Below are 72,089 nucleotides of genomic sequence, written 5' to 3'. Positions count from 1 at the left end.
AAAAAAAAACAGGAAAAGGTCTCTTGAAAATGTTTCATGTGTATCCTGACACGTTTGAAATTCATTTTGCTACAGCATGCATCTTCCCCAAAGGGTGGATTCATAGCTTAAAAGATGTTCAGGAAAATGTCCTCGAAAGAGGGACAGCATCAGAGGTTGGAGCATGGACAGGCTGCAGCTTGTCCAGGACAGGAGGTTGGGTACTGCAGAGCCTGCTCCTCTGACACACTGATCTGCCCTTGGGGTCCTGCAGCACAGGGTAGATGTGGGCTGCAGGTGTGGGGACAAGGAGGCAAACGGAAGACAAGTGCTCACCACCAGTAGCTCTCATCATGCAATGATGGATGTTCCCAGCTTCCCAGGCCTCCTGTGAACACCCCCTTGTGTGCCCTCACTTATGCTGCCATTACACATTCAAAACTGGCCTAATCCCTTGCATCTGAGCTGCAGCATCCCAAGAGTGCTAGGTGAAGCCCTCAGCAGAGGCCTGAGCCCATCCATAGTGCTACCAAACCCTGGAAGAGCAGCCAGCTCTTGGTGACTAAGCCATGGTGGAGGAAGTTTATAGACATAACGGGTGCCCATCAAAACAAGCAGTATGGTGACACATGAAAACACCAAACTAACTTCCAGCTACAAGAATGCCGATATTATATGCTGCCAGGATGTAAACCAACACCCAAAATAATCTTCCCCACTGCATCCCATTTGTTGCAATGCTAAAATTACTGACCCCTCTCTTTTTACTAGTTAGTACTCAATCTTCCCACGAGTTCACCTCCACATTCTTCCATCCTTTCTTCATGTTTGCATTGCAATATTGCATTACTTATATCGCGTTACACATCTGCTTTAGTCCCCATCCTGCTTCTTTTGGCACATCTGTGCACTGCCGTTACTCACCTGCCTCCTCCTAACGCCGTGATTGAGCTCCTGCGACCAACTTTTTCTCACTTCATCTTTCTTTCCTTTTCCTTTCACTGCTATTCAGCTATCATCTGGAAATCTGATTGGGTGATGGGGGCTCGTCATCAGTCACTTACGGAACCTTAAAGGGACAGAATTTCTAATGGAAATTGAATCCAAAAGGTTAGATTCCGTTGGGAAATTTCAAATTGACAAATTTTCTGAATGGATCTCTCCTAACCTTGCTGTATATAATATATGCATTTATTGAGCTTAATTTTTGGTTAGTATCAAAATGTATTGATCTGCAAGATAAATATTGACTTGACCTCGCTTTCTCTCAGTCTATATTTACTTCTTGAGTCAATAAGTCTAGAAACTGATCTGACAGGAGTCAATAATGGTTTAAAATTCTCAAAATAGCAGCTTTGCTCTAAGGTTGCAATTCCTTATTTTAAAGTTACTGCCTTAAATACATAACCACTCAGGAGAAGTTAACACTTTACTGCACAAAGCCACTGGGGAAACACTCAGATGCCAGGAGACCTTGAAGCGACTTCAGGCCAACTGTGCCATTTCAGCACTGGCCAAGCTGTATTTTTAATAGTGACCTACTGCAGTCCATCTTTTGCCCTGTGGAGCCTAAAAATGTGAGCTTATTTCTGGAGGTTACGCCTGCATATCACTGATTGGATTTGTCAGAGCTAAACTGTCTTCAGCCTTGGGAAAACGCAAAGCTTGCTAATGGGTAAAGGTTGTCATCACGAACATGCCCTCTCTGCCTTAATTTCTCTGCTTTGTGAGCTGGTAATTAGCCTAGAAAGATTTTTAGAGTCAAATGGGATTGTATTCTTTCAATTTCTTGTAGTGTGGTAGACATGTCTCCAGTTCATGTCTTCATCCAGATTTTTCTCATGCAGTAACAGTGCTCTTCGTGATTCTGAAGTTCAGCTTCCAGTTCCTGGGGCTCCTGTTTGAGTTCTTTAGCAGATAGTTTGATCACTCCTCTTAGTTTGAGTCCAGTGCTACTTTAATACCTGAGAAAATACTGTAAAGTGATGTAAGGAAAACTGTAAGCATCAGGTATTATCCCATTCAGTAGATGTTTTCCACTTCATTAAAGATAAGCCAAGGAATGAAAATGGAGAGAAATCCCTCCCTAAAAATGGAATTAAAGATCACCATAAAATACAAGGAAGCAACAGGGGTGGGTCATGTATACTTGTATACATGTATACAGATACTTGAAAAGTTGAAAGGGCTGGGAAGCAGAGGGTGGAGGGTGAAGTCAAAAAATTTGTCATAGGAAATTTTCTTTAAGACTTATTTTCCCCAGATCTTAATACAGGTAGTTTTTAGAGAAGACAGTGTGCTGAGCAATAGGTTCTAATTAAAGCAATCTTATCCTAATATTCACATATCGACTTATTTTACTAGTAGGTAAAGCAGGAAGAGAAGCATATGATATACATATAATATACATAGGTCTGATTGAATGGGAAAGAAAGCAGATACTTTTCATTCTCTCTGCTAATGTTACACAGAAAGGACTAACAATGGCAGGAAAACAGGTTTCCAAATTGAAGAGGAGAAAAGGAAGAGCAGCATTCCCACTTACACAGAGGCAAAACCCCTTGCTAAGAGGCCAAAATTCCTCACGGCAGAGAAAAACAGCCACACCAGAATATTAACAAGCCTGGAATCACTGCACAAACAGTATGAGATATTGTTTCCATTCCTGGTCAGAAGGAACAAGAGGAAGATTCAACCATCCAGCAGGCATTCTGTCCTGCCGTTACCTTTAGTGAAACACAGAGAGTCACAGCCATGGAGATTCCCCAGTCTTTAGACAAGACCTCCTGTCCTGGATTGTGCAAATAGTTAATGCACTCAAACTGGAGCAATGGAGCAATTACAGCTGGGAATACAGAGAGGGGTTGAAAGAGATGCCCTGGCTGCCACAGTTGGGCAGCCCCAATCTAAAAGGGGATGATGGTTCCTAGCTGGGATGAGAAGACCTTTCCTAGAACTGAAATCTCATTCCTGGTGGAAACGGAGGGATGGATTTCTATGAAAATAATGTTCTGATTTTGAGAATGTGTTCTCTGATGTGAAATCACTCTGCTGAAAATTTTTCAGCCAGCCTCAGTGATTTTAATTAAATAGCAATGGCCGTGTGTTGAAATTCACAGTCGCCATCCCTGTTTGCTTGTGGGTGTTGAAAAATAACCTTAAAAGAAAAAAAAAGTTTACTCTTTACTCAGCAACTTGAACAGATTTCAACTAATTTTGCAGTTGGGAGGAATGCGCTCAAAGACAGAAATTTTCTTGACTGAGATCATCAGAGCCCCGAGCCGAAGCAATTGTGCAACTGAGAAAAGTATTCAGGCTAATTTCACAAGAATTATTTACTCTTTATGCTATTAATTCACACCTACAAGGAAAAAAAAAAAAAAAAAAGCCACAAAAAACAAAAGGTTCAGAGAAACTCTCTGTCTCCCCTGATAACTTCAAGATGCTCATCTGAACTGGGGCCTGAATTTGTCCAGTGAGAAGTGGAGAGTGCTCATCCAAAACCATTTAACCCAGCAGTCCTCGATTTGTCCCTCTGCACCCGCGTGGAGAGATGCTCACGGAGGGGAGAAACTGATTTTCCTTTTCCGAATTCTTTCTAATAAACAAAAAGCAGCTTGCAGCCTTCCTCTTTTGTGTGAGTGAAAACAACCCCCTTTTTATTAGTGATATTTTTTTAAATATTAGAAAAAGGGACAATATGCTAAAAATATGCAGCGAACAAATATCATCTGTACAGACTGGAAGAGAACCTTCATAAATTAACCTTATTAGTGCATTACTGTAAGTGAATGCCAAAAAAGCTCCTAATTTGCATTAAGATAGATTTTTCAGGTTGGCTGCATGATTTAATTAAAGAAAAGATTAAGAATCATTAAACAAGCTGCTCTACCTTGCAATAACAGAATTCATATCTGATTCAGGTTAACGAAAACACAGATGGTGATTCAGTAACTGTTGAGTTGCTGTAACAGAATGAAAATGATCCCATTAGTTCTCTGGAAATGTGAGGGAATTTGAAAATTAGCATGCAGATACATTGTATGGTGCTAGACAGCTTGGTCTGCTTGGATCATCACTGATTACTCTTTGTTTGGGTTGGCAACACTGAACTTAATAAATGAAAAAATGTTCCAGTATACCACAGTTGGAAACTGTTCAAGGTTGAAATAGGTGTGCAGACTTTCAAGAAGAGAGAGTTAAGTAAACAAATGTCAATCAATTTGGGGCTGGCAAGGTTTTTTTCTTCCAGAATGTCTGTTCTTGAGAAGGAAGTGTCATCAAAATTGAAATCCTTTCCTTGATACATATGTTCGTGTGGTATTTATTATTACAAAGGTATTTTAAATGCATATCGTTCATTTACAAAGAAACATTTTGACACCAAAAGAGGAGAAGAGCTCAGAGAAGAATGGATCAGGTTATGTGTATTATTGACAAAGAAGTCAAACTGTTGCTGCAAAAAAAAAGGTTATAACAGAAGGAGATGTAAAATATAGGTAGAAACCCTTCTAAATATTTCAGCGAATTCAATAAGGCACATAAAATGATCATTGTCAGCCCATCTGGGGAAGCAGCGCCTGGGCAAGTGCAGGAGTCATTTCACTCAGCACATGAAATTTTCGATGCACTCTCACAGAGCTAACTGTATTATGTAGTTTGTAATACCTGAATCACAGCAACCTTAGGCCTCCAAGCATGAGATTTTGATGACGAATCTTGCTGAGAACAGTGCACATAGGAAGATCAGCTCTGCGTTTCCCAATGCATACAGCCACTCATTTTGCTGCATTATCTGCCCGACAGCAAAATAGGAATGTGTCTTGTCTTTCCCAGAGGTTTTTTTTTTTTTTCCCTTTTCTTTTTGACTTCTTAATTTTATTGCGAGTGACTTCGAGGCCAAAAGGTTGTGGGTAGGGTGTTACAACAGAAAAGGGGGTTGTAACACTCAGACTTTTAGGTTAAAATGTTCTCTGCTTATCACGTGTTAAGATCTTTCAGAAATGATGTAATGCACCAGGGACTGTGGTGCTACATTTGCAAACCACCTTTTTTTTAATCATTAATTGACATCATATAATAATGTCCAGTTCAGTACTCCCAAAGTGATGGTAATTAATCTTGTGGGGAAAAAAAAAAAAAAAAAAAAAAAAAATTTTTTTTTTTTTTATGGAAAGGTCATAAACAGGTTGTTTTAGGTTTGACTGGATTTTAACCATCTGATCAAACTTTTTTTTAGCTTTTTTTTTTTTTAACATTACCTTTTTGTTTTTTAACACATTTTTCATGATTGTATATAACAGAGATATCCTCAGCAACTTGGCAGTGTTTGAAAGCACGTGTTATTGCAAACATGCGTGTCTTAGTTACAGAGGAAACCTCTGTTCTTCCATGCCCAGCACTTTTTTTTGAATGGCTTTAGAAACTTTTTGCTACGTGATATACTGCAGAACATCTTTTTTTTTTTTTTTTTTTTTAAATTCTCTCATTTCAGAGTCATAGTATGGTCTCAAACAAGGTAAATCACAAGGAGAATTATCATTGAATATTTTCTCAGTACTCCACCTTGTCCTATAGCAGTTAAGTGTTCTGCTTCCGTACTGATTGTACTGTTTGGATTTTTCATCTGCTTGCAGCTCCAACTCCTTTCTTGGCTCTCTGAGCAAGAATGAGAAGGAGAAAGACTGAATTGTGCACAGTTTTCCCTGTGAAACTGTACGATAGAGGAAGATGTTAAGGGATAGTAATGCTGTGCACGCCAAGGCAGTGTTGGTCGAAAAGGATTGGATTACTGACTAAAGAGAATAGATCAGGATATTAACTGCCAGATATCAAATGATCTCAGGATATTTTGGTAGTTGCTGCTGCAAAACCAAGCAGACCTTTTAAATATTCTGTGTTATTTCCATGAAAACCAGACAGTGCAAAAGAGGATATTTGGTTTGGTATTTGATTTATGTTAGTGCATTTTTGTTTGGATGAGAACTGTGAGAAGCCGGTGGTTTTGGTTCATGGGAGATCTGGCGCATCATTTTTTTGGTTTTGATTCAAGCGGGTTCACATCCCCCGAGTTTCACTTTGACTTTTGAATTTGAACAAATCCAAAAATTTCAAAACAAAACCCTGATGGAACCGCTAGCTTTCACATGGTTTCCACCCAAAATTGTAAACTTTGCCCCCTCTGCAAATGGAAGAGCATATTCGAAGAAATACGCATTCCAAATTGCATTAACAGAAGTTATTTTTAAGTCAAGAGAGGAAGATGACCCAAATTCTTCAGATTTCTCCAGAACATGGGGCCCAAAAGTCCAAATGACCTTCTCAGAAATCCAAATTGCAATGAAGGTAATCACACACGTGAAGAATATCATCCCAAGGGTTTGAGTTTTCTTTCTCGAGAAAACACAAATACATCGCCCCTACCTCTACCATTATTTTGCATTGGGCATTTCAACTGCGGGTTAAACACAGTAGAATTTCTGGACAAAGCTCTGGCCAGAAGATGCCATTCCCCTAAAAGAAGGTTTTCTCACATTCTGTGGGGTCATCTAAAATGGAAGCTTCAGCAGAGACACTTGGATGCTTGACAGGACCTTCTTGTAAATGATGTGTCCTTGGCCAGTACGAGAAAACCTCCCAAGTGAATATATCACAGAAAATCAGGCATACAGTTCTGGCCCTTGTTAAGAAAAATAGATAATGAAAAGCAGAGAAACCTCTGAACATTCAGAAATAACTTTCATAAATATTCTCAAAGGAGATGATTATATATTCCAAATCAAATACCTCAGAGACATAGAGACATACGTATTCCAGTAGGCTCCCTTCTTAAAAGTATTATTCGACATTTTCAATTTATGCTTCCACTAAATCTTATTTATCATCATGCTTTTCTCAGCTGATTAAACCCAGATAACAGTAACTTTTTTTTTTTTTTTTTTTTTTTTTTCCCCAATACTGGGTTTACACACATCTTCAAAAATATTTAATACTTTTCTACTGAAAGTTTATTATGGACATCAATTAACTTACAGTTCTTTGGTGTAAAGTAATAGCATTGCATTTACTTTTCTCTCTCGCTCTGAGTCTCCCATTTGCTCTTTCTTTCCTGCTTTTGGAAGATTTGATTTGGTGTCTTTGGTTGTGGAGTCTCCTCCTCTGGAGATGTTCAAGACCTGCCTGGATGCCTACCTGTGCGACCTGCTGTAGGGAATCTGCTTTGGCAGGGGGGTTGGACACGATAATCTCTGGAGGTCCCTTCCAACCCCTACAATTCTGTGACTCTGTGATTCTTTACGGTGTTCGGTACTTCCAAGCAAGAAATTACAGAACCTAGCAGCTTTAACCAGGTTAATGCTGCGCATCTAGCTCTGGACACAGAGCTGACATTTCACAGGAGGCTGGAATGTTCTCCATTATCTCTGTAGAAGCACTTTGTAAGCTTGGATGGGATCCAGTTAAGGAGCCAAAAACAATACTGTGGAAATTACCTGTCCAGTCAAGTCTATAAAAAGTGAGTCACAGATAACATAAGCTAAAGCCAGTAATTCCTTCAAATAATCCATGAACGTACTGTAAGTTGAAAATGAAATAATTTAGAGTAATGAGGACGTATTAACCTTTCAACGTGAATAAATAACAAAAATCATAGCTATGTTTGTCTGAAAAATGATCAGCTTTTGATACTGGAGCCAGTCTGATTTGCCATGTGTCTGGGACCTTGCACATGGCAAACAGCATGCAACTTTACACCGCATCCTGAAACACCCTCAGGGGCAAATTATGGGACCCTGAGAAGCTCCCAGCAGCATCACGCAGCGCTACTGGATCAGACCTCGGTATGTGTTCCCATGACACTCAAAGAAGGCAAAAGAGGCCCATTTTCCCAAGTTTGTAAACAGAATGCAACTTACTTCAAGCAAAAACGGTGAGAAAATTTCAGAGAATTTTTTTTGAAGCATCACGCCTCGTCGCTCATGGGATCTGGGAAAGTAACTGTGTTGCAATAAAGCGGACCTTAGGCTCTTTATGAAACAGGATGGAATGTTTATATTTGACTATTATGGTGATGGCTGTTATTGAAAACAAAGAGTGAAAAAAAGCAAAGATAGATAAACATATTAATTATGTGTCAAACCACAGGATACCTCTTAGGACACTGTGATGGGAAGACTGAAATACTGCAGCTAACTTTGCTTATTTGAAGAGTATTTCATTTTGGGCTTTATATTAATCTTTAGGGAGAAATGAATTTCAGAATTAGTATTTGATGTGGTGACCTTCTGAATTTCCTCCTTACGTTTAAGTGAGGGTGATATCCATCCAGCAGAGAAGCGAGGTGGTGACAACACATGTGATCCTCACTTACATGAACCTCCATGCTTAGGTGAGCACTGGGAATGAGTGTCCCTATGTCTAACCTGCACTAGAAGTTACTGAGCTACTGAGGGACAAGTATTTCCCTGCCTTCATACCCTACTGAGAGAATTTTAAATTCACTCAGCTCATTCCCTGTAATTTCTCTCAGTGGCCCAATAAAAAGCATCATTTTCTGTTTTTCAAAATCAAAATTCAGAGGCAGAAATGCAGCCACATTAGAAGGACAGAAATACCTTTTAGAGTCCGTGTTCCAGCATATAGAAGAAGGCCTCCAATTAAAGCTACTCTCTGGTCAAGCTGGCGCTTCTGTTTTAATTGCACCCTCCTGTCACCTTGGGTATTATTTTTATTTTTTTCAGCACATGTGAATGTCTCACAGCTCCCCAAATGAAATTGGGGCTGTCAAGTGATGTGATGCTGTGTCACCATGTAGCTGATGGCCAAGAGCCAGCTCTGCCAGCACTCTGCTTTGTACTGTCCGGGGGAGAGAGCTGATTCTTCAGCAGCGTCTAATCAGTTTAAAACAAATCTGGAAGATGTTACTAGTAGACGAGATGAGATCCAGACCACAGCAGCCTCTGCATACAAAGAAGTGAAGGATTTCTTCTGAGAACAAAATTAAAGAGGTGGAAAGAACACTTGGCAGTTTCAACATAGTAATGACTGAGAATAAGAAGGAGTGTACTACTGGTTGAGGAAATGGGACTACTGGTACCTTGAGAAAGTGCACACAGATATCAAGATCTCAGATCTGGTCAGCACTGGAAAATTTCCCATAAATTCATCAGCTCCTGGTTAATTCTTGAAAAGAAACCAAGGCCAAAGAAGTTGGAAGGTAAAGATGACACATTTATCAAATAAATCACAGGAGGTATTAAAAAATGCATGGTTTGGATTTGCGTAACATCTTCCATCTGAGTTCCTCGAAAGACTTCAGAAGCTGTGTGCTTTCTGCCCCATCACAGATAACACAAAGGTCCCCATTCATCTTACCAGTGCCTCATCTAGAAACCTCACAGAAGGCCTGGATCACACAGACGTACTAACAAAAGAGAAACTCCAAAGATTTTCTTTGGGCTGTTTTTCTGGAAAAGTTCATTTCCTTTGGACACCTTGCAGTAAAGGTGTGACACACAGAATGATGGCAGAAAACCAAATATTTTCCTGCCTGCAGGCACCTGACCTGGCTCAGAGATCAGCATCCAACGTAACATGACCAAGACCCACTTTTTAGTTCTTGCAGGAATTGACTGAGAGAGCAAGTATGAAACATAAGTACCTAGAAGGGGAATGGAAATAGTTAGAAAAGTGGCAAAAGAGCTGCTGGCACCTCTCACTGCTATGTGAAGAGGTGAGAGAAGGAGGCATCTCTGGAGACACATTTCCCAAACATAAAGACTTAAAGCAGAAAACAGAAAGTAACTGCTAGCTTCCATTTGAAACAATCACAGTTCTATAGATCAGCTATTACCAGGAGGGAAAAAAAAGAGTTGTACATCTATAGGAAAAGCTTCCACCTTCAGCATGCTGTAATTATGAGACTGCATTTATTCTCTGCTTGTGACAGGGAGGAACAACAGCTCCGAGCAGAAAGGAAATGCTTTCCTTACTGAGGAGGCAGAGCACCAGGATGTATCCCTCCTCCTCATGAGAAAAAAAAAACCTCTTCAGACATTTTGCAGCATTTTGTCCCATCATTTGCTTTCTCTCGGAGATCTATTCCCTTATTTCCTTCACTTTATTGTTACCCACATTGCTGATCACATGGGCAATGGCTCAAGTGAGTGAAAGGGAGCAGAGTTTATCCCTCAGCCTGCAGGGCTGCATCTATTAAAGCTTGCCAACTTCAGTTGAGCAAAACGTGGTGAAACATTCTTTCACCTTACATGGGAATTAACCCAAGATCTGAGCCGAGAGAAATTCTCCCACTTCTCTGTAAAATTCTGTAATTCATCTCTTTCACTTTCCATGAGGATTTTTCTCACGGTCTGTGAAGCAGGTCAGATTACCTTAGATATTCTGTCAGTAGCTGAGCGGATCGGGTATTATAAGCTCTAATTTATGGTCTCCTGTAACATACTGTATTATAAAATACTGAAAGATTACAGATCCACTTCAGTTAAACCCCTAAATGTCTGCTTGCTTAGCCAAGCATGGCCATGGAGGCTTTTAGTCCTGCAGGAACCCTGGGCTGACATCTCCTGGGAAGTGCAGGGCACAGAGCTTAAGTTATCCCTGTCTACCCACTGAGGACCTGAGGCACACTGTGCTCTTTTGGACTCTTGGGTTTTTGACCCTCTCTTGTTCTACCCTACACTGCACACTCAAACCCACTCCACGAACCCTGATGGCCACAAGATCCAAAATTTGAAGGTTCTGTACCTGCAGTACTAAATATCAGTGTCCTAGCATCACCGTACAGTCTTTCTTTAGCTCAGGGCATTGCAGCGTGTGTTAAGAATTGCTTATTGCAGCGTGCTTTATGAATTTCTTTTGGCCTCTTGACTTCATCCATTCCTACTTTCACATTACTCATCTTTTTCTCCTCTCTTACTCTTTCCTCATTTTGTTGCCCCATCAAGGGCAATGGGCAGGACGTGGCTGTTGAGAAGATCTGAAAGTTTTTGTTCCCTTCCACCTTCCACGCTGCTGTCACCAAAATTTTAGGCTGTTCACCACAATACCTCGGCAGGGCTGGCAGCCTCTTCCACTTTGGTCCTTGCCTGTCCCAGGATGTGACCCCTCAGGTATAAAATACCCTCCAGCAGCTTTGTATCAAACACAGCATCAAATCAGCTGTGAGTCCAAGAAGCTGCTGCAGTGGCTGCAGTGAGAGGGGGGAAAGAGGACAAAGTGCCAGAGCTCCCCTGGGAAGTGCTCATGGAGAGCTCAGCTCTGTTCTCAGCAGAATCTTCCCATAATAGCATCTAACACCATCACTGACACTAATTACTGAGAAAGCAAGGGGGGAGCAGGCACATGCTGGGGCAGGAGAACCCTTGGCTGCTCTCTTCTTCTGTTCCCACCTCAAAACAGCCCTGGCTGAAGGCACGAGGCCACGCCAGCTGCAGGCTTACCTTGGGAAGCAGCAGAGAGGATGCTCCAAGCTTGGCTGCGTCTCTTCATTTGGATTAACACATCTTCCTCATCTCTGGGAGATGGTCTCAAAGAACAACTGAGTTTGTGATGAGGAGCGTGGGCTGATGGATTCTGCATACAGTTCCCTGTGAGACGACCGGCCTGCAAATAAAGACCTGAGTCTGCAGCATCTTGTACCAGCACAAAGCATACAACTGCACAGAAATCCTTTTCATAATCAGGAGGAAAAAGAGAGAGAGAGAAAAAAAAAAAAAGCAGCCCAAATTCTTAAACATATTCAGACTCAGCTGGAAATCGGACCAAGAGATGGACTAGCTCTTACTTATCCCTGAGGCACATTCACCCCTCCATATAATTAAGCTCTTGGGCTGTTTTGTTAGTGTTGAGAAGCAGGCTTTGCCAAAAGTCATCTGGCTTTCTCGCTTAAAACAGTGACAGGTTTTTCCCCCTCCTTGCTAAAGAAACCTTTCAATTTCATTGCTTGTGTGCCTTAGGTATAATTTTTTTTTTTTTTTTTTTTTTTTTTTTTTACCTTTCACAGTGTTTTTTTCCTGCCCATAGAATTACACAAAAATGGTCATCAGTGCTCCTGCTGAGAAGACCAGCCACTCTGCACATTGCAGAGAATAACTTTAATATTTAAAAAAAATAAAGACCATACTTCTTTTAAAGATCTTGCTCTAAACAAACTGAATTATTCATGCACAGAATTGTACAGCATTAGAACACCTGTTTTCAATCATGCATAATGTAAAATCACTCATTACCTCACAAGAGCCTCTACATCTCCAGCAATCAAATGGCATTGAAACAGCGGAACAGGTGCTTGGCAGGTGGATGCAAACAGATGTTTTGGGCTTGCTTGTCTTTTCTTGTACAGGTGTGGTGATCTTGTTTTTAGCGGCGTAATTGCTATTTAAATAGGTGATATTTAATTCTTACGTGATTCAATATTTATTTTTGCTTCTTCAGTTCCTTTTTCCACTCTGCGAACTGTGTAGGCTCCAGGCAGCCCATGAGATGTGCAAAGGCTCTGAGCTGTGAGGTGGGGTGATGGCATTGCATTACAGTTACTCTGACTTTCAGTCCACAGGTCCTTGCCCACGACGCTTTCTCCCTTCTCTGCAAAATCTGTGCTTAATCACTGCGAAGACCACCTCACTCCCAACTATCTGACAGTGGACAGGGGCCAGGGTATGTTTCCTGAAGGAGATCTGAACAGTGGGTATAGGAGACAGAATAAATAAAAAGATTTGTTTTCAGGCAGTGAACCAGTAGTTGTCCAAAAGTACTTTGGTTCAATGTCTTTCAAGCAGTCATTACTAGTTGGCCAAAACAGACACATTCCGAGTCTTACTTTGGATTTCAACAGGGGCAAATCATTACAAACATCTTTAAACTTGACATTCAGTGATGGATAAAACATGGGGAGAGTTTTTCACACTACCAAGTCACCTGTACCTGTTCCTGCTTTTTGTGGTCCGGCATCTTAGGGAAGTAAAGATAAATATCAGATGCAGTGAGCTGCATCAGTGCTTCATTCAGATGGGTTAAGAGCAGAACAGGTTTTCATGGTTAGCATACAGTGCTAATCCATATGTAGGGTGTAAACAACTGACAAATGGTGTAGCATGGACCTGAGCAGTAAAATTTTTGGACTAAAACATGCCACCATAACATTAGCCCTGATAACACCTACAGAGCATGACTACAAAGGAGTTGTTTCTTTCTTCTGCTAATTTGAATTCCTAAATAGAGAGGAAAAAAAATGTTAGTCAGAGCTTCTGTAGTTCTTTCCTCTTCTCCTTATGATCTAGCTGACTGTGGAGAGAGCAGTAAGCAATCTGATACTGCGACTGGAAATGCTCTCTCTTAGACAGTCTGATATGTTGGAAGCACAAACACGTGTAAAGCAGTTATGTATGCACACGTTTAAGATACTAAATATGATAATAACTGTGTTTACAGAATTTGGCCAGCATCAGTTCTTATGCCAGCACAAAGAACACAATCTACACAGACAAACAAATCCAATAATTTCACCTCGGTATACCTAAATAATTAACTTGATTGTATTTTTCAGCATCAGATACATCATTTTTGTTCTTTGAATATAAGCATCTCATTATTTCCAAGCAAAAACAGCAAAAGAACCTGGGAAATTAGGGGATTTATTCTGATTTTACCTCTAAGAAACAGGTGCTTGGATGCTGGAGTAATAAATAGGAGCAGTTAATGAATCTGTCTTGAAGCAAGTATGACAGAATTTAAATGACACAATTACCTTAACAAGTAGGATAACCAAGGCTGATAACTATGCCCATATTTGTATGTGTATCTGTATACATACAGCTCACACTTGCATGGATAAGAAGTACATCTAGCATTAATTTATGTGTTTATTCATGTGTAGCTTTTCAAATATGTATAAACCAGAGGGAAAAATATCTACTAGTACAAGATAGCTTTACCTATTCATCCTGAGCACATGCATTGCCACAGGACCTCCTCCAGAAGCAGCAGATGCTTGCAGTGAGCCTTCACACCAACATCTCCTGGGCTTCTCTGGTTTAGGCTCCAGAAATCCTCCCTCCAGCACGTGTCCTGGGAGGCTGTGAAATTCCTCTCTTTCTGGGTCAGAAACGTGTGATTTCTAATGTAACAGAGGTTACTTTAAGTGAAAGAATGGCACAGAGAAAACAAGGGTTGAATCGGTGGACACAGGATGAAATTGAAGCTCAACAAATGCTTCCCAGATTCCATTTGGGAATCATTTCTGACCATTTCTTTGGTAGGAAATGTAAACACATTTCACAGAACAGGTCCACCAGCACTCTTTCTTTGACCTCCCACCCAGCCCCAGGTGCTGGAGCTCATCTTCATCCCAGTATGAGTGCGTTTTCAACCTTTCCACAAAGGGCTGTTTGATGTGGAATGCTGCCTTCAGGAAACGGAGCCGCCCTCATCTTCACTGTAAGAACTTTTGACCACTTTTCGCTGCAGGACCATTTCCCACAACCTTGTCTCCATGACTGGGCTTCAAAGGATGCTGTGCTGCTCATCCCTTTAACATCCTCACCAGCCATGCTGCTTGGATTGGGAGGGGGAGCACTTTTTTTGTGCATTATCTTTCAGTTCATGCCTCGTGTTTTGTTTCTGTCTCAGCTGATGGCAGAGGCAGCATGGATTGGTCTCTCCAGGATGCTCCTGATCAATTTTCTTTTCTCGTGAAGTATAAATTATTAACAGCTGCCAGGCACACGGAAGCAATTCACTCTCCAAAAGCTTTCCCACCAAATTTTCTTCACGTTTCGCAAAAAATTCTAGGCAAATTAACAAATACCTTCAAGCTTTTCCCCCCAAAAAGATTGATAGAGATATAAAATCAAGGTAGGATCAGATTGGGTAGGCATAGAAGTCTTAAGCCACTGTCAGAAAATACTCTAGCTGAGGTTACACAGGATTTTTTTCTCTGTAATTTTAGATAGTGGATGTTGTGGGGAGCTTAGGCAGCATCTGGGAGAGGTGTAACCTGTGCATGCACTGGACCCCATGCACTCAAATTTCCATTGCTTGAAGGAGTGACGCGATTGCAAACCTCAGTGATCTCCTGCCCTGTGCTCCCAATTCCATGCACAATATATCAGCTTTGCAGTGGGATGGATCAAGCCCTGTGGATTTCCCACACTGCAGCACTATCACTCCCTTACAACATGTGGGGAAAAGAAATTCTGTGATCTGTGTAACCACTTAGATATGGCCTGTATTTCTGAAACATGGTTTCCTGTTCCCGGAGAGCCAAGCTGCACAGAAGATAAAGCACTGCAAAATTTGGGCAACATCCCCTTTCACATAGCTTCTGCACCTCTCTGAATATGGGTTCCCTGCAGGAACCAAACCTGGCATTGCAAACAGGTATCCCAGTTACCAGGTGTGCATATTTATGTTTGCATGTGCACACATATGCAGTTAAAATACATGTACCTAAAATGGAAGGAGGCACTGAACACCGTGCCCAGCACAAGCCCTGCAGCCCGAGCTCAGTGGGTTTTCACCCAGCAGCTCCGCTTTCAGCTGACAGCTGCAGATCCCAGGTGGTCTGACATTTGAGATAGGGCTGCAGGGAGAGTGGAAGGTGTTTGAGAGAGAAGGGGGCTGTGAACAGCACCGAGCCCTCATCCAGATGGAACCGTTCACCAGATAACCTGAGATACTCTATTACCGTCCATATGTCTCCCAGGTCTCCAAAGGCCATACTCCATTGATTTATTAGAAATCTGCTTTTTTCGGCATGGGTTCTTTCCAAAACAGAGTATAATGTGGGATTTTAGTATCATCTGAAATGCTCTTTCTTAAAAATTAGTTCTTCACTTTGGAAACGCTTCACCAGACTAGAAAGCAAATATTTTGGGATGGGTGCCCTCTCCTCATGTACCCTTTTAACAAGTTTCTTCCTGCCACAGCAAAGAATAAAACATTTTCTAGGGCATTTCTGTGATAAATAAATGACTGAAGGCACAGTACCAATGGAGCAAAAGCCACCATATGGATATAACTATGCTCACAGTCTGCCTTGTGCCTATTTCTTCCTTAGCATATAAGCCTGGCAGAATTATTTTATTGTTTTAGCACTGCAAACAGTTGTTATTAGTGTATCTTATTTATAGTCGGTTCTTTGCAGCACTGTAGTAATATAGAAAAATATCAGTTATTTCATCACACTGGTGAATTTAATGAACCTGAAGGTGTGTGTTATTTTAGCACTTGCTGCAGCTCCTGTGAAAACCCAATGGTGCTAAAATCTGTAAACCTGTCACTGCTTAAGTAATAACCTTGTTAAAAGCATCTTCATTTAACTTATTTCAGCTTTTGCAGAATGCAGGTTTTATTTTATCAGTGCAGGGAATAGGTGTTTCCAACCAAACCACTTATTGTAAATATATTTAATTGTAGTTCATTAATTTATTCACAGTGTTATTGCTTTTATTTTAACACTTAGTTTAAATTAAGCGTTGTCTGGAATTGAGTTCCCATTTTCGATTTTTTTTAAACAAACTCTTAATTTATATGAAATATCTTAGGTTAGAACAGTAAATTTTATTCTGCAATATGGAGAATGCTCCTTGCATTCATTAATATCCCTTTATGCTGCAAGAAATGAACTTCCTTTCTTAACACTACAGACAGGAAAACAAAATGAGATTTTTTTTTTTAATCTTGCCACTGTGAAATTGGACTTTTTTTTTTTTTTCATTTAAAAATATAGAGAAAATGAAGCATTGACAGCATACGTTCCAAATTATCAGTTGATCCTCACAAATACACACTGACAATTACTGAAATTTTGGCAATTAAAAAAAAAAACAAATGGGAACTCCCTGCTACTTAACATCGTTCCTCCAAAGTGAAGTGTAATTTGCACCATCACTTCTTTATAGTACCAATGATACTTCCTTCATTATTACACCGTGGCATTGTTTGTGACAAATGATAAAAGCATCAGGTTCCCAGTAAATTTTTACAAGGTGGGCAATTATCCATCCATTAATACTCTTTCTTTTAGACCTGCAATGCTACCGTATGCTGCTTGGCACACCATGCATCCCAGGGAACAAATCCTCAGAACCTCATATGGCCACCCTGAAGGGCAAAGGATTGCAGTAGAGACTCCACTTTGTTGGTTACTTTGAAATAATTATTGGAGTTACTTATCCAGAATGCTTCCTTTCAATTGCCATTTTTGGGAGGGCTGTGTTATTCTTTTTTGTTCTATACTTTTGTTCTCTTACTCAGTGTGGTTCTGTTTCAGTGTTTATTGATTTGTACTTTGGTGTAGGGCTGTGACTACTATAAATCAGAGCACCAGCATCCAAGAGCATGCAACGCCCCTTGTTCACACTGCACATGAAGATGACCTGGCCATTTAAGTGCTTCTGGCAGTAGAAGTTTCTGGCCTAAAATCAACCTTGATTTTAGCTTGCAAACAAGTCAAAAGTGTTGTTTAATGTCATTCTTTCTCCTAATTTTGGTGTTGAAACCCCTATGAGGGATGGCAGTGCATAGTGCTAGTAACTCTGGCTGTGCTACATACACAGCAAGAGCGATGCAATAGGAGGCATTTACTCCTGATTTGGAAATTAGGGAGCAAGGATGGATGAGAAAGTCACCCCTTGAGGTGGGATTAAAGAATAAAAGTGGGATTGCAGCGGTATCCCAGAGAAAAGGCACACTGTGCATGCTGTGGGGTCACCACTAAATCGTTGTTCTGGTTGCAGACCCAAAGAGTGCAAACGTGCCCCAAGAAGAGAGAACGGAATGAGAAGATAAGCCAAGCTGCCAGCCCTGTGTCTGACTGTTGGATTGGGATTCAGGGCAGGAGTTAAGATGCTTCACATCCCAACAGCTGCACTATGTCTTCAGGATCTGAGAAACTGGACAAGACAACTGAAAAGGAATCCAGTTGTTTAAGCTTCGGCTGGGATTGTGTTTATATTTGTTTTGCTTGTAGCCTTTCGTTTCCAGCCTTGCAACTAAAAGCCTGACCTTGTCTTGCTTAATAAACCTCATGCAGAAGCTTTATTTTGTCATATACCGTGTTCCATGCCAAGGGGAAGATTGATGGGTGGGATCAGTGGGGCTGCAGAGCAGTAACACGTCCCATGGGTATTCATCCTGCCCTGTGCTGTAGCCCGAACATTGAATGGAGCTAGAGCTATGGCGTCTCCTGGCCAACACATCCTCTGCTCATGGGTATGCTTAAGTCTGGGGCTGTGCTTAAGTCTGAAGCTCCAGGGGCTTCACCACCATGAGTGTGGTTTGGGGGCTCACAGCTGGCCACCATGCTTAGCTCTACTAAGTTCCTCTCCAGCCACACATGCGAGGTTGGGTTATGAGATCCTACCTGCCCTGACTTTAGCTGGGTGTGCTGCTAAAGAAACCTTGAAGAAGGCCTGCCAGTGCCAAGCATCCCCTTACAGATCTTCTGTTGACATTGGAAGCTATTGCAATTCAAATTGGAAAAAAAGAAAAGACAAATCCAACTTACACACAGCATTGATGAGCCAGCACTGACTACAGCCACAGATGGGAGAGAGGACGGGGAATGGCAATACTGGTACTACATGTCTGAACCCTGTGCACTAGGGCAATCCAGCTGCCAAACTGGAAGGGGAACTTCCCTTTCTACAGCATAGAATGGCCTAGCAATGGGTTTAATTCACATCTACATTGTATTGACCTGAGCTACTTCATAGCTAAAGCTCCAACTATTTATCTCGAGACAAGATAATTCCAGGTAAGGTTTCATGTTAATGACCTTGTCTTCACATAATACAAAACCATCTCAGTGTAGTTCTGTACACACTGCTAGTACCAAACCAGAGCTAAGTCAACATAATATTTATGACCATAATGCTAAAAATGTGAGATTCAATTTAAAATTACTGAGCAGAAATCAGAATTTAGTAAGATTTCTTGTTAAGCCAGAATCCCACAACAGTAATAGCAATTTGACCCACATAACTTTTTTTGTTTCTTAAGTTCTACTATTACAGACCAATTATACATTCTTGAAAGAAATGTTATTAATTATTGAAATATTAAAAGCTGGAGTCATTGTTTTTCTCCACTTAGCATGCCTTTTAAGAGAGATTATAGAGAGAGAATCTTTTGATAGTCTTAAAATATTCACCAGTGCTAGAACAATTTAATGAAATTCACATTTATTTCAAGGATTTTTTTAATTAAATCTATTGGTTGTTGGTATCCGTAAACCCTTAAGAATAAACACCTGCAGTGTTTTATTATGTAAAAAGGTAGTTTAATTGCATCATATTTATCACAGACAAATCAAGCCCTATTCAGAAGATAATAATGACACAGTAATTGGACCAGTAATTGGTTCAGGATGATTCAATATTGTACTAATAATCATAAATACTACTGTCTCCTGCTTTGGTACAAGGCTGACACTATATTATAGATTGGATTTGGTGCAATAAATATTCGTGAACTGGGTCCAGCAGTGCCTAGGTCTTTAGTTCCACTGTGTTAGTAAATAACAGGTATCAAATAATAGTACATCCTACACGAGCAGTGATTCCTCACACATGGCACAGAGTATGCTGTGCTCTTTTCTGCCTCCAAAAATGGCCGGAATAAGCATCTGTACAGTAAAGAATCTCCTTGCATTAAGCATCAACATTTGCCTTGAGATGTTTCCACTCCAGGCAAACCTGGTCACACTCAGAGCCAGTTGTAAAGTAGACTCATTTGGTTTAAATCTTGTTTTCTTTGGCTTTTTGCCTGTTTGTTCCTATTTATTCTTATTAATAACAATGGGATAAAGGGACTGAACTGCAAAACGAATGCTGAACATTTAGCATCAAAGAAGACATAGGAGAACAGATAAAGTAACCCAAAACTGATCACTCCTAAGCTCCACAGTTGGTCAGGGAATAGAAACCAGTACCACCAGTGCTTTCTTAGAGATTGTCTCCCTTTCATGCATTTGCAGTATTGCCTTTGTTTGGCTGCTCTGGAATACAACTACCCCATGAGAGGCATTGCACTTATCCCTGCTGCTGCAGCCTCTCAGGACTCCATGTTTCCAGTATGAATGGTTTGTTTTTGGGAAACGGGATTATTTTGTGCATGGAAATACCACCTGAAAGTAACCACACCATCACAATGCTAATTGGTTGCTCCTTATTACTGTCTGTCACGTCAGCTATAAGGCCTGAGCTTCTCAAACACAGGTAGCCCTGAATGAAAGGACTCAGATTCATGCTTAGGCAGACAAAGATGAAAGAGATGGCAAATTTTCAATATGCTTCTTCCCTGGCTTTCACCTGAAGCTTCAGCCAGAGTTTTCCAGACTGCCCTGATGTGATCCTGCTTAGTATTGTGCCACTTCAAGTTCCCTATCACGTCAGTAAAAGCACTATTCATCCCAATTGTGCAATATAAATTGTCCCACTGGTACCCAACTGTAATCTACTTTTTTTTTTTTTCCTCTGTTTTTATTTGTATGGATAAAGTTATTATGCCAGTTTTATTATTTTCTTTCTTGCCTTGACTTGTGGAGAGGGGGAAGAAATCTAATCAATCAAACACAATACCATTATGGCAAAGGGCGGATGGTAGGAGGTGACATTCCCGTACCAATTGCTTGTTTATGGTGCCTTGATACAGTATAACGTGGCACACAAAGCCACTCACATGCCACTTAATGATAACTCTGAAAATCACGCCTGTCACCGCCGCATTCAGGGGAGGCTTGGCGGACCCTCAGCACTGCTCCTTCGCCAGGGCTGCGAGCTTTCAGAGGGAGCCAAAAGGGAGTGGAGCCTCATTATCCCCGAAACAATGATCCTTATTCACTACACAGAGAAACTTGCTTTTCATTGACGTATTATATAGCTCGGAGCTGGAATAGAGATAACGTATCCCCTTTATCACTGGAACAAAAGATTGGGGGTCTTTGCTCCTTTGCTTGGAATAATGCCCTCAGCAGCCCAAACTAGAGTGTTGTTGGGTTGTTTTTTTTTTTAAGTATTTACCTCTTTTCCTTGAATTGCTTTGCATTCAAGGAATGGTGCAGCAAGGCCCAGGTACAGGCAGCAGCCAGGCTGAGTACAGGGTTGAGATTTCATCTCTCTGTCCGTCATCTCGCACGCTGACACTGGCCCTCCCAACCAGAATACCTGAAGGATGGAGGAAGGGAGGGAGATGAGGAGTGCAGACAACCAAAGAGACATCTCATATTGCAAAGGGTACTTAGGGAAGCCTCTTAAGACTATATAGTGAAGGAGACATAGCATATGCACTAAGGCTGAAAGCAATCTGTACAAATGAAATGCCATGGCTGAATGGCATCAGGGGACCGGTTCACTCATAATGGAGTGAAAGTAATGGGGCCCAAACACACCCCAAGATAGTGGCAACTCTGGGAATGCATGCAACACCCTGTCATACCTTCCCGTTTCTTTTTTTCTTCCTCAAAGCTCCATCACAAAGTCAGTTTTTCACTTTGCCCAACTCTCTCTTACCTTTGCCTGGTGCGGGGAGGAGGAAAGGTGAGAAGACAGGAGAGCTATCACTGTGCACAGCCAGGCAGGCAGGCAGCAGAGGTAGCAGCAGAGGTAGAGGAACAGAATGTGTTGAAAGCATCATGATCCAGTGCCAGGAAATAACAGTTAGCATATCCCTGAATGACATTTACAGGAAACCTATGTTTCCTTTTCAGGGCCATAAGCTTCAACAAACTGGTGTGTTCAGTCAGCCCTTCCCCATGTACAGTATGGATGCCACAATTTTCTCAGCATATGCTCAGCTGCGTCCTTCTGATGGCATCCATGTTGGCGCTTTTCCATCTATAGGCATGGAGGGATGTCTTCATCTTCTGCAGGAGTCTGGGGCTACTGCCAAAGGCAGGCATCCAAGCACCGCAGGCAAGGAGAGGGGAGCGTTTTGGTTCCTGAATAAGGATTAGGCTTTGCAACACCTGAGCAGTGAAAATCCTGTGGAGCTTTAGTGGCCGGAGCCAGGAACCGCCGCAGCTCTGCTGAATATTGCTGAGTTGAGCCCCATTTAACCAAGGTGAGCGTGTGCTGCAGAGCAAATTGTAGAAAATTTGGGAAGTAAATGGCAAATAGGCAGCCCCGTGAAATGTCCGTATAAATGCCTCAATGACTTTGGCTCTGATACATTTCTAATGTGTAAGAGAGAACAATTTCATTAGCTTAACTCACTCCCAGTTCTCACCTAAGGAAAAATTGGGCCACCAGTGCTCCTCGTCCTAGAGCTGATTTAGTTGTGTGGAGCCAGGAACCCTTTGATCTTTTGTTATATGCTCCTGAGGAGCCCAGTAGTGCACCGTCCTGAGCAACAATACTAGTTAAATCCCTTTATAATTTGCTTTGTTTTTAATCACAAGCAGAAAAGGGGGAAAAAATCACCTCTCCCTTTTTTTGCCCTGGAGCTTATCTAGTTCTTGTCTTTTCACAGTATGGGCCAAAATGTGCTCTTCTTTCTTGAGAAAGGAGGATTGCAGTGACATAAACAGGATACCCAGACTTAAGGGCAGGATTTTGTCTACATACTCCTTTATCCACTGTACATTTATTGCACCTAATACATGTAGGGAAAGAGAATGGAATTTACTTAGATATTAAATGGCCTTAGAAATCATTCTTAACAAGGAATAAAGCATTTCCTTTACAGAAAATCACGCTATAGAATAAGTGCTTAAGTTAATTTAAAGAGAAAATTAGGAAAACAAAGGCGGAGTGCCGGAGATGTGGATAGGCATGCACCAGCTCACACCTCTGTGAGTTAGAGATGCAGAAATCCTCCCTCCCCTCCTGCCTGACCCATGTGCTTTGCTGAACTGAAAGGTAACTGTATTGATCGGCGGCCATAAAAGCCCAGCAAACACAAAGCAGCCAGAGGTGATAGAGATGTGAATTAAAAGCTCTGTTATGGCTCTCCACCTGATCAGGAGAACCCTATTTAGCTCAGCCCCTGGAAAGAAGTTGTCTTCCACTTTTGAGCCATTTTTCTTCTCCTCTTGCTTTTTCCAAAGAAATGATGACGGTGCACGGCTAATTAACAACAAAGAATAATTGAACTAAGACTCTAACTATCTACCTTTAAATCAAAGGAAGGAGGCAACCAATAGTAAAATTTAATCTGTCCTCTGGGGCAGGAGACAGCTTACAGGTTCAAGTCAGATAGCAAATGTAGCTAAATGGCAGTCAGAAAAGATCATGTGACTGGGGGCTAAAAACTAATTAATCTCCATAAAGCTGTAAGTGAGGTAGGTAAGATGACTTGAAATCTGATTACATTATTGCATTTAAGGAGGGAAAATGCAGCATGTATTTTTCATGTTGATTTTAACCACCTGAGCCCTTAATGACATTTTGTACCTTGAAAGAAAAACTCATATTTCATCCATATTTAAAAAGATCTACAATGATGCTGTTGTTGGGAGCAGAGTTTACAAATTCAGCCTAAATAATGGTGCAGAGTGCATTTCTAAACTTTTTTTCCCCCTGTAACCAGGCGAAGATCCCAAGTTAACTATGGGAAGACACAATGTCAAGCATGGAACAAAAACTAAAATCAGCATTAGAGCAAGGATAATTTTACTGTATGCTCCATTACAGGGAAAAGAAAAAGATGTTGCATTCTAACTGACTGCTGAGGATGCATGTGCTTTGCTCCTTTGATTTGTAAACAACCTGCGATGCTAAATTCTGAATTAGTGGGAACAGAGCTCTGCTTAGGATTTCTATTATTTATAACCAGCTACAAAGCAAGGAATACACAAACAAGCACCAAAAATAAGACTGCAGGCAGATGGCAGACCTCAATTCCACGCATCCAGTCCAAATACACACTGAGCAGACCCACCTACCCTACCCTATGAACCTTGATGTGCATTTTTCAGGCTTCAGTCATAGCTGTGGGCATAATCTTTGTCTCTTGCATAGCAGCATCCATAGTAATATCAGAGAGTGGGACATACCATGCACACATACCCCAAAGACAGAGGCTTTCTCGGAGTCAATTAGGGGTTCTGTGTGGCATTAGCAGCAACACCTGAATAGGGACAGCTTTATGCAATGAAAAAGTGTACTTTTAAAATGTTTGTAATATACTTGATATATACTGCCATACAAGTATATAGCGGCAATAAATAAATAGCATTTAAGTTAACAAGCACACGTTTATAGGTATAATAATGGCATTTTGCACTAATGCAACACCTTTGATCCCAGAATTTCCAAGTCCTTTGCAAGGATTAATTAATTAAGCTTCAACACGCCCCTGCACCAGATGTTATTAAAATACTTTTATGGCTTACAAATTCCACAAAAGATGTGCTTGTATTTCATGTCATATCGTGCCTCCCATCCAAGGCAATTACTTTTCTCCTCACTTGGCTCTGCATTGCATGGGAAACGATGCTCACATGGGCAGCAAGATTCCCCTGCAGCTTTCAGCCTCTTTTTGCAGGTGGGGAAATTTAGAGGTTCATGTCTGCCCCTTCACCCCTCCCTTTAAACAGCTCCCTTGCTATGCTTATCATTTTCTCCTAAAGCCTCAGACTTCCTCTGTTCACTTCCCATGTCGCTTTTTTGCTATGACCAATCTTCCTCACACACTCTGAGATATTGCAAGTTGCTCTTTAAAGTTAAGCAGACATTTTTCCCACATGGTGAAACTGTCGTGTGGCTGAAAAATGTTCTCCTCACACACACACCTTTTCTCTCAGGAGCCAAATCATTACACGCCTTACATCTTCATTCCTGTTTTTGCCAGAAGCCAACATGAGTTCCAGTTCAGAACCTACTTGCAAAAGACTTAAGGTAGAGCAACTTGGCAGCCAAACTTGTTGGATGAAAATGTGTGTTTGCAAAGTCTGGCACAGATGGAGGCACCTCTTGCATGAACCCTTAGTCTCTCTGGGGAAAAGACAGCACACAGGAATTAGCTCTCAAACCTAATCCTCTGCTTATCACTCTTATCTAGAGCTGGCTATGAATCCTTCCCTGCACTCCGCTTTGTAGGAAACTCCCACACAGAGCAAAGTTTGGCTTCTTAACTTACTAGACTTCAGAAAAGCCAAACAGACACTTGAATTTAATTTCTGTTGGGCAATTCTCATGAGAAATCAACTCTCTTCTCTCTCTTTCCTCCTCCTTCCAAAAAAGTAGGCTCTCAGATACCTGATGAGGAGGAAAATCTCACAATGCTGCTCTATAAGCATGTCAGTTCAGAATTCTCTACCTAATTTATTATTTACTGCAACTGCTTGTGTCTTCTGATCATCAGTCAAACCTAACCAGAATTTGGCCACTGAGTTCAATTTGTGCGTGGTATAACTGCACACGTGCATAGACAACCTTGCTTCATACGCATTGTGCCCTAGAAAACATCCAAGAAAATGCTCAGATGGTTTTAATGTTTCACTAAATAAATGCCAGCAGAGACCTTATGTTGACTCTCTCTTTACCTGTTTATATTTTCCTCTACAAGGTAAAAGACCACATCACTTCTTTTTGCAGTTATGGGACTCTTAGTGATAGGGACTCATATGTCACAGATAAGCTTCAAACTATCCATAATTTTACCCTTAAGCATCAACAACAACCAGCCCCAATCTATGTATCATTGTTATCCAAATTCCTTAATGCTTCTGGAGATGGACGGACACAAACACAGAATGACCCTCCACAGTGCCATAGGTCTAATGTTCCCTGGCTGCAGGTAGTTTGGACACACGTTTACATTGCTACATGGAGCACTTCTATGATGCCACTGATGATGCCACAGGCCCTCACCAAGTAAAGAGTTATTCACTTTTCCTTCTTGATATAATTTGTCCTTGTGGTATTTGCCATTAGTCTTGGAATTTTCTTTATCTGAACTCTGTATTTTTTGCCATTCAAACAGCTCACAAGAGGCCAATTTCAAGCATCCTGTACTATTAGTTCCTGCATGGCTTTTCTATAGTGCTGTGACACACAGTTTTGTGCCAGCCTCTTTTGGGAAATGCACTGACTGACCACCATTGAGTGGAGCCTTTGCTGTTCCTTGACAAGGTACTCTGCAGCTTTCTTCTTGGAGGAAGTAAGATCATTCCTTTCATGGCCAAAGGAGAGGGAATCCCCATGCCAAACTTCAGATTCCTGACATAATTTTCCACCTACTCAGCTGTAACTGTGTCCCAGCACAAGCACATTCCCACACAACTCTAGGACATTGCAGCTTTCACGGACCCCTGGAGAGCAGAACCTACCACGAGAGCACATTTTCCTTAAATAAAAAGGATCCTTTAGAAACAAATAGCAATCTTACCTTTTCAGGTCACAGATCATGCAGCTGAGTCCAGCTGGACTGAAAAAGTATTTGTACCATACAGATGTTGATACCACAGTTCAGTGTGCTTCAATAATCACATGAAGGTACAGAAGAACCAAAATTCCTTGGCTGAATTTAGGCTGTACCTGCAAAAAAGTCATGCCATGTCATTTAAGATGCCATAAGGTGTCATACTTTCTATTATTATTTTTTTTTCGTTTTATCCTTTTACAAATCTACAATTTCTACCCATATCTTTTAAATCCTGCAGAGATTCAAGCATTTTTTAGGTAGAAGTGTTGTATTGTAATCAAAGGATTGGCCCATGGATTGGGCAGTCCTTGCTTTTAGGTACTTGAGACCAGAAACTGGATACAAATCTATCTAATGGTTCTTCAATAAGAAGGATGGCAGGGAAATTCTGGTTTAATATAAGAGGCAATTCAACTATTAATCATGATTATAGATAATTCCCAGCGTGGCATGATATCATTTAATTTCCAAAAAAACAGAGGAAGTGGCAGCACTGCCATGTAATAATATCAACCCCTTTCCCCCCAAAAAGAAAAAAAAAGGCTTTATAACCTTTTCTTTGCATAGGTCATAAATTACCAATCAGACATGCAGATCCCGTTTAATATTTTAAAGTCTTGTTGTATATACTCTTTCTCCTTGTTCTCCTTGTTCATGCTTTGTCTTTACAAATACACTTGGCCATAACGAAAATAAACCTGCTGAAGTCTCTGTGGCCTGAGACAAGCTATAACACATTTCTGCACCACGGGGTGGGCTCATGGGATACCTACTGAGAAAATGCATCCCCTCTGCGCATGCCCAGACTATTAAAATGAATTGACATGTTAATGCTGACAGGAAAAGAGCACAAGAGAGCTTGCTAAATTACTGCTCAGTCAGGCACTAGGAATTCCTGAGTGGCCAACTCCTGAGCAAAACCTGCAGCAAGGAGATGAGGGGAAAAAAAGAGAGGAAGAAAGGAGAAGGGGCAGGGGGGGAAAGCAGAAAAAAAAGGTGAAGTGGGTGGAAAAAGAAACTTTATTGTCAAACGCAACAAACCAAACAAACACTGAGGGGTTGTCATGTTAGCGACGCACCTACTCATAAATCATATGGATTTTAATCATACCTGCCACCTCAGCTTGCTTCTCCCCTGAGAAATTGTTTTCTTTTTGCTCCCTCCTTCACTCGCTTTCAATTATCTGGAAGCTGTTTCTCGTGTTTATTTATTTATCTAAAGTTCATATACAGTATGCATGCAGAAATTTCCTCTGGGGGACCAAGCCTAGGCAGATCATACAGGGATGCGGTGGAGCGTAGCAGCTAACAGCTCAGATGAATGTACTCAGTCTCAGAAAACCTGCTTTGGACCACAGTGACAAGAGAAGGGGAGGACAGAAAGTAATTAGTGTGTGTACAATGATGGATTATGGCTTAATATTCAGGCATTTCACCTTTTGACTGTTATAGGTAGGCCCACAAGCTGACAAACAAAGTCCACATTCTTGCCAATAAGGGGGAAAAAAAAAAAAAAAAAAAAAAGAGAAAAGGAAAATAAAACACTCTTTTGAACAAACCACGACTTCTGTTTGGTGAGAAAATCGCAATTAGTTGTTTTATTTGCGTTTCAGACCTTTTATAGTTTTGAAAACATCATATATATGCTCATACAAGGGGAACCTGAGGGACAGCTGCTTGGCACATTTCTGACAAGCTGGCATAATATTGTTTTTATGTCTCACAGCTTCTATATGTAACTTTAGTAGAAAAGAGCAACTCAGTCTCTCCAATTTTAAGGAGGGAGTGAACTGCCAGTGACCTTTCCTCAGCTCTGGGAGGTGAACGTATAGCACAGATCCATCAAGACATGAAGATCTTATAGACAACTTAAAAAAAAAAAAAAAAACCATCAGTTTTTGTAAGCCAGACCAAAGGAAAAATAGACAAGAAGAGTTCAACAGTGAGCTGCAACTACAGGAGAAATAGAGCTTTAACTCAAAAATGAGTTTAGAGCAGGGTTCAAACAGGAAATCTGCATGTGGTCTACAGCAGCTTTTTTAGGGACGTTTGAATCTACGTTTGCTATGCAAGGTATTACTCAGTTAAAGGACCATCTAGACAGCTCTCCCTTTTGGAACACTTGTAGAAATTAAATGGTAAAGAGATTCAGCTGGCCATGCTTTGAGGTGGAGGGTGAGCATAGCATTCCCAAAACCCCCAGCTCCTTCCCCAAATCCAAGGAGCTCACACTTGCATGCTCTCTGTTCCCTCCGCTAAAACCTCTGCAAACTCCGCTAAAACCAAATAGACCTTGAGAGGAAAGAGTTTCTTATGCACTACAGCACACCAATCTTTTTGTGTAAAGAGTAGGTATGCCAAGGGTATACCATTCATGAGGTGAGGATTCACAAGCATTTCTGTCTGCGTTGTCCTTAAATAAATGTGTGCAGGACCTACATGATACACCATAAACACCAAGTAATGACCAAAACATATTCCACTGACGTAATGCTCCACAAATGATGATGTTACCGAATAACCTTATTATCTGACCTGGATCATGGCCGTGGCCTGGCGAGGAGCCCATTTCTTGACCTTCGTCTCTCAGAGGTACCTAAGCCAGAACACAAAACAGGTGGTTTCTTGTGAGCAAAACTTATTTTTGAAAAAGCATGTGCTTTCTGCCTGCAGCTTCTTCGACCTAAAGATCAAAGCCCTACGGCATGTACAGTTCACTCCTCTGAAATGCCAGCTTCCTTGTTATAAATGACATGTTGCAGATTTGGTGTAACTTTCGTTTCATTTCATATTTTAATTTGCAATCTCAGATATCAAAGAAAGCTAAACTGACAAAAGACAGCTTGTAAACCTATTCAAGTGGAATTTTCAATGGTTTACATAAATCAACCCATAATCTACTTTATTTAAATCTCCGAATGTATAAAAGGCTGCAGTTTGTCAGAGTAAGATAAAATGCATATATTAATGAGAATGTAGGGGAGCAACATGAAGAAACATTAAACAGTACACAGCAGTAGGACATAAGCAGACTCAAGTCTCTCTTAGTTACTATGAGTTGCAGTGAATGCTTGTGGTCTGGCTGGGTTCCACCCACCAGGGAGGTGATGGTTGGACTAAAGGACTTGTGCTGTAACAGGCTGCCCAGAGAGGCTGTGGATGCCCCGTCCCTGGAGGTGTTCAAGGCCAGGTTGGATGGTGCTCTGGGCAGCCTAGTCTAGTATTAAATGTGGAGGCTGGTGGCCCTGTATGTGGTGGGGTGGGGTGGTCGGCAGTTCATCATCCTTGAGGTCCCTTCCAACCCAGGACATTCTGTGATTCTGTGTCAGCACAGTGATTGCTCACAAACAAGGTACCCAAAACATCCAAAAAACTGGTGTTTCTCCAATCTGGTTGGTATTTTCTACATGCTCTTCCTCCACTTCACTCCAAAACCAAGAACGTCACAAATCTGTGATGGTTTTATACTTAGGGACCTACAGGGGAATGTGAGTTACTCTTTTCTTTTCAATTCCCCAAGTTTTTGCAAAAGGTTAATTTCTAGTAAATGGTCCAAATAAACAACCTTGAGTTGTTAGCAATACAGTTATACTGTGTAGGACCTGTGTGAGGTAAATGGATCTAGATATAACACTAATACATTTTCAGCTTCATGTTACTCAGATGACAGGAATAAGTGCCAAAGTTTTGACAGATCTTAATTTAAAACAAACAAACAGATAAACAAAACAAACAAAAAATCAAACAAAATCCCCGAGCTCCTCAGTTAGCTTCACTTCCTCCCAACCTTGCAGTAATATGAGTTTTCCTTATCCAGTTGGGGGAAAAAATGAATAGTTACCATGGAAATTGCCACAAATCTTTTTATTTCAAACTCCTCCAACAGAGGAGCATGTTTATAAAGACACACATAGAATCCACTCATCGTTTACTTTGGCACTGATATAACTATGATTTTTTTTCCCCAAGTTTTACAAGGTATTTCACAATAATTTGCTCCGCTCTTGTTCTCATTACAAAAGCAATATTAGAATGATAATGACTTACATGCTCTGTCATACTATACTACCCTGACCTTTTCAGTATGCTGCCTTTTGAAAGCTTGACAGGGCCACCTCTCCTGCACACTCTAACATGGCAGAGAACTGTGACCGGGGAACGGGAAGGAAAGAGAAGTGGATGACAGCATCAGACAATTTGCCAAATTCTTTTAAGCTTTAAATAACCTTTCTCTAACTCATCGTTTTTTGGGGTTTTTTTTGTATTTAAGCAGATTTCCTGTCTCTTTCCAGCACTGCATGTCCTTGGAATTGTACTGGTCATTCAGTGCAATGACTTATCTGTAGTAGGTGCTCCGCAAAGCAAGAAGTCTCAACCCACGTCCTGCTGCTTGCATATCAGTTTGTCCCTCTGAATTATTCATCAGCTCAGGAACAAAATCAGAACTTGGTCCCAAATGACCAGACATCTCTTTTCTCAGCATACATAACCTTTATTTTGTTGTTGTTGTTGTTGTTGTTTTTTAATGTGCATCGTAGCGACCAAGCCTGTCCCTTTAGATGTGTGCTCTGCTTACTTCTGTAGGATAGGAAATTTTCTTCAGCTGCATTCCCTGCTGCAAATTCCCCTGTGAAAGATCAGGAGAGTGAAGGCAGCTCCACACAACAGGGCCAGCTCATTGCACAGGCATGGAGTCACTGGGGGACATGCTCACACAGAGCACGTTCCTCCCGCTTCCTCACTTGCTGGAGCAGAAAGCATCAAAAAAATGTCCCAAAAGAGAGCTATTTCAAATCTTCTGCCTCTTGTGTACAGTTATTAATGGGACAAGGCTGCATCATTCCTTGAAATCAGTACGGAAGAAGGCAGGAGTTTTAACATGACTGGAAACCTTGAGATGAGGAAAATAGTCCTAGAGATCTTAGGGTGGATTTGGTAGGTGGGTTTCCTCTTGGTCATCACTCTTTACCTTTACCAGCCCAGGCTTTGATTTGCAGTGCTTGTAGCCATCCAAACAACACTTGTGTTACCGCTAATCTCTATTTTTGGAATTATTGTGGTTCAAAGGGAATCTTTTAGAATTCAGCCAACATCCCTCAGACATTCCCTGATACAAAATACTCCCTATCTTTCTGCAGCAGAGGTGCAGATTGAGAGGCGTTCAGCCTGTAATACCTCCATCTCACATTTGTCCTCTCCAACACTCCTTGCAGGTGTGCTGAAACGACCTATAAACCCTGAAAATAAAGCTTTATTTTCCCTCCATTTCTCTGAAGCAGGCTGCCCCTTATATTAGATCTGCCTTCATTATAGTCCTCCACAACACTGCTTTGCTTGGGCTTCAGCAACAAACAGGGCTCCCACTACTTTCCTGATGGGCCCTATCCCACCATTTTCCCAAATTCCCTCACAGGGTGACTAAAGAGTTAATTACCTCTGAGACTACTGCTTGAGGATTATTTGGTACACTGGATGCCTCCCTCACTGGACAGAACATGGGAATGGATGAACCACAGCTGCAGAAGAGTGGTCTGGAAGTTGGCGAAGGACTGCCATCATCCACAAGGAACTCTCCTCTTCTGGTTACCCAGAAATGTAGTACGCATGTCAAGCAAGTTGGAGCTGAGCCCTGATGTCCACCTTCTGATCACACAGCCTGGTGTTGCTCAGCATCAAGGGCTAATCTTCTTGGGAACACCACATTGGTTGTGTCAGTCCTCACAGCATAACAGTCCTCAGATCCCGGCAGGTGCTTATCACCACCTTTTGGATAGTGCCATTAAAGCTTCTCTAATTGATTTTGAGGACTTTCTGTGGCTGTAGAGAAATATAATGTTTCGCCATGGCTTTGAATTCTTTTAATCTTAGCAAAAGAGCCAGTCCCTTCAGTCAGCTAAAAGCTGCTATTGCTCTTCTTCACATGCTCTTCCTCGTGCATACTTTTCACTTCCTTCAATGAATGGCTACTTTTTCTCAAACACACTCAGAACAATATATTTTGATACAGCAATAATTCCTTATTGAATCTTCATTTTACACAGGAGTGCAGAAACCAGGGGCAACCCAGTGTGCAGGAGACCCTGTCCACAAAGAACAAAGATGAACAACAAAGATATCAAAGATACGGTGACAGCGAGGAACTGGCATCTTCTGAAACACCAGCCTTAGGCAAAAGGAGCTTGAGAGAGAACTGAGTCATTCCAGGCCCGTCTCAGGGAAGCAAGACTTCACAATATCTTTTAATCAGGATACATGAGTTCTGAGTCAGCTAAAAGCAACCCTCAGATCCAATCCGGGATGGTTTTATTTGCATAAGTCATAATGTAAACAGCAAATAGATCTGCAGGATTTCAGTTGACTTGTCAAAGAAAATACATCTTTGTTGAAGTAAGCATTAGATGGTAACCGATATGGAAAACACATTGAACCACTCAAAGGACAGACATTTTTGATCCTCCGAGCAGCTTTCCTGTATTTAGCCATATCAGAGAAATGCCTAGTTATTATAATTCTCTTTCCATGAAAAGTTTTTTTTTTAGTGAAACAAGCATACTTTGGTACGCCATCTCCCTCGTCCCGCTGAGGTTAAATGCATCACACACAGCAAAGGCAATACACCTCCCTTGCAACTAACAGCCTTGCAGGAGCATCTCTATCTACAGCTAACATAGAGGGTAATAATATGGATTTCACACCAGTGCTCCAGGTATGTGGGAGGAAAACTGTAACAGTCCATCTCCACTCTGCTCTTCCTTCTCTGAGTTATGAAACAGAAAATGATAAATAATTTAAAAACAGACAACAAAAACAAAACCCACTCATTCCTTTCCAGAGGCTGAAAGAGCACAAATGTAGCTAGCAGCACGATAGCAACAAATCCCACAGGACCACTCATTCCAGCCATGGACTGACTATATGTGCATCTCAATATGCATATGCAGCAGTCACCACTCTTCTTCATACCTGAGACTAGGAAAACATTTCTGGCCCTCTGCTCACCTTCTCCCAGGATGCTGCATCATGCACTGGGTCTTTTGCTGAGTAGAGCCAAAGAGCTGCTGCAGGAAAAAATGCCGCAGGAAATGAGGTCAGCATCCATGGTACTTCCTAAAAGGATCCCTGTGTGACTCCTACTACCAGTATCCCACATCCAGCTTCTTTCCCTTTGCTGTTCTCTTCTTCACGAGTTTCTTTTCACTTTCCTCACTGTTTACTGTACTTTGAATAGTTATGTGGCTACCATCCATAGGAGAACCATGGGAACTGGCAGGCAATGAATGACTGGCATGTAAAAGTTTTTTTTTTTTCCTTCTTCTTCTACTTCTCCTTCTTGAAAACAACCTTGGCGAGCCATCAGATGAAAAAAATCTATTCTTCTGCCAGCTCTTACCCAGTGCCAGTGTCGGGCTATTTAAAGCTCTCTGAGAAGTGGTATGGGGGAAGGTTGCATCAAACCAGTGTAACAAGTTGCATCTTTTCCCTCCATATTGAAAATAAGAAGACGCTGAGCTCTCTTTTCTGCCCAGACTTGACTCAAGTTAAACATCCAAGCCTGTGACATAAATGTACACTGTAGGAATCCATAATAAAGTACCACAGTTGAAACTAGCAACTGCATTTTCGATGTAAGAGCATAATCCTTATTGTTACTGGGGAGTCTGGATCCTGCCACAACAGAGGTTTTTTTGTTATATTACATGCCTACCAACCAAGACCTTTTATTTTATAGCTCCCTATGGTAGGGAGAGGAGAAAGAGTGGATTTAAGTTTCCAGGGAGCTGTCGGCCTTTGTAATAAGGTACATGGCTCACTGCTAGTTCACAAAGGGGGTTAGCACTAGAACTGCGGTGAACTATTCATCCTGCCAGCAAGCTCAGGTGAACACAGTGCTCGGAGCCAAACGGGAACGCTCAGTCCCATTCACCCAGTAGCTATATAATGTACCACAAGCTGAAAGCCGTTCATTGAGCCAGCAGGAAATTCAGATGTTAGCAAGAACTGGAACCAGAGCTGCTGTGATGGATGGCAACATCCAGACCCTGGGAAGCATATAGTAGCGCTGGGCTGTGTGTGTGTGTGTGTGTGTGTGTGTGTGTGTGTGTGTGCGTGTGTGTGCCATAGCATGGGAGTGCACTGCTTTCAAGATCAGCGAGCAAGTCTGGGAGTCAGGGGACTGAGGTGTTCCTCTCCTTCTCCCTGGGAATCTGTGAGCAAAAAATGATGGATTTGATTTATTTCCCATTGTCAGCTACGAGGAAAGGAACGAAACTAAGAGTAGAATGAAAAAAAATCCCACAAAACAAAAGATTTAACTCTAGGAGGAAAAAGGCCTGTTCCCAGAGGAGAAATGTGATACTCCCCAGCTTGCCCACTATCAGCACTCCAAGACCCATTCCCAGCTGCTCTGCATTCTTGGGTTTCATCACTCAACTCCGAGTTACAGGGGAGCATTAGCACTGGCTACTCTGCTCCTGTGGCTCTGCTGGTGCTGCCCATCAGTGTGATGCTTAGCCAACACCAAAAAGATACGACCTGGAGAGGCTGGTGCTCACAATGAAGATAGCACTGGAACCCTCTCAGTCCCAGAATGCACAGAAAAAAGTCACCTCTTGCAAGGTGAAATTATGTCTAAAATGAACAAATAGGAAGCTTTAGCATTTTTCATCCTTTTTTTTTTTCCCCCTCATTTTTTTTTTCTGGAATGACATTCCAGGAAATCCTTCTGAGTCTACAGAGCACCTCAGTTCAATGGGTGTGGGAAGAGAATGAATCCATTCGTAGCCCTCAAATATATACCAGGAGCCCTAGGTGACCTAGCAGGACTGCTGCAGTCCATTGAAACCTCCCATGCTGAAATCCCACTTATCTCTTGACACCTTTGCTTCAGCTGTGCGCTCTTAATATAACATTAAAAACCACACAATCATTAAGATTGGAAAATACCTCTACGATCAAGTTCAACCACAATCCACTCCCACCATGTCCACGCACCATGTCCCTCAGTGTCACATCACTGTGGTTGTGGAATACCTCCAGAAACAGTGATTCCACCACCTCCTCGGGCAGCCTGTGCCAATAAGGCATGTAAGATATAATAGTTAGAGATCCAGCACCCTGGTCTGTATTTTTGTCTTTATCATTTGATGAAATCAAATAACTTATTAGTAGGGGAAACTGTGGCAGGGTTGCATTAAGAGCCTTCTGAAAGAAAAGGGGATAATCACTTGGCTGTCAATAATGGTTATTCAATACAAGCTGGTGACATTCCCAGTGCTCATTTCAATGCACCCATCCCAAACTGGGCACAGCGTCACCACTTTGCTGCATACATCTAATATGGAGCTCTGAGTGCAAGTACTGTCCATACTGGCCCAGAATGCTGCCAAAGCTCTGAGATTTCCCCTAGGAAATCTCACAAAACACACCATAGCTTCAGCACCAGCTCTCTGGAGACTCAGCTTCAAAGGCTGGTGTCAATACAGAGGGCAGGGATCATCCACTCTCAGCTATCATGGCCTAGTCCTGCCACCAACTCACCCTTAGCAAGAAGGGCACAGAAGGGTTATTACAGTGACCCGAGCAAGCAGAGAGCATGGAGATGTGGTTCTGATCCACACTTCCAGCCTGCAGAGTAGGATTTCCATAATGATTAACTCCTCTATCCCTTGGAAAATTCATTTTTTTGTGCAACAACTGCAGATGATTCCCCTGTACACCCTTAAAAATCTGTCTAGCTAACAGATCTGAAAACCCAACACCTGTGTGTCAGCACGAACAGCTGTACACTTGCCACTGCTCCTCAAGCTGCAGAGGATGCCACATGCCAGTTGCTTTACTTAGAGCAAGTGGGGAGGCCAATCCATCGGAGGGAGAACACAGCATAATTAAGAAGCAACATGCTCTCTTGCTCCTGCCCTAATTTTATTTCCCCCTCCCCTACTCTGTTTAAACAACTCCATCAATGTTAGGATGCTGATCTCCATGCCTGCAGGACTGTGAACTTAGGAGGCAGGAGTTCTCACAGCACTCATCAGCTGGTGTGTCAGGACAGAGATGCTTCCAGTTCAACTACATTTCTGCCTTTTTTTTTTTCCTCTTTCCCTTTTTTCTTTCTTTTTTTTGTTTTTTTTTTTTTTTTTCTCTCTCTCTTCCCTGAGAAATATCCTCACTAAGAAAACTTTTCTTGGAATAAATAACGGGAGACACGAAGTGTGCAGAATCCAAACACAGGCATTCCGCACGCTGTGTGACGGCAACAACCGATTACATCCACCCCGAAACATTCGCAGACAGTCATGTTTGTTTTCATTGCATTCCAGATATCAGTTGCAATCAGTCTATATATATATTTCTTTCTCTCCCGTGTGTGTGTGTTCCCTTTATATACAGAACCAAAGGAACGTTTTGCTAAATCAAGCAAAATCTTCAAAAGCCTTCAAAACCTGCGTTCTGAGCTTGTAAAAAACGCAAGGAGAAAAAAAGAGGGATTTTAAAATGGAGCTAAATGACTCAGAGTCCAGTTGGAGCCATAATGTGAATTTATCCTCAGATGAATAATTTGCCTTGGTATTCCTAATTTGGCAAGTAAAGAGTGCAGCGCTGCTTCACAGCCATAGTACCTTTGTGCTCTTAATCCACCAGGGGCTACCTATACTTGTCTGTCTGTACATTGGATCACTGCTAGTGGAGGTCTGAAAAGCATCTCCAGCAATCTTTAATTCATGTGATTAAAAATTCAAAAGAAGCCCTTGTACCAGCTGTTAAACTATGTTAGTAAGCTGTAATTCAGAGTTCAAATCCCAGCAAATTGAAGGTTAGGTTAACAGGATCATTCAGTGGAACTGCATTATGTCGTAGCGACTAGAACAGTAGGTGGACTGTTTTATACAGGCTCATTTGCAGAAGATAAACTAAGGATGAGCAAACTCATAGCACTGCAAACCTTGCCCTGGATTTATTTCCCCCCCCTTCTTTTTCCGTGGCATGATTTTTGCTTAAAGTCTGGCAGATGAAACCAACTGTGGGTTTTGTTTAATCTTTGCACAGATAGAGGCAGAATAAAATCAGCATGAAGTGTTTTGTTTAAGATTATCTGGAATCTGAGAAATGTGTTTTTCATCTCTGAGACTAATTAGTTTAAGTATAACAAAGGTGAAATGAGTCTGATGGTCTGAAGACTACTGTTCATTCTCCCTTAGTAAACAGTGAGAAAGTATAAGAGAAAAGAAATCTGCCTTATTTAGAAGAGTTTGGTGTAATTTATTCTTTGCTCAGTCTCTCCCCAGCAAACTTACAGGAAGTCTGGAAGAATCAACCTTAAGTGCATGTGAGGCCAAAAGTATTATTCACAATTATTACTTATTACTAGCATTACAATAGTCATTAGTTTTCAGCTGCAAGTGAAAAGCTATTGTGGAAAGTGCTGTGTATAAAATGACAGTATTTGCTCTCCAGTGCTTACAGCCTTCCCAGCTTTGTAGAGCTTGCAGGGAGAAGGTGAGAAACAGGATGTAATATCATCTTTAGTTTGCAGATGGGGAATTATGGCACAAAGTGTCTTTCCCAAAACCACACAGGAAGCATGCAAAACTAGAAGCTGAATCCTGATCCCTTGAAGGCTTTAACCAAAATACCATCCTTCCTGTCTATTGAAAGATTCCTACTTACTATATAGTGAGCTGTAAGGCAGACCTTTAATGAGCCCACACCCAGAAAGTAGATGTGATCCCATGCCCATAATACACATGAAAAATTGAAGCCCTTATAAAATGCACTGATAATGTCGTTACACTTGTGGTTCTGGTGACTTTGATAAGGTAGGTTTTGTGCAGTAGAGAGCAATTCTGAAAAGGGAAGTCAATGGGAAAGGCTAGGAAGGTCTGATGGATTGCTCAAAGTGGCTCCAAAGGCAAAAGGAAAAATGGCCTGTTGGGGTTGTTGCTAGGATAATATCAGAGGATAATAAAATATTTAGGAAAACTGTGTCTTTCACATTTGGAAAAAAGAAGCCAAATGAAAAACAGTGCTGAGTATGAGTGCATCTAGATGCTGGAAGAAGAAACCTTGAGCTCAAGAAACAGGTGAAGAGAAGCTTACAGAAGAATGGAGAATTTTAGTAAGAAAGCACAGGAGTTTGCACAGGTATCAAAGGAATACAAATCTGTAGCTAGGAATTTCACCTCCTTATTGCTGGTAAGAGACCCACTAGTGAAAGCTTTAACATATTTTGCATGCAGTCCTTCCAGTGATCTACTCACAGGTCTGAAGGGAGAAGTCATGCATCTTTTGGCCATGACACCTACAAACACGACGTTCATTCTCATTTCCTACTTAAGAGAATACTTGTTCTGAAATTACTAAAATTCCTAACTATTTAAAGAAAATAAATACACATTTTAAGTGATTAACATGCGTTTGCCTGTATGTGATCAACCTGTGACTCGATTTCTTCTCTTTAAATCCTACATTAACAAATCATTCCCGCTGTGGGTCAGATGTCATGACTAAATACATGGCACTCCCCAAACCCTTTAAATGTTTCAAGAAATAATGTTTAAAAATAACATTGTCTGACCAAGGACTGCATAAAAGTTGTGAAGGACTTGGCCTCGTAATTTAGAGTCATCATCATCAACAGGCTTTCACTTGGATAGCACCTTTCATTCAAAGATCTCAGAACACTTAATTTAATTAAGCCTTTCAACAATGCCATAATGCAGCCAAATGTTATAATAACTGCTTGTAGAGGTTTGAATCTGAGACAAAGAGAGGTTAAATGAGTCTCCCAAGGTCCCAGAACAAATTAATAACATCGCCAAGAGGAGGCTGCAAAGCCAGACCCGCAGCCCTCTCCTTCACCATCAGCTCCTTTCTTCCTCTTTCACCCCAACACACGAACATGAACACTGGGGATTTCTGAGGACTGTGGTCCTCATCTTCCTAGGAAGCAGTGTGTGACACCAAGCAGTGTTTCAGACTCATGATGAGGACCGCATCCCTTATTTAGGCTGTTTAGAGCCCTGCTTTCACTCCCCAGACAGCGATCCAGGTTTCTGGGCAGGGTTAGCTGCACCATATAATGGGTGGTAGTAATGGGAATATTTCCCCCAAAAACAAGATTAGGATGAGTATGTCACTGCTCTTCTCCACACCAGCACTTCCTCTGGGCTACCTGAGGAAGTGGGATTGTTTGCAGCTTTCCCATGGCTACAATCTGCACTATATTCACGGTGCACTGAGCGGTCAATTTTGCAGCCTGTGAAGACCAAAGCTGGGTGAGCTCCCAGGCACCTTATCTGCACTGAAGGACAGGGCTCAGCAGGAGGAACACCTCATCCTCACCACCGCACAGCGTGCTCTGATGTTTTCTAGGAGGTCCCTTGCACAGGCTGCCTCATCCTGATTCCCTGAGCCTGGGAGATCTGAAGCACATACAGGCTGCAGTGGTATGGCTCCAGGCCATACAGCACGCACTAAGCACTACCATATGTCACAGAGGCAGCTAGACAAAATCTTCCCTGAAATGTGAAGAGGAGTGCTGGATACACGCGAAGCTTCACTAGTTTCAAACCAAACAGCAAAGGTTTTGTAAAACAAAACTGGTTTACTGCTGAGCTTCAGCAGCTGCTTTCAAATTTACAAATACGTTTACATTCTGCAGAACGTAAATGAGAAGTGATGGCTTTCTGAGCTGGCTGTCAGGACCCCGAGGTGGGGATTTGCCTTTTCCCAGGTGCTGCTGCAGAGTTCGATGCCCTACAACGTGCAGGTGGAGTGGCATGGGACATCCGCTCAGCCCACGAAGAAGGCCTGGAGCTCCTTGACATGAATGGCCACAGACTTTACAGGAAGGATTTGGTCATTATTACATTCAGTATTTCCCCATCATGGAGGGGCTCCAGAATTAAATATTTGACCCTCCAGTTTTGGGAACTGTCGGCAAGAGATGGACCAGGCCCACACACGCGTGCAGGATGCGTGGGGTCCCGTCAGAAAGGCCCCATCATGCATTCCTCCAACTCTATAATCTCATGAACACAAATATTTAGTGTCCATCCCAGCCCCAGATTTATAAAAGGCCATCTGTTAACTGCTTTCACTGGTTCCCAATTAAGCTATCTCCATAGCGGGATTGATGCCACTCACGGCTGACACGATACCTTCAGTTTGAGGATAAGATAGTTATTTGGACTAATTTCCTTATGGAAAGGCCTTGTATAATTGAACAGTGGTGAAAACAAGCAGGGTTGGGCAGAATTACAAGCAGGGCCTGTGCTGCAGACAGTACCCATTACACCAGTAACATCTAACTAAAGCACAACACCAAGAGTCATATGATGCCTAAGAACATGGACTTTTGCTTTCTAAAACCATCCCCTTGTCTTTATTATTGAGAAGTTTAAAATGTGAGGTTGAAGGCTGAAAAATAAAAAGACAGAAAACACCCCAATTGTTGTTTTTTTTTAAATCTAATTATTTTAAGCATGATTTCAGAACACTGGGAGCTGGATGGAGCATGGTAAATTATACAAATTCCTACAAAATTATGTGAGTTTAAAGTACCTTGGAATAGTTTAAGCTTATCTATGTTAATTAAATGAATTACAAATTTGTGATTTAATACATTAAAAAATTTGAAATATATGATATAAAAAATATAAAAAATACATAACCTTTTGTCTCAAAGGTTAAATGGGCTCTGCATGTGCAAATGAGTGCCATTCTGTTGATTTCATCACCATAATTTTGCTCACCTACATTTCATGGAATTGAACAGATGGATACTTCTAGGGTGCAAGCTTACCTTTAAATTCTTTCTCCATGAAAGACAGAAATCATAGAATCATAGAATCATAAAATGGCCTGGGTTGAAAAGGCCCACAATGCTCATTTAGTTCCAATCCCCTGCTATGTGCAGGCTGCCCAGAGCCACATCCAGCCCACTGAATGTCTCCAGGGATGGAGCATCCACAACCTCCTTGGGCAACCTGTTCCAGTGCCTCACCACCCTCTGAGTGAAAATAATTTGGTGGGAACATTCTGCTGGTGGGAGAGCTCACCTTGGCATTACTCCATCATCCATCCTTAATAATGGCACATGGACGTGACCTCTCAAGTAGAGCAGAGCACACAGATGGGAAGCTGGCTTGGCTCACAGCTTTGATGGAAAGCTCCAGTGTTTTCCTCCTTGTTCAAAGCGTCATGAAGCTCACCTTTGAAATTTCTTCTTATGAACTGAAGTTTGCTGCCCTAATTGGTACACACATAACAGTCATGAGATAAACAATTTACTACAGCATCAAGAAAACACTGGGCTGAAACTTTATTAGCTATGTATGATAAACCCATTCCTCTGCTTGTTTCAATGGTAAAATAAACTCCCAGCATGGACGGTGGAGATGGAGCACAGCAATTTGTTTCAGCTCAGGCCCCGTGTCCTGCTCCCACCCGCACCACTTGGCGAAAGCATGGCCTGCGCTCCTACAGGTGTTACATTTTTTACTCCCCCAGTGACCAGTAACAGTGCTATTGGATGAGCATAATATATCTCAAAACAATGTGCTGGCATCGCTGAGAACGTACATATAAGGCCACTGAGGTCCACACAGCAAGGATTGCACAATAACCCATTAAAATAAACATTTGCAACCACAGATAGCTGGCCTGAAATCCCTGCTCTGATACAAATAACATCTGGACAACTTTTGTATGCATCTTCCAGCATAAAACACCCTTGAGAAAAAATAGAAGGCAAGCTGAAAGACAAAGGACCACTAAAGATTTTATTATGCTATGGGTGTGGTGCCATAAATTTTAGGAGATTCAGGCAAGAGTTGCCAAGCCTGAATTTAAACAGCATGTTGTTTTTAAAAGTTGTAACATTAGTGACGAACAAGTCAGTATTCTTACATAATTAATCCAGTGTGAAATAGACTGACTGGAAGACATCCAGTGGTTTAAAAATAACTCAATCATTTATAAGATCCACAGCACTATAGGATTTAACATTAAGGCGCAGGAAGTGAAGGCATCTTGGTACAGAGCATGTTGTTTTAATTCCACAAAAGCTTTGTGAATTCTGCTTAACGGAGCTCACTGTACAACAGCTCTGTGCCGCGCAGAAGCGAGGGAGGTTCCTCTCAAGTGATCACAGGTTTAACGTCTGGGTTTTTGTCAGCAGGATTTGATTTCATTTTTCCTCTCTCCACCATTTGAACATGTCTTTGGCTGGAGATACCATAAAATAGATGAAAATGGATTTTTTTTTTTAATTATTTTTTTTTTTTTAGTGGTTACGCTTAACTAGAAAGACTGGGAGGAAGACAAAGCTACACAGGGAGCTAAGGAATGTCTTCAGATGGCAATCATAGTACGAATTTGAATGGACTACAGCCTTCAGTGTCATTTGTGAGTGATGTTTTCAACTGGCAAGCTGCACTAATAGATGCATATGGGAGACACAGCATGAAAAGGGCTGCATGTAAAGATACAGACATACCGCCAGGTGAAATCCTCAGTCGTTGCTGACCCGAAGTCATCACTTATGTTTGCAAACTAAGGACTCAGTTCTGCAGGTCATTCCGACACAAATCCTCAACCAGCAAAACCACCTGCAAGAGTCAGACATGGTTACAATCAGTGTTTCTGCAAGCTGGAAGAAAGCATCATGGCTAGTTGTATTGGAGCCCGCCCCTTACATGTTCAGAACTGGAGGTGAACGGTCCACACAGAGCTGCTTCTGGTTTTGCTATTTTCCAAAATTTCCAAGTAAAAATTTCCAAAGTAAAATGGTGGCAGTGCCATGTGGCCCCTCAGTCCACCATTAGGGTGCCAGGTCAGCGGCATCTCATCACTCACTGCTTTGTTCTGCTCTGTGAAAGCCCTCACAATGACACAATTTGTCCCAAAGAACATTAAGATTCCTAATAAAGGAAAGTAAAGAATAAAGCAAGTGGATATAAGGTGCCTCTTCCTTGGCAGCGCATTTCCCCTTTGCCTGGTTTGACATAGAGGATGAGAGCAGATACATCAAAATTGTAATCTCGAATGATCAAAATAAATCGCATACAATTGATTTTGACTAATGTAAAACTAACTGAATACATTTCTGGAAACAGTACTTATGAATTAATAATAGTGATTAAGATGAATTAAACACACAGACTAAATTCTGCTCTACAACATGCTGACTTCCATGGAAACTGTGCATGCAGATAGGGTCTGAGTACAGCAAGTTAATTCAGAATTATTTTTATCTGTTGAATCAAAGTAGTATGTTAAAAAGAATTTATGTGACTAAATAACATGCTAAACTTACCAATGTTTATTAAGCTTTGAATATTATATTCTCAAATTATCAGTATATCTGCCTAAAAATGCAAAAAGTGGCTTTTTGAAATCCACCACTGCCAGACTGCAGAGTCTTAAGGTACAAGAAATGTGACCCAAAACAGTATTATCATTTCATTGGGTAAGGATAGATTTAAAGAATCATTAATCTCATGCCCCATTCAGTTCTTGGACCCATTCACCATTTGCAAGAATGAAATCTGATACACAAATGCCACCTCTGCTCATGGCACCTGTCTCAAGATGGACCCAGCAACTGCAATACAGTTTTTCTCTTGAAATACAGCTATGTAGTTATTACATATTTTTTTCTATAAGCCTGTCTTTGTCATAAAAGCATATTAGCTATATTTCACATACGTACACATATTTTTATGAGTGCACATTTTACACATTTATTTTCTATGCTTATATACATATCTGTTTTTCCTATGATTTTGTCCATTTGCTTCTGTAACCATTTTGTAAGTTCTTTATGGAAAACTTGTTCTTGGTCAGAAATTCTGTGAAACTTACACTAAGGGAAATGTACTCCACTGAAATGCACCATGTGGCATCACCTATGAGGATTTACAGATGTACACTTAGGAAAGATTGATTCAGGCAAGTTCAAATCTGTTAGGTGCTTAAGATTGTGAGTAAGAACTGCAGAGAATATGGATGACTGAAAGGTAGCGTGTGTCAGGTTAAACTCTTGTTGCCTGGTATCAGTTCAGATTAATTCTGATGAGAACATGAGTAAAGAACATATAGGTGATCAGAGGAGAGCCTGTACTGCTGGAGAAGATTAAAGTAGCGAGGTACACTAAGATCAATTAAATGAAGGCTGAGATGCAACTTCTGTCTATGAATAAGCCGGGGGGGGGTTAAAAGAAGCTGCGAGATTTGCTGTTTAATACAAATATGAATGGATATCATCTGGTTGTTAATGAGCTTCAGGAGAAGCTTGACAAAGGGATGTGACCATGAGAACTCTCCAGCAGCCATCCCACAAGAGCATGGGGACAGGGGAAGTAAGAAAACAACCTCAGAAGGTGGTTAATATGGAGCTTGCTCAATTCTCAAGTGGGATTTGGGCAAGAAATTCAGTACTCAGAGGGTCCCTGCTAGTGCTGTGCTGTGAAAATGAAAGGAAAGGGAAAAGGAAAAAGGGAAAAGGAAAAAAGGAAAAAGGAAATAATCTCTGAATGTTTAATATTCAGAAGAAAAAAAATAGGAAGAGTTACTAAAAGTGATGATTTTAAACAATTCCCATCAAAATACTCCCCCCAAATATTTTGATCACGATTAAATGGTTTTGCAGTAGAAAACTCGCACTGTTTTTCTAATGGCTCAAGGCAGAAGCAGTTAGGACATTTGGAAAGGACTTGAATATTTATGCCTCGCTGCCGCTGCTTGACCTCCTCCAGAGAAGGGAGGGCATGCTTGGATTAGTCTTCATGTTTGTGGTGATTAAACAGCTCCTGGTCTCACCTCTTGCTGAATCCTAATGAAATCTGATATGTTGTCTGTTAGATATTAACAGGAAAATATTCTGTTTTCCCATCCACAGATGTTTGCCAAAAGGGAGATCACAGTTCTCCTTTCTAATGCAGACCTTGCAAGGTCTAGCACTAGGCAAGGACACTTGGGCACTGAAATCGTTTCTTGGAGCCTCTGATGGTTCTTCTGTATACGATAAGTTTAAGTAAATATCTGCTGCCAGGTTTCTTACCTTAGACCAGCTGCATACACCAGATGCTCTAGTTAGTTGACCGTATCAGAATCTTTCTGTAAAAATTTCTTTTGTAGAAGAAAATCTCCTTTCCAGGAAAAGGCTGTTGGGAAAGCCATAGTTGATTTGAAGTGTCTTCTCCCTGTGTTGTTAAAATACAGTGTTAGCTAAAAAAGTTTTAATCAATTTCATTTTTATCAGCAATCTGAAAAATCATTGTGATTTACTAAAAATATGGTATTTTTGGAAATCCTTTTGTATGAAGAATGTTGTGGTTTTGAATTTTCATCCAAGAGCTGGATTAATTTCTTTTCTGAAAACATAAAATATGTGATGGGAAGGGACTTCCATTTTCTACCCAGCCATGACATTTAGTGGTATTATTAAAATTAGTTATTTTCATTCCTTTTATGTAGAACCATTCATAAATATTGTACGTTGTAGCAAGTTGAGTTTGGGCCTACACACAAGCTAGTTTATACAGAGTAAGGCAGTCAAAACCAGAATCTGACTTTTGCAAAGTATGTATGTGTGTGTATATATGTATACATATATATATATATATATATATATATATATATGCATGTATATACACATACAATGAATTTGTATGAAAATATAATTACAGGACAGGTCAGAATATGTTAAAAATCAATTTTTAATGATCAAAGACCCAAACTAAAATAATTCAATGCATATAAATATTCCAGTTTTCAGAATTGCTACCAAGTAACGTAAAGCAAATCATACAATCAAAACTTGGCCCTCGCTCTTCAAGATGCTAAAGGCCAACGGCCCAGTCATTAGGTAGATATAAGCTATGTATAACATGGGAGTTTGCTGCTAATTGGTAGAAGTCAATTACAAATTAATCCAGCATCCTGATAAAATAATCTTCAATTTTCAAGACTCTGATTTTTTATTACTCCTTCAACATGTGAAAGGAAAAAAGAAATTTCCACTGCATTGACCTGGACCTTGTAAATAAATAGCACAAAGGAATGGCTTGGAAATGAAATTCTTAACATTGTCAATATGACCTAGAGAAGGGACACTGGTGTTGGTACAGGTTTTGGTGTTTATATCATTCACTGGACCTACTATAGATCAGGAGCTGGTGCTACCAAGCTTGGTGCCCAGCAAAGAAGAAGTTGAGAAAACTGCTGAAGATCAATCAGCTTTAGATGGCCAACCAACTTTCTGGAGTTGTGAGCAGTGCAGAAAAGCCATTTGTTCATAGGGAAGGTGTAAATCTGACAGCAGTTCTTCAGGTAACAATGCCAGTAGTTCCCAGAATATAGAGAAAATATTTTTGTCAGACACTATAATGCCCCTTACATTTGCGAAAGGAAGATACATCAAACGATTTCAGCTGTAGCATCCCTGATTCGTAGAATCATAGAATGGCCTGGGTTTAAAAGGCCCACAATGCTCATCTAGTTCCAACCCCCCCTGCTATGTGTAGGGTCACCAACCAGCAGACCAGGCTGCCCAGAGCCACATCCAGCCTGGCCTTGAATGCCTCCAGGGATGGGGCATCCACAGCCTCCTTGGGTAAACTGTTCCAGTGCGTCACCACCCTCTGGGTGAAAAACTTCCTCCTAATACTTAAAGAACTTCCTCCTAATATCTAAATTCAGATTCAAAAAAATCAGTCCCATCACTTACAAATCACGAATTAGAAAAGTGATTATTTTCCTTTAGAGAAGATACCTACTGAAAAATGGTGACATTATGCTCTTTTCAAATGGATGCCGTGGCTTTTATAGATGCTCTTGGTACAATCCATTTCTGTGAACTGCATGTTAGAAGGCTTTACCACTCCATTATAGAGATAAGTGCTATGACTGGGCTGGGAACATGTGCCTTGGTGCCACAGGATCTTTTGGATTGCATTGCCTAGGTACAAGGGAGAATAGCTGCAGTTAAGCTTAAAGTTAGGTAAGAAGGAATGATAGGATTGCTCCTGCCTGGAAGTGAAAATCTGAGGGCTCTGAGCACAGGAGGTACACAACGGGAAAGAAATTTGTCCTGTGAAAAGGAGTCAGGGATTTGCAATCCCATCCAACCACCTACTGACAGCAATGTTTCGAACCTACCTCTTTGTCTCTGTGTATTCCTGTGTTTCTCCGATATAATGCAAACTTTCTTTGTATATAATCCAAATCCAAGCTATAAAATCACATATTTGGCTCACACTTAAAAATTGCCTGAGGAAGCCATGTTACTCTTTTTAAAAGTAATAACTTTTTAAAAAGTAGAATTGCATTATTATTCTTTGATTTATTCATAGTTAATAATCAGTTAATAATTAATTCAACTCCAAAGCTGACATTTTTACACTCTGTTTTCAGTAATATTGAAGTGTAGTGCAGCCCACACAACTTAGATGAAATATTTCATGTAATATCAGCTTTTTGGCAGCCATTGGATTTGTGTACCCATCAAAACTGCATCTTCTGAGAAGAGAAAGAATTAAGAAAAAGTCATTTACCCAATAATTCTGTAACTATTGATTTCAGTGTAAACCCCTTCCTCTTTATAAGATTAATTTTGTTCTTCCCATGTCCCACAGAAAAATCTTGTGCCCAGAGAAAAGCTGCTATGAAAGGGATACAAATGAATCTACTTAGATAATTGTAATTCCAGTCAGACACTGGCACCATCTAGTTCATGTTTTATCATAACGGACCAATTTATAAGATGTAGCCATCAGTCTAAAGAGTACAACACAGCACTTAGACCCCAGTACTGCAACGAAGACAGAGGTGGCTCTAGTCAAGGAGAGCACACCTGGGTCTTTACTCGAGATCTTCAAACAAGCTGGAGTTTTTGTGATGTAACAATAACAGCATTTGCAAAAGCCTCGTAGTTCTAGCATTCAACATATATTTATCTATAAAATGAGCACTTTGGGCCCCCTTCAGCCCATCAATGGTGGGTTTGGAGGGATAAAAAAGAAAGAGAACATGGAATCCTAAATGCTGCCATTGATGATGCCTACCCTACATTTGAGAAGCAACATCAAATAAAAACCACACCAGTTTTATGTGTTTTGTAGTAGAATCGCCACAAAAGTTTGTCTTCCCCCCCCCCCCCCCCTCTTTTTTCTAATCAAAGACTGATTAATTAATTCTCATTATCTCCATCTCTGTCACAAAGATAGCATGGTGACGCTGTCAGAAAGCTGCTGTAATTTGCCTCGGGCATGGCTGTAATTTGGTGGTGGTTGAAGTGATCACTTGTGTTTTAGTAGGTCCCATCATCCCCATGCCCACAGAAAAATGCTCACAGGCAGAAGACGTGTACCCGAGTATGACAGAAATAGGTGACAAAAGCAGAATGAGCCTCACCCTGAGCAACCCTCAAAAGAGCAGAGCAAATAAACCATGGCCTCCTACTTCCACAGCAGCACCAAAGGCAGATTCAGACCAAGTTAGGACAGAAACCAGTCTAAAAAACAAAACAAAAAAAATCCTCTTTCAAAGATTGTTGAGGGAAAATTTGTATGCAGCAGCTGCTATTGGGGCAGAGGGAAGACTGAAAAAAAAGCCTCTCCTAGAAGACTTGCAGAGCAGCAGCCTGCTAAATGTGACCACATCAGGAAACAGTCCTCACCGCAGCTTCATCAGGGTGAGCTGAGACAACACCATAAATGTGGGAGACCAGTAGGACCAAGTGTTACTGGCAGCGTGCAGTACAAACTGAAAGCATCCATAGACAATTGAAACCACATTGCATGAATCCTCCTCAAATCACAAGGTTAATGCAGATCCAGCTTTCAACTCAGTGAACTACATAAACCAGATGAGGTACAGCGAACAATGGCTCATGCGGGTGTCCCAGTTTCCACCAACAATGTTAGCCACATTGGTGGTGACTCAATTTGTTTCCATCATATGCTCTTTAGAGTCGCCTCTGGCGGCTTGAATTTTCATACTCCTTTTCCAAATGAACATTATCCAATTGCAGCAAGAGGAGTTGGCACCCAGCAAAAGGCATGTGAAGCTCCATTTTCATAACATACTAAATGACACAGGGTTTAAGGGTTACTCCTCTTCCTCTTGACCCTTATGGCTCAGATTAGGAGTTCAGCTCAGAGCATGATATCTTCCTATGCCGTCGTACAGTAAAGCAAAAGGAGTCAGCAATATCCAAATAACCATACATAACATTTAAAAAAATAGCCTGGTTTGGAAAAAATGAATAGTTATCCTATGTGTATATATACCTGCCTTTTAAATGGCCATGTACTACATCTTCTTTAGTGAAGAAGAAGCAAAACAGAAGAAATAACATAAATCTACATCTGACCTCAGTGAAAAGATCGCCTTTCTCAGTGTAACATACTGTAACATGAAGTTTGCTCTCCCAGCATTATTTGTTTAATAGAAATATTTTCCATACCACCTGGTTCTGGCAGAAAGTCAGAATTTGCATTTATATGAGGTAGTTTATCAAATACAACATACAGAAGTCTGTTAAGTACACATTGCATTTTGTTTGTGAGAAAATCTGTTTGTATTTAATGTAGTTTTTAAATTAACCTTAATGAAAGCTTCTGAAAATTGTTGTTCTAAGCATTTGAAATATGCAACAAGAACTAGTGGAAGACATAAACATGTTTTCCATTATATGTTATCAGATAGTCCAAAATTACTACAAAAAAGAACGTGGGACTATGTTAAATTAGAAAGATAAGCAAGCATTTAGTTAAAAGGCAAAGGTCTTTAGAAGAATAAAGCATCTGACAGTTAACCCCAAAGTCTTACTATCTCCTACTAAGAGGAGTACAGCACTTGCAGAATACAGTAGGGTGTTTTAACCACATCCACAGCTCAGATGAAACACAGGGCATGTTTCACAGAAATCCCGTGCTGGGTGTTTGTTCCAGCCAATATTTATAGAGTAGTTGCATTCCCATGGTCATTTTGAAGATCTTACTAAAAGAGTATCAAATGTGATTTGCCCACAGCTCTATCTTTTGGAAAGGACCAACCTAAAAACCCAACCTTTATAAATGGCCTTAGTATACATAATCCCTTCAATTATCAAAATACTATTTTCAGTTGTCCTCTGCTGTTTGCTGATTTAATTTTCTCCCGTAGCATAAGACAGCCTGTTTTCAGTTGATAGTTACACTGGCGGCTTCAGAAAGAACATAACATCCAAAGGAAAAAACTTTGATGTTATGACTTTTTTTTCCAGCCTTTCCTCATATATCAGATTAAATCTTTTATAAAAAAGAATAAGGTGATAACCTGGAAAATTGCCAAACAAGGACAGGTATCAACAGGACATTTAACCTATGTGATCAGTGAGATTAGAGGGAAGCAGTACCTAAGTAGCTTTATGATGAGTTGTTGGGACAAAAATAATTTAAATAATAGCAATAAAAGTATCACTGGTAGTGATCAAGTAAGGGAAGGAAAATCTGACTAATGACTTTGTTTTACTATTCTGGTAACCCTTTGCATAAAGAAAACTCAGTAAAATCAGGTTTTAATCAGGGTGATATTTTTCTGGAAACTCTTTCTTCCCAACACATTCTGGCACTTAACCAGTGTTTGAATAACATTCCCACAGTAAGTTTTGAGTCAAACTTCTTTTTTCACGAGCAACTGCTCTGGAAAACAGGAAAATCGAAGAGCTTTTCTCAGAAAGTCATTACTTTTCTGAGAGATATATAAAAAGGCAAATACTCAGTTATCTGGTTATATAGTCACAGATTACAAAACAAAAAATGTTAAGTTCTACAAGAATCCATCCAGCAAGAACCTAGCCATAAGTATAAGGTCTCATTGACATGCTGCTGTGAAGGTGACCAAGATGTGTCTTCGTTACAGACCATTTGCACACACTGAGATTCAGACTAAGTCTGCATCTATCCACACAGATCATCTTCAGTAAGCATCTGAGATTTCTCCCTGACTCCATTTAATTTATATACTCTCACTATTGTGTTGGAAAATTGGGGTATTTTTGGTTTTCTTTTGGAGCATAAAAGGGGCAGGGCAATCTAGCTGTCATCTGGGTGGTGGAATACTGGAATCCTGTTTTGGATCATGTTCTCAGTCTCCAGTTTAAAGGGAATGATTTCCTATAACTGAACTACAGATCACTGTGCTTGTAGGGTGGTCACAGAACACCAGCTCTGCTTTGCATTAAAAGTGGAATTTTTAATAGCTGAGAGGAAAAAGAAAGAACTGAAAAGTTGTGATATGAAAATTTTGCAGTAGGGACTATTCCTAAATACTATCCCATCTCATTGACTACACCAACTCACTGATTTCCAAGGTTTCTACAGTCCTTTCCAGCCAGATCAGACTAAACGCAGAACATTCGGGAGAGTCAGCCTCCCACAACCCTTCACCCTGTGGCTTCCCTTGTATTTCTGTGAGACTGTTAATCAGCCACCTCAGCCATGAGAAGCCTAATGAGTTCTTTGATTACCCTACAACCTGCAATTTTCATGTAAAGGGCACAGAAACCCTAGCATGTTTTCACATGTTTCATGTTTGTGGCTTCATAAATGGGAACCGGGAAGGTTTAAGAACTCGACTGCGTTTTCTGTGTTTGCTGGCTGCAGTCCATTGATGGGATGGGGGATGTTGACTTCTCGGGTGCTGCGAGGAACAGAGCTGTTGTAGGAATGCTGAGAAGCCAGTCTGGGTGAGGGGAAGACCTCAGAACAATAGTAGAGAGCTCGAGGACATCTTCCATTAATAAGAAAGTTCTTGGTGTACATAATAGCCACACTTATGAAAGTTTTCTCAGCCTTTCCTTAATAGCTAAAGGAGAGTCTTTTTAGGTTTTTTATTTTGAGAGATGGAATGAACAGAATGTGCACAGTCTTTGGACATGATGGGGAGAGAGATGGAACTGTGCATTTGTGCCTAGGCCAAAAAATAATTAAGGCAATAATACACTGCAAAGGAGTATGTTATGAAACTCCTTAAGGAGGACTTTTAGCCAGATACAACTGATGACAAATATTCTTTTGCATTAATAGCCCTAACAGGCAGTATTGTAAATAGCTATAAGAATTTATAAATGGTATTTTAGGGCATCATTCTGGTTGTTTTTTACGTGTTAATATATTACACATTTGGTTTAAGAAGATACTGAACGCTGTCTGATGGCAGACTGTGAAAAATAGCATGAGTAGAGGTTTAGGGCAACTTTGGAAAGATCTAGGGTTGCATCATGAAAGCCAAATAATGTAAGTTTATTGTAATGGGATAAATATACCTTTGAAAAGCACTAGAGCTACAGGGTCATGGGCCGTGACACAGAAGGGATGCAGAGGGTCTCTGGAGCAGGAAACTATTTGGCAACCTTTCTGCCTTAGCTGGCTGGGAGCAGTGAGAAGCTAATTTAGTCAGTGGGTAGGAGAGGCAGCTCTCAGAAAAGAGTTGGGAAACCAAAGGCGGCCGCACTGAACTATCAAGAAATGCATTTTGAAAGTTATTATGTAACATTACGGTCAAAACTGAAGATAAGAGGCTGATGCATCACAGCATTAGTGAAGTCAGTGTTAATATGTTTGCATAGATAAGGAAGATTTGGCGTAGTATACAGGCATAAAAATGAGGAGCCAACATTAGCTGAAACTGAGCTGAAAGCACCACTGCCAAGAGATGTAATTCTTGTCTTCATCTCCTGGAATATCAAGGTTTCTATAGTTTACAAACATATGGGTTTTCAAAGCTATTACAACTGTGACATCGATTTAGAAGCTACAAATAGGCAAGAGGTTAAGATTAGAGCTGGCCAGGAATTTTTGTACAAAACAGAATTTTGCGTTTTAGCCAGGATTAGTTAAGATAACTGAGCTTTACAACATCATACTGCCAGGTGAAAAAATGACTCACTTGACAAGCTCAGTGCAGCTGGGATTGAGTACTTCTGAATTGTATTTTCACATAAACATTCACAAAGCATTGTCATTGTTAAGAAAAATAAGGAGAACTGTACCTTCAAATTGTTCAGGCAAGGGAGGGCACTTTGGGATTTCACAAAGCGTTGAGGTGGCTCTGGCTTCTCTGTACAACAGGACAGCTTGACCGTTTATGTCATACCCAGGGTCTGGAATAACCCGTGCTTTTGAGAAAGGTCATCAATATTAAAGAACAAATGTTCTACATCAAAACGTATCTAAAATTAGCATCAGAAAAAAAAAAATCAAAACCAAATCAAATCTTGCTTCATCTGAAATTTCTCCTTTGGGCATGAAACCAGTAGCCAAATACTATCATAAAAAGGAGCAAAAGGAACAACCAGATAATAGACAAGCAGACAGAAGGGAAAAAATAAATGATACCACGCAGTGGACGTTTTTGCACAAAAAAGCTCTGTCACAGAAAGTGTAAAAGCAGACAGAGAAGCAATGCAATCCTTTACCCAATCACTACGTGCTCAATCAAAGAATTCTGAACTTCAGCGGAATTCACTTAGACACTGGGGATTAAATGGGCAAAAACCTAGATTACAAATCAAAGAGCACCGAACAGCGCTTGTATATGTTCTGCTTATGAAAGCTGCTTAATGATTAAAGTCATCTATGCTTAAAAAAAGAAATAAAAAACACGGAAAAGCAAAACTGTTGAGGTCTGAGAGCATGTCTCTGGATTGACAGGTCATAGGTTAAATCCAGATGAGGGTCACTCAAGCCTGGTGTTAGTCTAAATGAGTACAACATTAATGCCGAAAAATCCTCGCGATGAGCTCACCACCTGTCTGCTGCAGAAATCCGACCATCCAGGCTCAGTTGAAACTTGATGTTTACTTGCATTTACAGTACTTGCGTGCTGCTAACTAGAGAGAATGAAGTTAGTAATCTGGCTTTTGATTTCAATCACTTAGTCTATCCTTAATATACTTTTGTCCACTGCCATATAAAAAGGCTCTGTTTTTCACTGCAAATACGACAGGATGCTCGTACTTCAGGACTTCCATTTCAGTGAGATTTTAAATGTTGGAAAACAGACAGGAAACTTCCTTTAAAAGAAAAATCATATTTAGAAGATGTTCATCTTGAATCAAAACAAGAGAAATCTGGAAAAGATAAGGGAGAATTTGGGTAAAGTATAAATTGGCAGTCATAGGTAGGCTGATAATACTGACATTAGGTCCTGATCCCAAATCCAAAAAATACCCTGTTGATACAGAACTGAGCCTTGAAAAGCATCAGAGGGTTAAAGTAACCAACACTTACAGGAAAGAGGAATAGATCACTTGCTACACATATTCCATTATATTTTAAAAACTTGTAGGGTTGATGTGAGCTTGTTATCATTCATTAAAAGATAAAAATTGCTGCAAAAGGTACATATTTTGCAAGTATATAGCAGCTAATCTTAGACCTCTAATAGATTTAACCTTGTATATTCATAGATATTTAAAGTGTTATGGTTTGAAGGTCATCTCCTCTGTCTTACAGTGAAAGGAAAGCAAAGAAAGGAATAAAAATTAGACAGAATTAATTCTTCAAAAAGTTTTTACAAATCAAAACCCTGCAGTTTCACACAGAGAACAAAAGAAGCATATTAAACACCAAAGTTTATCAAGACAAATTAGGTCCCAGTTTCAAATTTTCTTTAATCTTTTGCATCTGAACGTTTTTTTGCCTCATGCTGTTTTCCCTAGTTAAATGTTAAAATGAATTCTAGCCAATACCATTGACTTCCTCCCTTAAAAATATTGAGACACATAATAAAAAATTAATTACTTCCCCTAATTTCCGTGTGATTCTTTAAAAAGATGTAAAATTCATTTAAAGTAAGTGGTGACTTTGTCTTTGAAGATCACGACAATTAACATGGATCAAAGCTTAGGTTCTGTAACGATGATAGCTTATTAGCATAATGAAATTAACTTAGAGACAAGAATCTTTAATAGGTACAACAAAAACGCTTTAATAATACTTGAAGAAAATTATGTATTTGCTAGAAGTACAACAGTTTCAGACTTTCTATCCAATTAATAAGTTGTTAATTAACTCCTTTTCCAAACAATGTGCACTTTAAGTTAACATCTGCCCATTGGATAACACTTTCCTGTGGTATTTTTTTTTAATATGTTGTAGAACTGCCTCACTCTTTAACTGGGAATTCCTTGTAGGACTATTCTTATACTAGGGAAACAGGACCCAAATATAGTAATACGCTTTCTGTATCTAACCAATTAAATAAAGGAGAAGGCTTATTTCAAAGATGAGGAGAAGGAGTGGGTAATTCCTTAATTATGGCTGCATTGTTTGTGGCAGTGCTTAGTTTCAGATTTCTTTGCATTTTCAATAGAAATTATTTTCTGCAGTTTATATGTCTCCGTAAAATGGCTCTCTGCTGACTAGTGCCATATATGGACTTGACTTGGGAGCAATTTTCATATTTTTTTCAAATATCTATTTATAGCTCTGTGTTACAAGATTTTACAGCCTTATTTATAAGATTGTAAATCAATAACTATTGTTTTTAAAGATACGGAGAAGGAGGGTTGCTCACAAAAAAAAAAAAAATAAAACAGAGCCGCATGTATAAAAATAGTATTTTCATAGTCTTTGCTTTGTAGCGTTGAATAATAAGAGCTTTCAGGACTTTAATTTTTAATTACAATGACACATTTTTGTTTTAGGGGCTTCTGCCTGCATAGTGGCTTGGGGATCAAGAATTTCACAGAGCATTTTGCTTTTTGCAAGTGGATTTGGAGAACATGCGGGACTGCGCAGAATGGAGAGGGTTCAAAGCCTCAGCACGAAATGTTCAGGCCAGCGATGGAACAATTAAATAGGTCTTATTTGAAACAAATGAGTTATTATATTCTATCAGGTCAAGGATCCATGTTTTAATAAATCCCTAATTACAGAATCTTTTCATTTAATCTGGCAAATTCTAAGCAAGTTAAGAATTTATGAGTTGGAATCGGCAATAAAAAATATGCCCGTCTCCTAGTCCACTCAAGGCCACACAGGTTGATCTCGTTTTGAGTAACAAGGAAGTCAGGAAAGTATCTTCTAAAAAGGGCACTGTGACATTTTGTTTTTGCAGAAAAAAAAAAAACAAATCTGGAAATTCTTATTTCCCTCTTTTCAGAGATAACAAGCAAACAAAAGCTGCGCAAGAATAAGAACATTTCTGAGGTCATCCTACACCTTGGAGAACTCTTCTACCACAAACCTAAGAGTACAACTTTTTGTGCAACATCCAGCTGAAATTCTTGTATCCAGCTGCTGCTGGCTATGGTTATGTTTTCCATTTCTGATCCACCACAGCTCTTTACAGTCCCACAGTATATTCACCTCTGAAATGAAATCAAAATGAGTCCTGATACAGAGCAGAGTGTAGGTAAGATCTGGGGTGCACTGTGAGTACCAATGGTGTCCACACAGCGCCAAGGCAGTATGGAGAGTCATGTAGTCCTCAAGGAGTTGCATGCCTTCATGTGGCATTTTTACCACTGGCATTAAAAGGTTGATTACCACTTCTCCTTTAGCCACAGCCAGACCTTAGCTCCTTTGGAACAACATCCTCATGAGTAATAACTAACCAACACTCCGCAAACGAACATAGTGAGCAGCACTATCCACCAAGACCATCATCTTTAGGGTGGAAATGAGATACAATTATTAACTCACATGGAAAGTGCATTATCATGAGATTAAGCTTAGAAAACCACTGTTTTCTGCTCATAGATAGACAATGCCACTCTGTTATCTCTTCGATGGGCACAAATACATAAAGTTCTGGTTATTACAACTATAGCTAGTTTTTGATTGCTTACTTCTTGCAGAAGTTTATCTTTATTTTGTCATAAATCAGAATAGATCTCTGTCCGTTTTTTCTTTTCTAAATTTCTCCTAAAATGTCAAAAGCTAAAAAAACCTTGTTTGGAAAGAAAAAAATAAAAGAAGAGCAAGAGCTGTGCAATGCAGCATGTCTAGGGATTTGGAAGTGGCTGCCTTTGGCCTCCTGCAGGCCACGTGCTACTCACTAATAGCAAGTAAACAAGTGGAACATCATGAGAGGTGGCAGTTGTGACTATCATTTTGCTCAACCATTCCCAGGTGTACCTTGTTCCTGGAGCAGTTTTGACACTGAAATTGCTTCTGGACCAGTAATATGAAGCCCTCTGTAACTGGTGGGTTCCTCTTGGAGTATGCCAACTCATCACTGGGAGAATTTAGAACCATTTCTTTGAGAAGTCCCCATCACTGACTGGTGCAGGTGGCTGAGCTCTGTAGAAACTAAATCCACAGGCTCACAGGAGAATCTGCCTGGAGAAAAAAAAAAAAAAAAAAAGACATTTCCTTTTAATGACTTGCTTTTGGCAAATCAGGATTTTGGGGGGTAAAATGTTTCCAGATTGTAAATCCATCAGATAATTCCTCATTTGCAAGTTCCTTGGTATCATATTCCAAGAAATGTGATATTACCTTGGCTGGGAAGTACAGTCAAAAGAGCATTGTCACCTACTTCTTTGCTTTCCTGCAAACTTCCATAGCTTACCAATTTTTCCTTGGATGATTCCCAAGCAAGAAAAGGTCTTTCTCCTTGCTTATGAAACTCAGGGTCTTAACTGCACAAGATGCCATGAGTACAAGCCAGAAACATTGAAGGTTCCTGTAAATAAGACATTACATTCCTTACGAGAGTAAAAAAAAAAAGCAGAGCTCATCTTTGAAATGTACTTATTGTTTCAAATTTTGAGCCAAACTTCTCAAACTATCTATAACTTCAGGTTACAGATAAGGTATTTCTAGAGTTTTACTGGTGCTTCACATAATGCCAGAAGACACTAAATTCTCATTTTTAAGTGAATGACCAGTGCACTGAGCTGCCAACTGAGAGCTTCCTTTAAAGTAAAAAAAAAAAATGATGCTGATAAACGCATCAGTTTAAAGATAATCAATACGCTTCCATTGTTTATGATTGTATTTATGTTTATTTTCTTGCCCAGCTTCTGCTTCTAGTGAGTATTCCTGCCTATATTTTTCTTGATTTTAAAATAGAATATGCTATGATTAAATCACGAGTATACATGCAACGCATTCAGTCAGCTTAATGCCCTGGAAATATGTGATTTGGTGGGTAACGTGGTAGTGCAGCAGGTTTCACAAATGATATGACAGTTTTCTTTACCAGTACTATTCCAATCTATATCTACAGAATAAAATACTATATATTCTAGGTCTATTTTTAATTGATTATTCCCTCTGAAATAACACCCTTCCCTGTTCACGTGGTTTTAGTTCCAGCTTTACATGATGTCTCTCTTTTGTCCTGGGTTTGGATTTCCCTGGATGGCCCTGTTGCTGTTTCTTTCTATTTGCAGAATTATTTATGTTTGGCAATTCTATTTTATACTATCCTCATTGCATGGATAACATAAGTACAGGTTTCCTTGTCTCCAGCCTCACAGCTAAGCAAAAAATCTTCTCCCCTTCTTTCCCATTCACCACCTGGCTGCAGTGATTCCCACTGCTACAGACATTCACTGCATCGTTGTTGAGAGGCATCAACAGAAACCACAATTATGAGGTGGGAAAACACAAGCAGGTGAAAAAGAAATATATTCCCTCTGTACTGTGCCTCTTTTGGGAGTATTTTTTATCTTTTGTTTTTGTTTTTTCATTTTAGAGTAGTGCATGTCATAGAGATAGCAGACACACTCATTGCACCACAAAATACAGCGACCTGAGGACCACATACCACTAAAACCACATAGAAGGCTCAAGAAAAAGTCATAATATAGGAATTTTCACCTTTTTCAATTCCTGTTGCTTCAAAACCAAATTTACTTATAGATTTGGATAATCACCCACTAAACTCCACCTTTTAAAACCATATGGCTCAGTCATTACCTTTACTTCCATCAGCAAGTTGAACTTCAGTTTCTAGCTAGGATAGTACAGACAAACTGGCCCAAAGCAAAGGATAAGCACAGCACTGGACTGACCCCCAGTTATTTTGACTGTGCTCACTGCTTGCATTTGTACTCTCTCCATATGCTGTTGTACACAACTAAAACTTCAGCAAGTCAAAGATCTTACACAGCTTTGGGAAAATTACATCACAGGTTAAGAAAAATCCAAATCTAGAACCTAAGGCATGGTGGAAGTACTGTACATTAAAATTGTTGAAAAATCAGAAAAGAGAGCATAAATCTGAAAGTAAGATTCTGGTACTGAAGCAAAGCTGCAAATGTCTCAGAAATACAGTTTAAATTTTGGGTGGTCCTGTGTGGAGCCAGGAGTTGGACTCAACAGTCCTTGTGAGCCCCTTCCAACTCAGGATTCAATGAACATGTGATCTAGCACTAGCAAAGGCTGCCCAGAGAGATTATGGAGTCTGCTCCCTGGAGATCTTTATAAGCTATCTGGGTATGGTCATGGCCACCCTGATTGAGAAGGACTTGGACCAGAGGGACCCAAATGTCTCAGCTATCCTGATATTCTGTGCTCTCCAGAAATATTGCCTGTTTCCTTTCCTTGCCTCATTTATAAACATTCAGGAATCTGAGCAGAGAATAACTTTATTAGTTGGTCCTACGCAGTGGATATTACTCATTATTTGTTATACCAGCAACAAAAAGCAAAAAAGATTGTGCTCCATATGCACCCCTGCTTGTGCATTACAGTCAGTAACATAACCCACAATATTACAGCAGTCCTTTTGGACCTCAATATTGAGCACTTAACATTAACAACACAGTTAAGTGTTTTTTTATATATATTATTATTATTATTATTTTTAATAAGAAACTGTTTGCTTATTTTGCACCTATTTCACAGACTTACAGAATTCCAGCAATTGTTGCCTTACTTACATCGACCTCGCTCTAATTGTTGGGATCCTAAATTCTGCACAGATGCTATTACTGTGAATTTAACTTCATATAGCAAGAAATTCAGGGCTGCCATATGCTGTCTTTTATGAGCTTGCAGTTTGTAACAAATATCCATGACTAATGTTCTTGACCCAGGTAAGCCCATGATTACAAAAAGCAAAAATTTTACTAAACTTTATAGCTGCACTTTTACCAATACTGTCAACAACAAATGCATAGGAACTCCCATGCCTGTGTGTTGATCTGAAAGACTATTTAGTTCCTCTCAGCAATGCCTGCAACCAATGCCATCTGGGGATTCTGAAGAGATTGCCAAAATCTTCCAGATTCATATATATTTGTATCAATGCTGATAGGATGGCTGCCTTTAATATTCAATACTGTTTCAGACATCTTTACATTTTGTACCTTGGATCATTTTTCTTGGCTGTTTTTCTTTTTTTCTTTCTTTCCTTCTTTCTTTCTTTAGTCAACTGGGTCAAAACTATTAGAAGCAGCATAAGAAGTATTTACTTGCTGGAATTCAAACACATTTATTAAGGATGTAGTTTCAAGTATTTTAAACAATTGCTATATAAAACTTGGGAATACCTATTCATACGTAACTCAATCTTTATTAATCCTCAAGGATATGAACCAGATAATAGTTAACATCCAAATTAATTTTCAAAACTACAGCCAGTCAGATAGCAAATGTAAAACTGAAAAATTTACCTCCAAAAGCATGTAAGGGAACCAATTGCATGGTGCAATTAGCTATACCCCATAACGGAGAGGACTTCTCCCTGCACAAAGGCACGGAGCTGTGGCTCACATGCACTGTGGGGTTTAGCAAAGCTTGTGGCACTCACAGTGATGTGAAGTCCGGGAGATATAATGTGGCATCGGTTGCAAGGCCTTGTTGAGGTTTAAAGAGAGGGCAATTTTGCTTAAGCAATTTGTTGCTATACTGAAATCTATAGCTGGAGCCCCACTGGGGAGAATGTCCACTCCAAGGAAGGAGAGACTCAAGGTGACAGCAGAGGACCTGGTCTTCAACTGGAAGCAAATATTAGGTGAAATGGGGAGAAGACACTTTTCTCCAAGGATGTTGAAACTTATTCAAAACTCACTTTCTTAGAGAATTTCCAATCAGGTAATTAAAAATCATTAAATCAGAATAGTTTGTGTTGCAAGGGACCATTAAATGTTGTCTAGTCCAACTCTCCTGCAATGAAGAGGGACACCTGTAGCTCCATCTGGATGCTCAGAGCCTGGTCCAGCCAAATGCACAAGAGTAAATAGCAAATTAGGAGACCTGAAAGTCAAATTTAACCCACTCAGTATTAATCCACTGACATCCAAGTATGCAGGAGGTGACTTACCCAGGGCAGCCAAAGCTCACATCTCATCTGCAAATAAAATCAAGCATATTAGCCACTAGAATTCACACTGGCAACTAAAGTAAAAGTGTTAAAACTCTTTACTATGAACAGTTGTCCATACAGCAATTGAATATTGGCAAGGTAGAAAAATAACAGCGAGGAGATATTTTAAGTATCTTTTAGAGAGTAAGAGATTGAAGGTGAGCAAATGTAATAGAGTAATCCATTTATTCACTGCTGAATAATATTTTTCATGTAAAAGACCAAGGAAAATAACCTAAGCAATAGCAAAGGAAGACTGGCCCTTCATCATTAACTTTTTGTGAGCCTTGCATCAGCAGATTCACTGCTGCTTTTTTTTTTTTGAGTGTGTTGAATGTTATGGAAGGGATGGATGCTCATCTCACTGTACAGCTAGCCAGTCTCACCTCATAATGTACAGTGAAGCAAAACTAGTGTGAGGCAAGAATGAACTTTTCTGGGTATTAATCTCCCATCTCCTTTCCACATAGTCATTTTCACTCTGCATAGTGAAAGCAATGCATGACAACGTGAGAACTGAGCCTGAGTCCTCACACACAACCACTGAGCAACAGAGCCCTTCACCTGATCTGAGGGTACAACCCACAGAAGGTCTTTCACTTATCTTTTGAATGTTTTTTCCTCTGAGTCAGATATTAACACCACAATTTTGGAAAATACTGCCAGGAAAGAATTACCAGTATGGCACCAGAGACATGGCTCCCTTGGAAAGACATCACTGCAGCTATATTCAGGCATCCTCCACTGAACTACACCATCCAGCAGTTGTGTATAGGTTCTTTTATGCTGATTCAGATAACCACTTACTCTAACTTTAATGTATTTCATTTTGTTTCATTGTAATTTTATTTTTTATTTCTTTTTTACTACCATGGTTTGTTTTCAATTCAAGATATTTATGTTCAGTTAATTTATTTTCTTGTGAAATCAAGAGTCAGCTGTAGCAGAATTAGCTAATGGATGAGGGATGTTTATGCTGTTCAGTGCTAACACAGTTTGGAGTTAATACAAGAGGGGTTTATGCAGGTGTCTATCACCATAACTGTGGTTTAAAAGCTGCTTTTTGATTTTAGATAAAGCAAACAGCAAAACACCTAGATCTTTATCTGGAGCTCTGGAATCTGAAAAGCTTAATAAAAAGAGGAAATTCCCTCATTAAATTCCACTGTTTTAGTTTTACTGCATTATTCTAAACCAAATTCTACAATCTCTCCTCAAGACCCAATTATTCCTGTTTACAGATTCTTCCATCTAAACAGCAAAAACGCATAAGTTCTCTTACATTTTTGATGGTGGGGAGATAAAAGTGAATTTGATGTCCCTCTACAGCTGACAGTCATGTAAACCAAAATCTCAACTCCACATTTTGCCTGCGACATTTTTCTTCACCTTTAGAGAATACCTTCTACCAATTTTCTACAGATGCACTTGGGAGATACTAAGAAGAAACAACAGTGAGTTCATCTCAGCTTAGGGAAAAAGAAGCAGAGAAGTGCTACGCCTGCAGGAGCAGGAGAAATCCCTCTTTCCACAAGGAAGAGCTTTATGCATTTCACAGCCCTTGATGGAAGACACACACATGGGAGCAGAAGAAGAAAACATTGAAACTACTGCTTTATCCTGCCTCCTGGACTGATGGGTGAAGCTACTGCCAGTTTAACATGGACTCAGATTCCAGAAAATATCTTGGAAGAAAGGGTAGCAGAGATTTCCATCAACTGTCCCCATTTCAGGTAAACATTTCTTTAAACAAGTGACCATTTCACCTGAAGAAGGAGCTCCAATATATAGATTGCAGGGGAGAGATTTTGTTCCCTTGCTTTCAGACAGAAGTAGAAAAATCAGAGATGTGAAAAAATACAAAAACTTTTATGAACTATGATGTGGTTCATAAACATTAAATTTCATTTTACCCAACACAAGTGGGAAGCAACAGGAAGAACTGAGTTTATTAGCTGTTAATTTTCGCTATTAGCATAACCCTGTGAAAAAGGCAGCATGGTCTCAGGGTGCATCAGGTGAATTATTCCCAGGATGAAGCAGTAATGTCATGGTAGAGAAGGCTGGGAGAGCTTGCTCTGAAATACAGAGGATGGTGAATTCTGTTGAGTTGAAGCTTCAGGAGAACAGGATCACTACTTGCTAGTTAATGCATCAGTCAGTTAATAATACAAAGGAGAAAACATTCCAGCTAAAGAGCAAGCTGAAAAGGAAACAGGAGGAAAAAGGAAAAAACGAAATCAAGTGGTATAAATTAGTCATACATAGATTTCCCATGTAAATTAAAAAGTCTTTAAACAACATAATTGCATGAATCATGGAGTCAGGAAACCTCAATTATATCAGTAAGCGATTAGTTAAGTTTTTGAAAAGGAATAAGGAAAGCAGAAGAGATGGGGGACCTAAAAACCAGAAGTTCCCTGACTGTAGAATTTCTATATCCCTACCTGGCCTACTTCCCTTAATCAAACAATAAGAGCCTCCCATGGGTAGAAATCACATCTTTAACCAGGAAGGCAGAAAAGAATGAAAATGTAATGAATCTGGAGCACCAAAAAGTTCAAGTTGCTGGTGAAGAAGCAGCAGCAATAAGTTTGTAAAAGATCCTGTGTTCCCAGCAATTCAGTGCCTATGTAGTGAGGCAGCTAATGAAACAGGAATGGGAGTGCTGTACTCATGAGTCATTCTGTTTGGAAACCTTTACGTGCTAAAAAAAAAAAAAAAAAAAAAAAAAAAAAAAAAAAAAAAAAAAAAGGAGAAAAAAAAAACACGCCATGTGTTAGAAGTATCTTAGCCAAACATGTTCTTTCTCTTAAGCATACAACAAAACACAACTGTCCTCACAGTAAATATCCTCCGTTTTATTACTTTAGATCACTTTTCAGTGCTGTAATCATGTCATTAGGTTTGCAATTGGCTCCAAAAGAAGCAGCTATCTAAATATAAACTTCTTGCTTCCCAGTCCACTATGTCTGTGTTACTTTAGGAGGACAACCAGAATTCAGAGGGTCTGAGCCTACAAGTGACATTGATGGGAGTAGGCTCAATACTCCTTGTCAATGTCATGCCTAAGGAGACTAATATTCTTCTGCACATTGCAGTTTGTAACACATTCAGGCAGTTCTCATCTTTTTCTATGAACTGAGTTAGAGATCTGCAGCAGAAAAAGAGAATATAGCAAGTCTATGTGAACAGCTGATGTACCACCAGCGTTTCGATTGGTAACATTAGTTACTGGTATCAACCAATATTTTCTTTTGCATCCTACAGAAGGTAAGAGAAAATAAAATTAATTATTTTGCTTTTTATTATAGAGGAATTTAAATAGTAGACCACTGAAATCATTCTTAAACAAGTCTTTATAGGGTCACTACTGCTACTCCTAGGAACATATTGCTTCTTAACCTTTACTCTAAGATTTTGTACCTTACTGTGCAATATCCTTGAGGATAACAGCTTAGAAGCTTGGTATCAGCCCATTACAGATAGAACAGAGACATAGCATGGGAATTCCAGTTGTTTTGTTTTCATAAGTTTTTGCAATATGTAATGGTTTATTTTCACTACCTCTGGAGCCAGGAAAGTTGCATCTGTCATGAGTAACTTCTGCAAAAAATATGATGGTAGAGACTGAAGAATAACAAAAATGCTTTCACACTGAGAGGCCTCTCCCTATAATAACAGCATTCATCAATAATTGTAATAGCAAGTGGCAGCAAGAATTAAGTGTCCTTAAACTACCTTTGTGCCTCTACACAGTTACACTGCCCCATCCTATAAAAAAGGCTAAAGATTCCCACATGATAAGACAGGTCTGGACCAAATAGATGGAAGCAGTAGGAAGACCATCTCCCAGGTGGTTCAGATAGATATCTAGACCAAAAAGCAAACAAACAAACAAACAAACAAAAACCAACTGGAAGTAGGTAACCTGCCCATAGAGCAGATCAGTGCGGCATGATCACGTTTAACTCCTCTTTTAGAGCTTTAGTACAGAAAATCAACCTCATATATTAGCTACTTTGTGAACAGAGCTGATGGATGCCTTAGCTTTTACACATGAGTTTGTCAGGCAACTAACAGAGTTCTTAAAAAAATTACGCAGTGCTTTACAGTAAAATATTTTAGCAGCCTTGAAAAATGGATGGAAGTAGATGTTACCACCAGCTCCATCCCACCAGAGCTGTGTCCCCTAAGGAGTCCCAGCTCTGGAGATGCTGCTTCTTCATGTTTGGGACTTCCTCAGCAAGTATTTAGCTACCTCAACATAAAGCAAAACTTTTACAGACAGAAATGATTGATGTCTGTTCTTCTACGGCCTTCACCTCCCTGTTTCTGGGTTAAAGTGAGGGCTCCACAGGGTTGAGTTCCTCCAGAAAATCACAATAAAATCATGTCTTTTACCACATGGAGTAGGACCTACTCTATGAAGAAGCCAGTTACCATGCCTGGGGGACTGCAAGCCAAAAGTTGCCCACCCAAGTGCCCCTTCTCTTTTGGGATGCTTTAGCCGTTCAACAGAAGCATTTTGCTGCTCAGCCTCCTAGAGCTGTGGTTATTGCCATGGGATATCTAACTTTCTCCACATACTCTGCAGAGTCTTGCTAACTCCCATCTCAAAGCACAGCTATGTACAGGGGAAAAAACAGCCCAGCACAGAGGAGAGGCGATGGGGACAGCAGAAAGAAGCAGCCCGAAGCTGGGCTGGGAGCAGCTGGGAGGGAGCCAGATGGGCAATGAAAGGGGCACAGCCAGCTCCTCAAAAAAATAGGCTTTTAATTGTAGGGTATGTTGTAAGACACCCATGACATAAAGTTGAATTATTTTCATTTTTGCTCAAACAGCAAAAATGTAAATGCTGCTGTTTGCACAGAGATTTTTTTTTTTTTTTTTTTTTTTAAAGTTGTTGTTGCAAGGCAGCACTTAAAAGGAGGCTAATATTAATCATCTCCACGTAAGGCAAGTTTAAAGCAACACATCAGCCATTTGCTGGGAGCAGCTGATGGGCAGTGGCCTGTTGTGCTGGCTGGTGTTTCTTCTGTGCGGGTATCAAATGGGTCCACGTGGCAGGAACAGAAGAGAGCTCCAGATGGGAGAGCAGTTCCATCTTTTGCAAAGTAAATCTGCTGTTTGAGGCTATATTATATGACTGAAATTTTATACATATGACTTTGTTGGAGCTGAGATCTCTCCCTTTGAAAATGTGCTACAATAATAATTGCATTTACCAGTTGCCAGTCCTTCTCGCAAAACATTTTTTTTTTGTTCCGATTGTGAAATTAATTGTCTCTAGCTAATGTAATTAAAAACAAACACTTCTGATTTCAGAGGAGGGAAAGGGGAGAGAAAGAAAAAAAAAAAAAAAAAAAACAACAATAACAAAACCAAAAACACACAACTGCAGTCCTGGTTTTCTATTGACAACAAGAAAGCTCTGCCATCCCTGAACTGTTTAATTATTGAAATGAACTGTAACAGTACACTGGATTGTTGCCGAGGTCAGCGAGCAGTGCTGGATGTCAAGAGGAAAGCAGCAGCTCTGAGAGCCCTGCAATGCCCCAGGCTCCGTCTGAAAGCCCACACACTTTTTCTCAGGCATTCAGCCCCAGATAGGTAGCCTGATAGCACGGCCGATTTGCTGGTGTTACAGAAGTCCGACGGTGCTTGCTTGTTTTAAGACAAGCCAAACTATGCTCTGGTGACCACCGTGACGCTGTGATTCCCATGCCCTATCGCATTCCTCTTTCTCAGATCCCAGGCATTTTTTTTTTCCCCTACGTGCAGTCCAGGATGTAGACAAATGAATTCCAAGTGACCTATGTGGGGGTGGACTCTTTGGAAACAAACAACAAAAATAAGATATCTCCTGTCCTCACTTTTTCATTTGCTTGTTCCCTGGATACAGTTTGTTCGTGGCAATGAAACACACATTGTGTCTCTGGAGTGAGATCCAGCAGCAACATCTTTACCACCCCCCTTTTTTTTTTTTTTTTCCTCCCTTTTCCCTTTTTCTATTCTTTTCCTATTTCAGTCCTTACAAAAGGAATCTTGTTTTACGTTATCTGCTCCTTCAGATGCCAGGTTGCCCTTTAAAGCATATCATAGCAAGGATTTCTATTGATATAAATGCTTTTTTTTTTTTTTTTTTTTTCCTAGACAAGTTCAAGAAACTGCAAGTTTTGAAAAAATGCATGTGCATATCTGCACTGGCAGCAGGATCTGCTTGCAAATAATCACTGTGTATCCAGGGAAAGGGAAAAAACTACTTTTGAAACTTTTGACGTGGAGAAAATTCTGTAGATAGAAAAACTGCTAGAAAGAAATAAAACTGCAGTTGGGGGAACAGACAATAAACATTTCAGATTGCTTTATGGCTCACCATTACAGGCAACTATCTTGCTTAAGTAGGCATAACATTTTTCACAGTATATATTTAAGGTTTTATTATGGTTTGGATGAACAGCAGGAAACCATCGCTCTTGAAGGGAGGGGAGAAATAATTTTTGCCAGCCCAGTGGTCTGGCAGGTAGCAAAAGGTACTTTGTAAAAAGGACATGGGTACGTGATTCAGTGTGGTCTGAGCAATGCCCTGCCTGGTGTCCAGCCATGCGGGCTGCTTGCAGTAGAGGATGCATGCATGGGAGTGATGAGGTACAATGGACCCTGGGGACCAGCACCACTCATACTGGGTTAGCTGCACTGGGGCTTTTACTGGGGCACCAATGGAGAACACAGTCTTACAAACAGCCTAACGTTAGGGGCAAGCATCGGAGCATTTGGGGCCACTGCAGGCTCCTCTGGAGCAGCACTCCAGGACAGTAAGTTACGCAGAGACATCCACCTCCGGGCTGCCAAATCCTGACAGCTCAAAACAATGGAACAAAGAGTAACGGGAAAAGAACAGTCCACACCAACGCATCCAGCATTGTCCTGGATTTCCTTCGGCTTGCTTACAATGAGTGACGTCCTTCGGTCTGGGGTGCACCGCTTCTGCCAGGATCGACCCCAGCCCATGCCCCAAACTTGGGAACCATGCCACAGCCAACAGCGACCCATGTATAAGTCATTATGCAAGACAAATTGAAGTCACTTGATTTTCATCATTATTATTCCCCACGGAGCAACAGCTTACCCCTCTCCCCAGTTTACTTCTGCCTCCATTTATCCCACCGTGACCACCAGTAATCCAGACCCTTCAGAGCACAGGATGGGGACAAAACCTTCCAACAGGCAGAGTTTCCCTGGCAAAGCCAGGCAGAGCCATGAGGAGCTAATCTCTATGTACGTTACATGAACTGAAGTAAGTAATTTAGCAGCTTATTTCCCTAGGTAGTCAGTGACCACTGTATGTCCCTGCTATTTAATTTGGCAGTTAACCTTCTGAGGACTAGTAGTCATTTTAGATTAACCTTTGTATCTTAAAAATTAGTAAGCAATTTCCTTCAGGATATTATTATTTGTTTTTTAATTGTTAATTTTTCCACCTATTTCCAATGGTCATCTCATCTCCCACATTTTCTGCCCTTTTTAATGCATCACTTTGTGGATCAGAGTTGGTGGAGGGTAGAGGGACGGATTGCTAAGAAATTGGAAAAGATTTTAAAAGAAGTAAGACGAAGCATTTGTGCCATAGTTTACAATTATAATAAAATAAATCTAGAAACCATTTCATGTATGAGAGCATGTATATTAGAAAAAAATATTCCTTTCTATAATGAATAACCATCTTAGGAACAGTAGAATGTGAGTAATTTGTCAGTTTTTCTTTTAATTAAAACTGTGAATATAGTTCATGCACTGTTTGATTCAGCATCAGCATTTTGGATGGGGGCTAAAACCGATTTCCTCTTAAATCTGTGGGTTTCTCAGGACAACTAGTGAAGTGTGCCTTAATATTAAGCTCTTGAACCCAAGAGAGGTTGGCTTGTTCCAAGACCAGTAAATCAACAGATATTGGAGTAATAGCTCTAATAAGGCTCAAGACTTCTATCACTTCTGTAAATGCTCTTTTTATCAAAACAGCATCCATTTTTCCTCTCAGACAACCTGTTTTAATTCATTGCATCATTACCAAGCTGGTCCACTGTAAAATGAATTAAAATCATGCTAGTTAGAATGGATTCATCCTAGGTATTTTTCTCAATGCAATCCATGGAACATATAATTTTTATTTTTATTTATTTATTTGTTTTGACAAGCAAGAAATCTGCCTGACTTAACTCTGAATCATATTTTTTTATCGTTGCTACCTTGAATTTTCCTTGGGAGAGAATTTAAACCAGTGTGAATTGAGGGTGGTTTATTCCCACCTTGCAGTGGGCAGGCACATGATACCCATGCCCATTCCAGAACCGTATCATCCAAAATGCAATACTGGTGTAAGCGTCCAAGTGTAGAGGAACAGTGTGTTCCTTCTGCAGAAATGTGAATGCATGAACGTTTTTGGTTGTTTTTTTTTGGCTGAGAAGAAAAGGATGAGCACAGAATATTGTATGGTTTGTGTATCAGAGTTTGCATCCTTCTGATTCTGCTCATCTCCCACATCTCCCTCACCATAGTTTCACCATTCAGGGGGCAGAACTCATTGTTATGGTTCCAGGAAACTCTCATCCCTTGCAGTACTCAGCTTTAAGTTTTAGATCCTGCTACCTTGCCTGTTTTCATAAATACCCACAGCACTCAATAAAATTAAAACATCAATGAACAAAACAGATCCATATGAAGTTTTCCCCACAGATTAGGAAAGGAGAGAAAGAACATCTGGTGGAGGAGTGTCGTGTTGCTAAATATGTTCACGTTCCATTCTGATAGGTGAGTATAGCCATCATCTAACTTATCTGTAATGTACCTGAATGCTCCTTGGATCAAAGCCTGGGGGATGCAAAGGAAAAGGCCGAAGACTGAAAAAGTGCAGCCAAAAAAAAAATAATAATGAAAAAAGGAAACGTTCAAATGTATACTGTAAGCACCATGATAGTCCCCTTTGTGAGAAAGAGCTCTTACTTGATTCCCTGGGAATTACTTGAAGACAAACATGGTGAGAATTACTTTGGAGAGAATTTGAGAGGAAACACACCATGAGTAAGAGGAGCAGATGCATCTTGAGAGTTCAGAATTCTTCCTGTGTCTAACTTTATATGCCCTTTCCACAATCTTCCACTAATTCTTCTACACTGATAGTCTATAGAACTTAATTACGCAAAGTTTTTAAAAAATCCTTATATAAAATGCATAATGCCTGATATCTGAGTCACAAGCACAGCTAATGTAATCTAACACATATTGCGGGAACCTACTGCACACAGATATTACCAATTAGCACATGATTTTAACAATCAACATTCATGCAATTAATAGAACACTTCATATTCCTTCTAATTTTGAGCTCTGCATGAGCATATGTTATCATGACGGAATGTGGGATCATTTATTTATACTGGAAGCAAGGCTCCACACAGAAAGCTGAGATGCTGAAAGTTAGCTTAGAAGGGAAAAGGGTTCAGTTTTGCATTGAGAAATAAATACTTGCAGTCTGATTTTTGAAAGTCGAGCTGCATACTTACCTTCTCCACGATTCTAAACTTCTGAAGGGGAAACTGTGCTCTGATTGCAGCCAGGGAACACAACCAGCAGTGAATCAACAAGCAAGTGAACACTTCTCCCTAGGAGTGGAGAGCACAATGTCATCAAGATCCATGAGAAAGAAATAACCATATTGTCATGTTGTATTACTTAGATATTTTTGCATTTAAAGATTATAGTAGCTGAACATCTTGTTTTCTTTAGTATGTTTTTTGTCATATTTTACTGTGATTAGGGGGGAATTATTATTCTTATATGCCAGATGAAGAACAAAGGTATAATGAGATTAAGTCACATCCCCAGAGTATTTAGGCACCCATTCCCATCAAATTCCACAGGATTAAGGCATTTAATACCTTTAGGGTCTGGTCCCATCTCCTTACCTCACTGCAGAGGAAGCAGTGAGCTGAATCCCTGTTCATAGAGCCCTGGTAATTGCCAGCCTACCTGACTTGTCTGCTTGTTCTGGGGTGCTAACATAAGCAAAAAGCAATAAAAACTTACTTTAATTACTGAAATCATAGATGCATTACTAGCTCATTAGGGAGAAAAGCTGTTTAGTACAGAGGTGTTTTTTTTTTTACACGTAGGTTGGAAAGAATCACAGTGCTGTTGCTGCTGCATTCCCAGTCTGCCACCATGAAGAACTTCAAAACACAGAGGTTGCACGAGTCTTCCCTCCAGAATATCCTCATATCTGCAACTTCTTGCAGAAAAGTCCCACATGTTCCCCACCAGTGAAAACATTCATGCAGGCTTCACACCCAGCAGCTCACCCTGCGAGCTTCAACCAAGGTTAAGCCAAGGCCACACCATGCCTTGCTGACCTG

At 40.3% G+C, this 72,089-nt stretch overlaps 3 long non-coding RNA genes across 3 annotated transcripts in view; 1 reads left to right on the top strand and 2 right to left on the bottom strand.

Annotated features, from left to right (window-relative positions):
- Window positions 1-12,650, bottom strand: part of LOC122164891 — an 18,648-nt gene extending 5,998 nt beyond the window's left edge. The window contains exons 1-3 of the long non-coding RNA XR_006170337.1: window positions 12,225-12,650; window positions 11,436-11,598; window positions 904-1,954 (exon numbers count right to left, since the gene is read on the bottom strand). This is a non-coding gene — a long non-coding RNA (uncharacterized LOC122164891). The remainder of the gene's footprint in view (window positions 1-903; window positions 1,955-11,435; window positions 11,599-12,224) is intronic.
- On the top strand, window positions 12,030-18,036 carry LOC122164892. The gene is made up of 2 exons (XR_006170338.1): window positions 12,030-12,651; window positions 17,733-18,036. It is a non-coding gene; the product is annotated as an uncharacterized LOC122164892 (long non-coding RNA).
- Window positions 18,037-28,907: 10,871 nt separating this feature from the next.
- Window positions 28,908-42,946, bottom strand: LOC122164950. Its single transcript, XR_006170349.1, has 3 exons — window positions 42,860-42,946; window positions 41,421-41,610; window positions 28,908-28,957 (listed from the first exon to the last, which is right to left on the bottom strand). It is a non-coding gene; the product is annotated as an uncharacterized LOC122164950 (long non-coding RNA).
- Between the last annotated feature and the right edge of the window lie 29,143 nt (window positions 42,947-72,089).

The sequence above is a fragment of the Centrocercus urophasianus genome, unplaced genomic scaffold (assembly GCF_019232065.1).
Source record: "Centrocercus urophasianus isolate 14NV4802_14NV808 unplaced genomic scaffold, USGS_Curo_1.0 seq_28, whole genome shotgun sequence".
NCBI classification, from domain to species: Eukaryota; Metazoa; Chordata; class Aves; order Galliformes; family Phasianidae; genus Centrocercus; species Centrocercus urophasianus.
The sequence above is the reverse complement of the archived record's forward strand: the minus strand, read 5'-3'. Positions and strand labels throughout refer to the sequence as shown.